The sequence below is a fragment of the Myotis nattereri genome (assembly GCF_964212035.1).
Source record: "Myotis nattereri genome assembly, chromosome: X".
Lineage (NCBI taxonomy): Eukaryota > Metazoa > Chordata > Mammalia > Chiroptera > Vespertilionidae > Myotis > Myotis nattereri.
Genome location: NC_138078.1, coordinates 149347504 through 149419592, shown reverse-complemented (window position 1 = coordinate 149419592; position 72089 = coordinate 149347504). Strand labels below are relative to the sequence as shown.

The window sequence follows — 72089 nt, the reverse complement described above, 5'->3', positions numbered from 1 at the left end:
GAGAAGATGAGAGAGTGAAATGTATGTCATCACCTCAAGAAAAATAGATGACTGTTACAGTTAATATTATTTATTATCCAGCATTACATTTGGAAACTAGCTTTCCTGAGGTCCTGTTACACCATCAACTGAGAAGCAAGAGGACATCCCCCAACCCCAGCCCTGGCTGGTTTGGCTCAGTGGATAGAGCGTCGGCCTGTGGATTCAAGGGTCCCAGGTTCGATTCTGGTCAAGGGCATGTACCTTGGTTGCGGGCACATCCCCAGTAGGGGGTGTGCAGGAGGCAGCTGATCAATGTTTCTCTCTCATCGATGTTTCTGACTCTCTATCCCTCTCCCTTCCTCTCTGTAAAAAATCAATAAAATATATTTTTTAAAAAAAAAAAAAGAGGACATCCCCCTTCAGAGTGAGGCTGCCTCTCCCCATCATCAAGTCTAACAGTTCTCTGACTGTGGTCCCTGGACCAGTATCAGCATCAACAGCATGTCACAACTGAAAATTCTTGGGTCACTCCCTATATGTTCTCTCAGGAATCTGTGTTTGAACAAGCCCTCCAGATGACCCTGAGGGCTCCTTTATCATTAGGTAATGGTAATCTCTCTGTATAGTCATTAATTTGGGGAAAATTTTGTCTATATTTAAGGTCTATCAGAAAATGAAAACTGCAAGATGGAAAAAATCAATACAGTTACTCCATGACCGAGATGTATATGCACGTGCTCCCGTTCTCACTCATTCTCACATACACACACACACACAAATAGGTAGTTATAATCATGTACTTTCAACAGACCTGACACTTACATTTCTTGAGAATAATAATTGGACAGTTTAGATAGAAGGAATATAGTACATTGCCATTATCAATGGCACTTACTCTAAAGTACAGATTAGACTGAGTACTCAAAATTTACTATGATTTAGAACTCTGTTAAATTCAGTTGGTTTCTTGAATGGTTTGAGGCATTATCAGTACATTCATGTTTTTCTCTAATGTTTAGTACTTTGGAGACAGTATACAGTTAAGTTCTTCATGAATGTTATTTATTCATCATTTCAGTTATATTATGTTTTCAGAGATAAAAATCAGTTGAGAATATGAACGTATGAAATTTTCAGAAGATGAAAAAATTCATCATGCCTTGTTAGGAATCTGCTTAAAATGATACAATAGTGTTTTTGCAATATTCTAAGGCTAAGGGGAGTTTACATTTTAAGTTGTAACCATTTTTTGGCATTTCCAATGTATTAGATTGTACATTGAAGAAATCAGAAATGAGAATAATAAATTTTTAAATGAGATTAAGTCTATCTAAGATACCTGTTTCCTATCACTCATAAAATAACTCTAACGTTATTAAAAATGAGAACATGGTGCATCCAAACAGCTTATTAGATTACTTTAGAATCTAGAGATCCTGACTTTCATGTTTGGCATGTAAAATTTGAGCTCAATTAATGAACTCCTGTTTATTTCCCTAAAAAGGCTTATAATTTACTTTGGAATGGTCCCGAAGGGAAAATAATCAGTTTGTTGAAATAGTAATTAAGAAAAGTTGAAAGAGAGTCAACTACCATCATCACTGAAACATAAAAAATCTTAGGCCAAAATGACTAAAAATTACATCTTTTTATAGACCCTCAACACCTAGTGAAAATCCCTCAGCGTGGAAAGCTTTCTTTTTCACTGGCACACTGGAACTAGTTCATACTGATTGTATGAGCCAATTTTTAAATTTTCAGGAATTTTTGAGATGGTTGTAAAAGACAGACATTACTAAAACAAATTATATAAACTTACAGTTAAATTATATTTTTAAAAAGAAAAGCTAACAAATACTCGAAACTCTACACTTCATGATTATTTCAGTAAATTTGTCAATGATCTGTTTTCTTGAAGTTGTTAACATCTACTGTGGCTGTGTGGTGGAAACACTATGTAATGATGGCTACCATGTATCTCTTTCCAACTCCGCATTCAGTCATGTCATATTGGTAGCTTGAAATCAGACATTGTGGAAATTAGCAAAGATACAAATCACTGATTGATGTTTCAGAGAGCCCATTGCTAAACATTTATCAGCACACCGCTGTTCATATAGCACATTAGGCTGAAATTCTAGATCTGAGGAAGATTTGAGAATTATATATAAAATATGTCATTAAGCAGTTGAGTAGGGTGTGTCTGAAAGTGCTTTGCAAAAGAAAATTGGGGAAGATGGTCATTTTCCAGATGAGTTAGGCCCCATAATCACTTGGTATCTCAATGATCAGGCACTCCATCTGTATCTGGGTATGGCAGGAGTTATTATTATTTGTAAAAAATTTTATATTCTTTATTGTTTAAAGTATTACATAAGTCTCCTTTTCCCCCCATTGACCTCTCCCCAGCTGCCCCCACCCCAGCATGTGCCCTCACCCCCTCATCTGTGTCCATTGGTTTTGCTCATCTGCATGCATACAAGTCCTCTGGTTGATCTCTTACCCACCACCCCCCGCCTTCCCTCCTAGGTTGGACAGTATGTTCGATGCTTCTATGAATCTGGTTCTATTTTGGTTCCTCAGTTTATGTTGTTCATTATATTCCACAAATGAGTGAGATCCTGTGATATTTATCTTTCTCTGGCTGGCTTATTTTGCTTAACATAATGCTCTCCAGTTCCATCCATGCTGTTGCAAATGGTAAGAATTCCTTCTTTTTTACAGCAGCGTAGTATTCCATTGTGTAGATGGACCACAGTTTACTAATCCATCTGCTGATGGCATTTAGGCTGTTTCTAAATCTTAGCTATGGTGAATTGTGCTGCTGTGAACATAGGGGTGCATATATCCTTTCTGATTGGTGTTTCTATTTTCTTGGGATATATTCCTAGAAGTGGGATCACTGGGTCAAATGGGAGTTCCATTTTCAGTTTTTTTGAGGAAACTCCATATTGTTTTCCACAGTGGCTGCACCCGTCTGCGTTCCCACCAGCAGTGAAGGAGGGTTCCTTTTTCTCCACATCCTCGCCAGCACTTGTCCTTTGTTGATTTGTTGATGATAGCCATTCTGACAGGTGTGAGATGGTACCACACTGTCGTTTTGATTTGCATCTTTCAAATGATTAGTGACTTTGAGCATGTTTTCATATGTCTCTCAGCCTTCTGTATGTCTTCTTTTGAAAAGTGTCTATTTAGTGTCTATATAGGGTCTGCTAGGTCATATGGTTCAAACAACCGGGCTGCTTGCCTCATAACCTGGACCTGCTGCGGAGCATTTTTCCTGCACCAAGCCCAACATAAAACTGACAGACTTTAGTGTCACCCAATATATGGGTCATAACACTATTGGAAAATGTGAGCATTTTTCAAGGTATGTTCAGAGCCTAAAGAGGACGACACTCAACCACTGAGCCAAGCCGGGCAGGCCTGATGTCACTTTGTAAAGTTTCCTGTTTGCAAAGATGTTTCCAGCTCATCTTTTATTTATTTAAATATTGAAAGCATAGTTGCTTGATAAGCCTAACAAATAATTCCATATGTGGAGTCTTTGTGGATCTCTTTCTGTTATCTCTTCTTTCTGCTTGTTCTCATATAGGGTGCTTTTCTCTTGTGTGAATGGCACTTTTTAGTGCTAAATATCTATGAAATTTTATTTGTAGAAATAATTTGAATTCTGTCATGAAAGGTGTAAAACTACACAAAGGAAAATGCAAATTTGCTTAAACCAAATATCTAAGGACACTATCTTTCAAGATCACTTCCAACAAAACTCAACTCTTGAGGGTTTTGTTTTTATTTGGGGGGAGGCATTCCACAAGATGTCTATTTCAGCTAAAAATACATGCAAAGACCAATTTATTTCTGCTTTACCCTGACCCTAGGAGCATAGCTCTTTGGTAAAGTCTTCTTTTAGACTCCCCACCTAGACAAGCTATGTTAGTCTGGCTGTTAAAGCTGAAGTTCTAATTTTTCCTAGTTGACAAAGACCTTCAGTAGTCTCTGAGCTCCCTTTACTTCTTTGGGTTCCTACTTTTCCTTCAAGTTTGCCCTGGAAATTCCTCACTATGTTGTTAGCTTTTCAATTGTCATTGCTAAAAACAAAAATCAATTATTAGTGTTTACTAGAAAAGTCCCATTCCAAATTGAACTTAGGTACTGATGTGAAATGGCTGTAATAGATATCTTTATTTATTTTCAATTTATTTTTTTTAGGGAGGGATTGCCCATTACAATTTCTGCACACAATTATTTTATTTTAGGGGGTAAATGAAATATTCATTAGGCGCCTTTGTCTTTTGGCATCAGGAATGAACAGATTTTCTTCTCCATCTGTTACTGGGGGGAGGTACAAAATGTTTTCTTTTTCTCTATCATTTTCTCTTTTCGGACATATTTACAGACTATTTGTTAGCAATTCTCAAATTGAGCTTTCTTATTTTGTGCTTGCAAGTCTTTGTTATTATTTCTTCCTGACTTTCCCTTATTTGTTTGAGGATGAGAATCAGGATTTATGAGTATTTTGGGTTTTTTAGGTTTTTTGATGGGGGTAGAGATGGTGCATGAGGAGAATCTTTTTTTCCTGTCTTAACTGAACTCTTGTCCTATTATCCTAATTGCCTTTTTAAATTATTCTACCATTTACTTTATCTTTTTTTGGCAATCTCTGAAGTGCTGATACAGAAATTTCTCTAAGTTTTATGGTGATGGGATTGGATTCAGAATTTTTTAAAATAAATAAATAAGAGGATTATAAGAAGTTTCGAAGAAACTACAAGTCAGACTTTTTGTAACAACTGGATTATCTCATCTATTAATAAATACAACTTCATCAAGCAATAACTTGCTGTTCTCTCATTATAATCAATGCTTAAAGTGTTCCTAGTTTTGTCATTCATGAGTCACCACTATTAAAGCTGCACCTACCTAGGGATTTTGTAAAGAACGGAGACTCCACCCTTCTACACCCACACTGAATGAATCAAGAGTTGATGCTTGAAAAGAGAAAATAAAAGATAAGTAACAAGCCAAAATAAAATAATGGAGGCTAAAAAGATGAAAAGATATGAAGCAGAAAAGAATTAGATAAATAAAAGTTAGTAATCATTTGAGATTAAAAACTTGAAGACCATACTATCACCCGATTACAAGATGTGTATTTCTATAAATAACCAAGAACCTTCGCTGTGGACACTCTTGACTGCCCCTAAATTCGGTGATCCTTTATCTGATGAAGACTTAGAGGATGTAAGAACCCTGAGCCTTCAGTGTGCCAATAGTCATAATGCATTTCTAAGAGGGGAGTTAGTATGTATTAGTCTCTCTTTTATTGAGAATGTCCTGGAACATGTGTTCTGTGGAACACACTTTGAAAATGTGGCTTTAAAGTACAGAGTGAGAACTTTAAAAAGAGGGTAAGAGAGGGGGGGAAATCTATTTGTTCATCCTGTTGGAAGTTTCATTACCAGTGAAGTCCTGAAAGTCTTAATATCATTTCCTAATATCATGTAAAGTATTTATTATCCTTAGAAAACTGACATACTAAGAGGTTAAGTAACTTGTCCGAGATCATATATTTGCAAGTGGCAGTACTAGGATTTGAGTATAGAAGTTCTTGTCTCATACTCTTGACACTATATCTTTTTTCATACAAGAAAAATTTATTCCTGATGTTCCCACTAATTTTCAAGTAAGAACAATTCTTTAAGAAAATGCGCATAAACCCATAAATCTATACAGGTCACTGACACTCTGGATGGGACATTTGTGCCGCCAAGGATGAATTGAATTTTACAAAATGTATTTGGGTGTTTATCCTGTACATGCACTTTGATTAATTGGTGTAGCACACAAGTATAATTTAGAAGAGCCTATCCTTTCACTTTGCCCATCAGGAATGAGAAAAATGCCTGTGGTGCTCATTAACTACACTGGTCTGCACGGTTCTCCCTATCACCGGGGCGGAGGGGAGTCCAGTTTCAGCAGCAGCATCTCCTGCCTGCTTCTCATACACTCACCGTCTTTCAGATCTCTTCCTGACTGTCATCCAAATTTCTGTGTTGGAAGTGATTACCAAGGAACAAACTTTCTGGTGGAATTGTTATGTGGCTCATGTTGGACATAAGATTTACAGAGAATTTGATATGCAGCAAGTCTCATTCCTTTTGAATGATACATGAAACATGCCCAGAGATGTTTCAGATTGTTCCAGGAACATACATACCAGGATTCGTTAGGGCATGATGTGCATCTGTGCATCCAAGTTAAAATGCTGTGTGCCTTCTCAAGTCTGATGTCTTCCCCAGGGAGGTGGCACTAATCATGTGAATGCTGACATGTACATGATTCCTTCCAAGTCTTCAACAATTCACTATTAAGGATGCCAGAAGGCATATTTGATTTGATTTTGATTTTTGTCAGTCCTCATCCAAGAACATTTTTCCATTGATTTTTAGAGAGTGGAAGGGATGGGGAGAGACAGAGAGAAACATCAGTGTGTGAGAGACGCATGGATAGGTTGCCTCTCACACATGCCTGACCAGGGCCGGGGGTCAAGCCTGCAACTGAGGTACTCTTGACCAGAATCTAACCTAGGACCTTTCAGTCCGCAGGCCAATACTCTATCCACTGAACCAAACCAGCTAGGACAGAAGGCATATTTTAAATCAAGTACAAAAAATACCCCACAGGTACAATAATAGAGGATAAGTTCACCAAAATATAGAGTCCAATATGACAGAAGATCAAAAAGTCTTTAAATGTTCATGAGTTTTTAATGATATGGAGAAAACATTCACGATATAACTTATGCAGCAAATGCTTATTTACCATATGCTATGTATCGAGCTTTTCTTTAAAGACTATCGTGGGGTTTACACTCAAGTGGACGGATAACTGTCAACAAGTGTCAGATTATTGACAGATGTCGCATTCATTGATGTCTCCACGGGGGATCAAGCCTCGCCCCTACTCCAGCTTTACTGATGCCAAACGCAATTGACTTCTTCCATGTTCCTCAGCATGCTGTTTAAATAATATCATTTTTTCAGTGTGTCATGTTGAAGAAAATGTTTGGAAGTCCTGCAAAAGGAAAATAAACAGGTCATATGACAGGTATCAAAATGAAGGAAAATAAATGTGTCAGGAGAAGGAGAATAATAGCAGTGTAATTGTATGTGCCTGGTAAAGAAAGGTCTCTCTGTGGAGGTAATTTTTAAGCAAAGATCAGAATAAATGTGAGAAAGTGAGCCGTGTGGATATTTACAGGTAGAGCCTTCCAGACAGAGGGAACAGCAAGTGCAAAAGCCTTGAGGAATGAGCATATTTGACATGCTAGAGAAACAGTAAGGAGGCCAGTGTAGCTGAAAGTGGAATGAAAAAGGGGAGGGGTGGAAAAATGGGATAGAGATGTAGGCAGGATGCACAAGTGAATAACTTTTAGATAGAAGGACCGTAAACTAGAACCAGTTTATTTCAAACTTGGCAAGGTAAAGTTGAGAGAATCTGTCTTTAGATGGCATATGAGCTTCACAGTTCATTACAATATTCACCTAATCAGAGTCTTTGCTTGTGTTACCTGCCAGGTCCAATAACAGACATTCAAGTTTGTATCATATGTATATACACAAACAGTGGCTATTACCAGGTGATTAATTTCTTCTTGAAAGGTTTATTTTTTTAAATTAAATTTATTGGGATGACATTGGTTAATATGATCATACAGGTTTTAGGTGTGGGTTTCTGTGTTACAAGGTCTGTATATTGCACTGTCAAATATACCCACCACCCAAAGTCAAATCTTCTCCCATCACCATATATTAGGACCCCCTTCTCCCCACATCCCCTTCCCTCTGGCAACCACCATACACTGCTGTTTGTGTCCATGAGTTCCAGTTTTATATCCAACTTATATCCATGAGTGAAATCATATTGTTCTTAGCTTTTTCTGATGGACTTACTTCACTTCGCATAATGTTCTCAACATTGTTGCAAATGGCAGTATTTCATCCTTTCTTAAGGCTGAGTAGTATTCCACTGTGCATATGTACCACATCTTCTTTATATGTCCTCTATTGTAGGGCACTTTGGTTATTTCCATGTCTAGACTACCACAAATAATGCTGCAATGAATATAGGGGTGCATATATCTTTGCATACATTTTTTGGGTATATACCCAGGAAAGAGATTGCTGGATCATATGGTAGCCCTATTCTTAAATTTTGAGGAATCGCCAGACTGCTTTCCACATTGGTTGTACTAGTCTACATTCCCACCAGCAGCGAATGAGGGTTCCCCTTTCTCCATAACACTTGTTATTACTTGTCTTGTTGATAATGGCCACTCTAACAGGTGTGAGGTGCTATCTCATTGTAGTTTTGATTTGCATTTCCCTAATTGCTAGTGAGGTTAAACATTTTTTCATATAACGATTGGCTGTTTATGTACTTATTTATTAATGTACTATTTTTGAAACTATCCTATAAGTCTAAAATTAAGTCAAAATGAAAAGTTAAAAATGATGTTGTATGTATGTACAGATTGGTAGTTACAAAATAGTCATGGGGATGTAAAATACAACACAGGAGCTATAGTCAATATATTATAATAACTATGTAGTTTCCAGGGGGGACACTATGGCTGTCTAACCACTATGCTGTACACCTGAAACCAACACAAAATAATACTGAAAGTAAACTGTAATTGAAAAAATAAAAAAATTTAAAAGAAAAGAAAAAAACAACCCACAATAACACATTTAGAACATGACAAGAAGGTTAAAATGTTATTGTCAAGCAACATTATCTGGGAATTCTCTCTTGGTATTTGTTGCTCTACTGTTATCAGTACATAACATGATGTAAAATTATATAGCTTTGTGTTGTGTTCTGTAGAATGTTCTAGAAATGTTAGTCGCCGATTTTCTGATACAATTGTCTAATATAAATGTAAATGTCTCTGTTGTCTCTTTTCTCACATATAATCTAGCTGTTCTCAATCTTTCTTCTTATGTATATCTTTGTACTTTATCGTTTCTGTGAAAGAAACTTTGTGTTTTCCAACATTGCATTATTCAGGAACATAGTGTAGAGGAAGGAACTCTAAATTTGGATTTGAATTCTGATTTAGTCACATTACAGAAGAGAAACCTCAAGGGAGTTACATTATAACCCCCAGCCTCACTTTGCTTGACTATAAAAGGAAGACAAGAATCTGGGCTCTTCCTATTGACTGAATTTGTATCTCCCCAAAATTCATAGGTTGAAATCCTGATGTTCAATATAATAGTATTAAGTGGTGGGTTATTTTGGAGGGATTAGGTCATGAGGGCAGAGACCTAATGGGGTTAGTTCCTCATAAAAGAGACTCCACAGAACCTACATGAGATTAGTCTAGTCAAACATGACAAGCCCCTTCTACCATGTGAGGATACAATGAGAAGCCTGCAACCTGGAAGAGGACCCTCACCCTATTCTCAGACTTCCAGACTCCAGAACTGTAGGCAATAAATTTTTATTGTTTATAAGCCCCCCAAAAAGTATCGTGTGTGTGTAAGCAGTAGAGGGAGGAGAGAGAGAGAGAGAGAGAGAGAGAGAGAGAGAGAGAGAGAGAGAATATGTTACAAGGGTCACCAGAGATGTATGGCAGTAATCAAATATGACATGAGCCCCACTAAAATCCAGCATGCTAAATAGCATAAAGGTGAATGCCTAACTTCTGGAGATATGAGAAAAACAAAGGTAGAGGCACCAAGACTCCTTAAGTTACAGAAATACCACTGTATTTCTGATATCTGATACACTGAATGATAAACCTAAATGAGATTAGTCTAGTCAAACATGACAAGCCTGCACAGGTTTAGTAAAAGCAGACATGGGCAGGCATTACCTCAAGACCAGAACCAGGTGACAACTCAAAAAGATAGGTGAAAGCTCACCTTTACTAAGAAAGAAATTACCATTTTCCTAGAGCCCAAAGGTCTCTAGAATTTCAGAAGCTCCTTTTCTCTAATGTACGAAGTGTCTACCTATGAGGACAGGTACTGAGTAGCAACAAAGGCTACTAATGGCTAAATTCTTGTACTCTATCTATTCACTGTTTTGGTTACATTCTTACCACCTTCTGTTTGTTGATCTTGGAGTAGTGCCCTCATTCTTAAAAGCCACTTCAAAAGATGGATTGTTCAAATATCTTTGTTCTACCTTTTATTTTTTTCATTCAGAAGAATTTTCCTTTTATTATCTCATTGCTACACAGGCTATCACCCCTAATCCAGACAGAAAATGTATGCCTTGCCCATAATGTAAGTCCCTGTGAATACTTTTAGCCTCTGAACATTTTTACCAAGAGCAGCCATTTTAATAGTGGAGGTTGGTAACATCACTTTTGCTGATAAGTTACCTCCATGTTAGGTAGATGAGGGTTAAGAGCTTTAAATTGGGCAACATGACAAAACTATTACAGAAACGATTATTCTTTTCATTTCAGGTAGGACAGGAAAAACATAATAGTGAGTAGTGGGTATAATCTTTTGGACAAAAAGAAGAGAAGTGGCTCTGTGAGTAAAGATAGTGAAATCAGGGAGAGGGAAGAGGGTTTCTTTTGTGGCAGAACAGTTCTAACGTAGAATGGCCATGAAATGCTTTGATTAAAAGTCAATTGATGTCATATCTGCTAAAGTACATTCTGTTCTAGCTGAGGTTCCCTAGAATCTGAGAAAAGCTTATGTCCCAATATATTACTCAAGATGATACAATCTCAGGGAAATAAGAATGAGGGAGAAAGGAAAGTGGGGCAATGAAGGTGGGAGAGCATACATACTTGGTGTGTTACAAGTTGGCCACAAATTTTCTGGAAAATCCAGCTGGTTCTCCATTATGTGGGAAGTTTTCAGAGAAATTACACAGAGATGCTCCTTCTATGACCTTTCTCATTAATCAAAGTCCCCGCAGATTTTTATTTTCCCACACACTCAGGGAAGCTGCTAGGGAGGTCAGGGTCTTCATGGGACCAGCTGGGTCATCAGTGGTCACTGGAGCTACTGAAGTTCCTAGCATAATAATAATGGCTGAAGCTGTGCCAACAGCCTGGCTCTTGACCCCATGGAAGGCTGAGATAATCAGTGGTAATAAGGCAAGAGGCCAAGATGCTTGAAAGGCTTACAGATAGCAGAAGCAATGATGTGAGCCTTCACTGGGTTGCTCTAGCCAGGAAATGAGGCAAGTAGCCAAGACATTTGAATGATTCTGTGGGTTTGATTTCACAGACAGCACATTCTGAGCTGAAGATCAGCGTGCAGGAGTCCTCTGAGGTAGGACTCTTGGGGTCAACCCCTATGAGAGGAAAAGATAAAGGACTGGGAAGACAAAGAAATCCAGCTGTGAGCTAATCCCCAAACTCAGCCAATCCTTTAAGAAACCCTTAAAATGGGAGCTTCTTTAGCTGTCCCAAATTGAGGTAAGGAGGGCTGGACCTAAAGGTAGCAATCTATCATTGGGTGTGGCCTTAGGCAAAGCAGCTCTCTTCAACTGCTCTTAAAGCTGCTGCTCTCCTTTGAGGATAGACATTTAAAGATGAATAATAGAGATTTCTGTACACCTTCAACAATCATACCAAATCCAGTATGCAGTCTTTGTAGCTTGGAACCCATTTGACTCATTAGACTGTGGAGTCCTATTGCTAGTCTCTCAATAAGGCAGAACTGTCATATAGATATAGATATAGATATAGATATAGATATAGATATAGATATAGATATAGATATAGATGATATACAGAGATATAATTTCAGAGAGGAAGGGACAGGGAGAGAGAGAGAAATGCCAGTGATGAAAGAGAATCATTGATTGGCTGCCTCCTGCACATCCCCTATTGGGGATGGAGCCTGGAACCCAGGCATGTGCCCTGACCTGGAATCAAACTGTGACCTCCAGGTTCATAGGTCGACACTCAACCTTTGAGCCACGCATCCAGGCAAGGCAGAACTATCTTATTCAAGGTGTATTCCTAACTGCCTTGCACAGAGCCAAGAACAGAAGAGGTACCTGATAAATGTGAATGAATGAATGAATGTATGTGTAGAAATAATGATGGACTAATCCATGCAGCCCCCCAGGGGTGTGCTTAAGAGTACTACAACTGAAATGACCAACTGAAGGTGAAGAAATGGGAGGGAAGCCCTAGCCAGTTTGGCTCAGTGGATAGAGCGTCAGCCTGCATACGGAGGAAGGGTCCCAGGTTTGATTCCTGGCAAGGGCACATATTTCGGTTGCAGGATCCTCCCCTGCCAGGGCCCTGGTCAGGGGACATGCAGGAGGCAGCCAATTGATGTGCCTCTCTCACATCGATGTCTCTCTCTGTCTTTTCCTCTCTCCTCCACTGTCTCTAAAAATCAATGGGAAAATATCCTCGGGTGAGAGGATAGAGAAGAAAGAAAGAAAGAAAGAAAGAAAGAAAGAAAGAAAGAAAGAAAGAAAGAAAGAAAGAAAGAAAGAAAGAAAGAAAGAAAGAAAGAAAGAAAGAAAGAAGGAAGGAAGGAAGGAAGGAAGGAAGGAAGGAAGGAGGAAGGAAAGAAAGAAAGAAAGAAAGAAAGAAAGAGAGAGAGAGAGAGAGAGAGAGAGAGAGAGAGAGAGAGAGAGAGAGAGAAAGAAAGAAAGAAAGAAAGAAAGAAAGAAAGAAAGAAAGAAAGAAAGAAAGAAAGAAAGAAAGAAAGAAAAGAAAAGAAAGAAGAAAGGGAGAAAGAAGAAAGAAAGGAAGAAAGAAAGAGAAAGAAATCGTAGGAAAGAGAATTAAGGGAATAAAAGGCAATTGGTACGGTCCAAAAAAGTGAGGCAGAAGAGTGAGTAAAGAAGGAAGATTTCTACAAGCTCAATCACTTCTTAAACTTCTCTCCCCTTAGTCACATTTCCCCAGGTTCTCACCCCATTCAATCTGCTAAAATATAGGAGCATATTATAGGTCCTACATTATTGCTGAATGATTTGTGGCATTGTGAGAATTTGTCACTTCAGAATAGTTCTGGCTAACTCTAAATTCTTTTTATAGTAAGCTTCTTCTGAAGCAGTTGGAATTGGAATTGGAAACATGTAGGCCTTAAGCACTAAACTGGAGATGATGAACAGGAAGTGGTCAAATGAATAACTACTTTATTAGACCATATTCTCATTTTACAGTTCTTTAGAACAGACATTTGCAGCCACAAGACTCATTACCGAGTGGTATAGTTATGCTGATGCCAATAATAATTGTACCATGCTAAAAATCCTACCTGAATCTATCACTGGGAACTATTAAAAAAAAACCAGACACTTCAGGATTTACTATTTTTTTTCCAGATAAACTATGACTCAGGGAAGTTTTGAAAATGACTCAGGACATCAACTAAAATAAAATATTGTAAACAGTGGTGTAAATGAATCAGTGTTCTCTTGATTATATATAAAATCTACTATTTTTATTTTAAGAGAAAAGATATTTAAGACAAAAAGCCTTTTTAGGGCTCCTTTCAGACTCCCAAATGTCTTGACTAGGGTTTTAAATAACAAAGGATCAAAGAAGGAACCTCTCCTCACTACAACATCCTTATTACACAGGATGAATGAACTAATCCTGAATGCTCAACAATATTATTAGTACAGGCAGCTATATTGAAGTTCTGAATTTACCTCTGGTAAGTGTACTTGATTACAGGTGTAAAAAGGTTTCCATAGTGTGTGTCTTATAAAAATCTACTGTGAATGTTAACCACATTTTATCTCATGTGGAACATTAGGCATGTGTGTAGATAGGGTAGAATTCAGCATAAAACATTAATCGGATATTACCAAGCATGAGGCAGAAACCAAATAAGTGGGCACATTGTTACTGACAGCCCTTAGAATTGCCCCATGAGGTTACTCTGAAAAGTTCAAGTTCTAGTTAAGATTATTTATGGTTAAGTGTTATGAGGCTATTCAAAGAATGTGTAAACAATAACCAACTCCAATTTTTCATGGATACCATAATTATTTAGAGTTCCTGTCTTCAGTTAACCTCTAAAAGTACAAGTTTGTTTCAGAAATGGATTTTGGAAAATGCTTAAAAATTGCAATCTTTAAAAAAAAAGCTACTAGTCAAATTATGTACCAATGAATGAATAGTAGTGCAAATTTAGTAAACTATAATTTAAGAAACTCTACTGTTCACAATGACTCCCAGAAAAGCTTAGTAATTCAGCAATGTTCCAAGTTTACCCTATGACCACTCCCTGGCAGAGCTGTCAGCTACCTGCATTCCTACACCTGGGGGTGGAAGGAAATCATGTAAAAAGTCAATAATGAAAGGCCTATAAAACATATTCAGAACCTGATTTTCCCCATTCCTGACACTAGTGCTCATAGCAATGGGAGGGGAGAGAGGAAAGAGAATACATACATTTAAAAGGAAACTATAAAAGTTTATCCACATTTAGATAACCCCAGAAGGTATAAGTTTTACACAGATCAAGGAACCACCCATTCAGAAGGTAGTCACACCTATATTTATGTCCAAAATTGGAGGCATTGTGGAGGAGAGGGAATCAATGATTAATACATGCTTGCAACCAGGGTGGGGGGGGGGAGTACTGTTTGTGAAATAGGGAAATGAAACAGTGTTCAAAAAAATCCACAAATATGCCCTTGGGGAAAATATGAATACAAATAAATATGAACCCAAAAAAGGTATTCTTCAACAAATTGATGGAAGAGAAATAAATCTCACAAAGTTCATCTCTGTTCAAAATATATTTTCCTTTTTTCTCCCCAGCAAACCAGAAGCATATGCCTCTGAGCAACATCATTGCCCTGTGAAGTCTCAGTAGAAGTGCAGCTAAAAATGGGTCCAAATGTACCTTTGGCAAGAAAGATTTTTAAATAACAGCTGAAATTTGCTTGTGTGCTTGTAATACAAAATTTAGCCAGGTTTATCATTACACATAGCAATGTGTATAAAACTGTGTGTACTCTTTAAAAATATCTGACGGATTTATAAAATTAACCATAGCAAAGGAACTCATATTAACTCAATGAGTGAATGACTGAACATGTGAATTTCATCCTACATTATTGGAAAACAGTTCCCTCATGTATCCTTGTAGCTTAATCTTCCATTTTATCTTCCCCCAAAAAGTGCTGATATTAGAACAGAATCTGTGAAATTCTCCCCTAAGAAAGCATTCCCTTTTATTTATTTATTTATTTATTTATTTATTTATTTGCATTTTCCTATAATTCTTTTTTTTTTAATCTATAATTTCTTTATTGGTTTAAAAGGGAGGCAAACTTCAGCTTTGGGGGGCAGGGCCGGTGAGTGGGTGGTTCCAGGCCAACCAAGGTGGGTGCCATCGCCCCCACAGACCAGCCCTGATCGCTGGCCAGGCCTAGGGACCCTACCCATGCATGAATTTTGTGCACTGGGCCTCTAGTATTTAATAATGGTGAAAACTCTGAAAGTTGATTTTATCATTTCAAGATAAATATAATTTCTTAAAAGGGAGTATAAAAAACTTTAGCTTTTCCCCTCATTTGTAGAATAACAGCTTTTATAAAGTATAAATTTACATACCATAAAATTCACCTGTTTTTAATGTATAAGTTAATGATACTTAGTATAAAGAATTATGCAACTATCACTACAATTCAACTTTACAATATTTCCATCACTCCAAAAAGACTTCTCATAACCATTTGTAGTCCCTCCCATTCCTATCCCCAGCCCTAGATAACTAATAATCTACTTTTAGTCTTTATAGATTTATATATTCCAGACACTTCATATAAGGGGAATCTACCCTGTGTGCTCTTTTATAATTGGCTTTTTTTTCACTTAGCATGGTGTTCTTGAGTTTCTTCCATGTTGTAGCATGGATGGACCTAGAGGGTATTATGTTAAATGAAATAAGTCAATCAGAGAAAGACAAATACCATATGATCACACTTTTATGTAGTATCTAATGAAAAAAAATAAACTGATGAACAAAATAAAAACAGAGCATGGATACATGGAACAGACAGATAGCTGTCAGAGGGAAAGGGGAAGTGGATGAAAGAAGGTGAAGAGACTAAGCAAAAAACATATATACACATAGACACAGACAACAGTGTAGTGATAGCCAGAGGGGAAGGGGGATGGGAGTAGGTAGAGGTGGGTAAAGGGGGAGAGAAAGGGATCAGAAAGAGACTTTGCTTGGGGTGATGGGCACACGATGCAGTGTGCAGATGATGTTTTATTGAGTTGTACACCTGAAATGTATATAGTTTTGCAAACCAATGACACTCCAATAAATTCAACTAAAAAATAATAAAATGTATGAAGCAGGAAAAAAAGATCTGGTGGTTGGCTGCAGAGGCCTACTCCTCCTGTAATTGCCCAAGATAAGCCTTGTGAGTGCCCTTGCTTATTAAACCTGCCAACTAGCTACCAATCTGGAGTGGTCTGTCTCTTCAGTTTCTCCCTGCCCTCTGATTAGTGGGACTGGTTTCAAATTGCACCCAGGAAGCTCCCAAAGAGGTTGTAAACCAACAATATATACAAAGATTTGTACTACAATATCCAAAGCAAGTTTATAATAGCCAAAAAAAGAATCCCTTTGCATCAACCAGTGAATGGATAAATTGTGCATTGAACAGAATGCTATTCAGCAATATAAAGGAATGAACCATTGATATAAAGAACAATATAAAAAACCTCATAATATTATCCTGGGTGCAAGAAGCCAGAAGAAAAAACCAATGCTTGCTCTATGGTTTTGTATTCATAAGATTCTAGAATATGCAAACTAATATACTTTTGTGAGCAATAGATATGTTCATTATATTGATTGTGGTGATGGTTTCACAGATATATGTATAAAAATTTATCAAAATGCCCACAAATTATGTGCAGTTTACTGTATGTCAATTATCAATCTACCTGATTTTTATACAGAGCAATGCAATGGCACTGAGTATTTGGATGGAGGGTAGGGAAAAAGAGCCACTTGATATGGTCATTCGACAGACAAGATAAATATAATTTCTTAAAAGGGAGGTAAAATTTGAAGCATTTACAACTATTAAAAGAAGAAAAATGTAAATTCTATATATAACATTGATTTTTAATGTAATATGTCAAATGTCATAAATATTTTTTCTTATAAAAAATCCTCTGAAGTGTATATCCCTTATAAATCTAATATGATGGACCTACATGGAAAAGCATGCCTGTTATACAATCTAGAGTTACAAATGTGTCACATTTTGTTCTCAAACCATTTGGATCTCTGTCTTTACTACATAATTAGTTAAGAAGGGAAGATTTGGAGGTATCTCCTTAAAAGACCAATTAAATCTTTGAAATTGGGCCAGATCAAGCTCTTAGGCATGGCTCTGCCTCCCACTAGTGCTAAGTGCTTTCCTCACAATATCCATTCAAAACAGTTATTATTTTATTGATTTTTTTTAATTTATTTTTTTAATATATATTTTTTTATTGATTTTTTACAGAGAGGAAGGGAGAGAGATAGAGAGTCAGAAACATCGATGAGAGAGAAACATCGACCAGCTGCCTCCTGCACATCTCCCACTGGGAATGTGACCGCAACCCAGGCACATGCCCTTGACCGGAATCGAACCTGGGACCTTTCAGTCCGCAGGCCGACGCTCCAAAACAGTTATTATTGTCTCCATTTTGCAGATAGGAAAACTGAGGCTCAGTAGTTTCCTCTGGTTCATTCAGTTGCACCAGAGAGCATCATCAAGCTCTGTGTAAAATAGGTAAGATGATAAAGTCTAGGATATTTACACAAAGAGCATGAGAGTTAATGTTCACTGAAGATCAGGTCGTGTCATAGGCTCTTTACTCATGTGATTATCCTATATAATAAAAGCCTAATATGGAAATTGACCAAACAAGGACTGACCTGCGGAACAACAGGTCACTATGACACACACTGATCACCAGGGTGCAGAGACTCAACGCAGGAGATGCCCCCAGCCCGCAAGTCCCAGTCCAGCGAAGGTGGGTGTGAGCGGGGTGCCTCCTGATCACCCTGCGAGTTTTCCCACAGAGGGAGGCGAACTTCAGCGGTGGGGGGCGGGGCCGGTGAGAGGGTTGCTCCAGGCCGACCAAGGTGGGTGCCATCACCCCACAGATTGGCCCTGATCGCTGGCCAGGCCTAGGGACCCTACCCATGAATGAATTTTGTGCACTGGGCCTCTAATATTTAATAATGGTGAAAACTCTGAGGGTTAATTTTATCATTTCAAAATTTCATAGGGGGAAACCAAGCCAGAAATGGATCAGTTCTGATGAGTCACTGAGGAGCTAGGGGTGGATTACAAAGATGATAATACCATAAACAAGCCCAGACAGACAGATGCATTTCCGAAGCAGAAGAGATAGAAACCAAGGAGACTGCAGAGGTGCAAAGCTTGTATCCTGGAGTCCAAAGACAATTTGCCAAAAAAGATAGTTTAGTTGTAGCTGCTGTTTATTTTTGTTTAAGGCCCTTGAGGTCATTCTCCTCTATTTCCTAAGGAAATAGTGGTGATTTATGACAAATTCTAATAGACTCATGCAGATAAATCTGTGATTGGGCCTTGACCAACCTTCATGTCCTTCTCTGAGTCCCTTACCACGAAGTTCTACTAAAACCCAGAACAGAAAAACCCCTGTTTAATATTCACTTGATCCGTTACCCAGTGGTAAATTATTTGTACACAGGAATTCCAATGTATTGGCTTTATATAATTTTTAGCTTAAAGACCAATAAAAGATATAAAATCTTTGAAAAAAGATCCCAAGTGAATTTTACGTTACTTCTTCAGTTGGAAGATCAAAACCTCGATTTCCATAATGATAAAGTTTGCACTTAGCAATAAGAATTGATAACATATTAAAGGGAGTTCTCTTTGCCTGAAGATTTGAAGCAAAAAAATAAAGTTCTTTGGATCTGGTTTTGTTATTTTTTTATGTATTTTATTTTTTTAATTCTTTATTGTCTTAAGTATTACATGAGTCTCCTTTTTCCCCCATTGACTTCTCCCCGACTGACCCTCCCCCAAGCACAAGCCCTCATGCCCCCTACTGTCTGTGTCCATTGGTTTTTCTCATCTGCATGCATACAAGTCCTCTGGTTGATCTCTTACCCACCACCCCCCGCCTTCCCTCCTAGGTTGGACAGTATGTTCGATGCTTCTATGAATCTGGTTCTATTTTGGTTCCTCAGTTTATGTTGTTCATTATATTCCACAAATGAGTGAGATCATGTGATATTTATCTTTCTCTGACTGGCTTATGTCACTTAGCATAATGCTCTCCAGTTCCATCCATGCTGTGGCAAATGGTAAGAATTCCTTCTTTTTTACAGCAGCATAGTATTCCATTGTGTAGATGTACCACTGTTTTCTAATCCACTCATCTGCTGGTGGGCACTTAGGCTGTTTCCAGATCTTAGCTATGGTGAATTGTGCTGCTATGAACATAGGGGTGCATATATCCTTTCTGACTGGTGTTTCTGGTTTCTTGGGATATACTCCTAGAAGTGGGATCACGGGGTCAAATGGGAATTCCATTTTTACCTTTTTGAGGAAACTCCATACTGTCTTCCATAGTGGCTGCACCAGTCTGCATACCCACCAGCAGTGCACGAGGGTTCCTTTTTCTCCACATCCTCTCCAGCACTTGTTATTTGTTGATTTGTTGATGATTGCCAGTCTGACAGGTGTGAGATGGTACCTCACTGTTGTTTTGATTTGCATCTCTCAGATGATTAGTGACTTTGAGCATGTTTTCATATGTCTCTTGGCTTTCTGAATGTCCTCTTTTGAAAAGTGTCCATTTAGGTCCTTTGCCCATTTTTTGATTGGATTGTTTATCTTCCTTTTGTTAAGTTGTATGAGTTCCTTATAAATGTTGGAGATTAAACCCTTATCGGTGATAACATTGGCAAATATGTTCTCCCATGCAGTGGGCTTTCTTGTTTTGTTGATGGTTTCTTTTGCTGTGCAGAAGCTTTTAATTTGATGTAGTCCCATTTGTTCATTTTCTCTTTAGTTTCAAGTGCCCTAGGCGCTGTATCGGTGAAGAAATTGCTTTGGCATATGTCTGAGATTTTGTTGCCTTTGGATTCCTCTAGTATTTTTATGGTTTCCTGTCTTACATTTAAGTCCTTTATCCATTTTGAGTTTATTTTTGTGTATGGTGTAAGTTGGTGGTCTAGTCTCATTTTCTTGCATGTATCTGTCCAATTGTCCCAACACCATTTATTGAAGAGACTGTCTTGACTCCATTGTATGTTCTCGCCTCCTTTGTCAAATATTAATTGAGCACATTGGTTCAGGTCGATTTCTGGGCTCTCTATTCTATTCCATTGATCTGTATGTCTGTTCTTGTGCCAGTACCAGGCAGTTTTGAGAACAGTGGCTTTGTAATACAGCTTGATATCAGGTATTGAGATCCCACCTGCTTTGTTCTTTCTCAGGATCGCTGCAGCTATTCGGGGTCTTTTTTTTTGTTGTTGTTGTTAAAAAATATATTTTATTGATTTTTCACAGAGAGGAAGGGAGAGAGATAGAGAGAGTTAGAAACATCGATGAGAGAGAAACATCAATCAGCTGCCTCCTGCACATCCCCCACCGGGGATGTGCCCCCAACCCAGGTACATGCCCTTGACCGGAATCGAACCCGGGACCTCTCAGTCCGCAGGTTGACGCTCTATCCACTGAGCCAAACCGGTTTCGGTGACGGGGTCTTTTTTTATTCCAGATGAATTTTTGGAGAGTTCGTTCTAGGTCTGTGAAATATGCCATTGGTAGGTTATGAAATTTTTATTAAAACGTTTCTTACATACCGTTATATTGGCTGGGCTGCAACAATATTTGTTGTGGGTGCATGCGGCCTGCGGGCCACAAGTTTGACATACTTGCTGTACAGTGTTTGGGCAGGGGGTCCTGTGCCAGGTGAGGCTGTAGATGCCTGTATAGGATGAGGTCTGGACTTAAAGCAGGGGGTCAGGACAGGCGCCTCACCACAGGTTCAGGAAAGGATTTTCCATGTAAGTTCAAGACTGTGGTTCATGTTGAGAGTTGGATCACAGGTTCCTGTGGACTCTGCGGGGTGGGGCGTGAGGTAGGGATTGTTGTGCAAAGTGACATCCGGGGCCATTGTCAACAATGTAAGCAAGGCTCCTGAACTTAATCAGGATTCCCAAAGAGTTTAAAGATGGGGCTTTCTTTAAAAAAAAAACAAACAAACACACACACATATTTTTATTGATTTCAAAGAGGAAAGGAGAGGGAGAGAGAGATAGAAACATCAGTGATGAGAGAGATTCATGGATCGGCTGCCTCCTACATGCACCTCACTGGGGTTCGAGCCTGCAACCTGGGCATGTGCCATGATCAAGAATCCAACCATGTCCTCATGGTTCATGGGTTGATGCTCAACCACTGAGCCACACCAGCCGGACTAGAGTATTTTTTCAGGTGTTCATGAAGGAAAGCACCTGAGCCTTCCAGCTGTTGTTGACCACAGTGAGCACTCAGGAAACGGTGCTGGTTGCAGGGTGGAGGCTACACCACGGAGCCTGGCTCAGCCCTGTGCCACCAGCTGTGTGGCCTTGGGAGAGACGCTTAACCTGTCTGGGTTAGGATGTCACCTGACTCCACGCATGCTCCGATGTGAGGGTTTGTTCCATGGAAGAACAGATTCCACTTTAGGGGGAGCAGTTCACCCAGGTGAAGGGGTGTGTTGGGCAGGGAGTTGGCACTGTGGGGAGATCCCCCCCGGGGTCTAAATATTCCCCCTAGAGGTTATTCTGTTCTCCTAATCTCCCCCTCCTTCTCTACCATTTCCCACAGGGCTGCAGGCCGAGCTGGGCTGAGAGAGATAAGAGATGAGTGACAGGTGGGCCCATGGACAACCCCACGGTCCCAGACTGGCCTTCTGCCCTTCTTGCTGGCTGTCTTTCCAGCCCCAATCTTGGCCTCCCGTTCCTGTCCTGAACATGTCTTCTGTCCCCTGGAGGTGGGTCCCTAACTTACAGACTGAAATTGTATATATTGATACCTCCACAAACAAGTGTACAGAGCTGCTCACGCTGTCAGCCACTCGGAGGCACTGTGACAGGGCACAGGATGTGCGATACGCTCACATACACGTGCTTGCACACAAGTGCTGCCCTTGCCAGACCCACAAAGACCTCCTGACACGCAGTACCTCAGGTCACACTGCTAGGTCTCCACATTCCGTCCTACACAGCCCTTGGTGAGCATCCCGGAAATGTTTATTGAGCAAATGCTGTGCCTGGTACACATGCTGTCGCACCGTCTCAGAACCACCCTGCATGGTGCACAATCACATGAGCATAGCCTCACATGTTGCCTCAGCACACCCCGTTGCACACATACCCCCACGTCCTCTCATACAGTCACTGGTGCCCCGTTTCTCACAGTTGCCTCATGTCGTGCACACCATCTCTCAGAACCTCACCCCCATGGTCACCACCTCACAGAGCAGTCGGCCACTACACAGTCTCTGCCCATGATGTGTGCATGTACACGCCATATCATACACCCTGGTTGCTGTCACACGTGGTCTCACATACTAGTACACTCTTATACTTGCACATCATAACCCACTATCATGAAGGGTGACACGTGCTGTCTCACACGGCCTCACGCCATCACCAGAGAACCACAGGCACCGTTGCACACCCCTCCTACCACGGCTCTTTATTCAGTCCCACTCAGACTCACACCTCCAACTTCAGGACTCTGATGATTTATTTTACACATCATTGATGGCCCAGACCAAGAGCTGTGGGGGGCCCAGAGGTTGGGTTGTAGAGAGACTGCTGGCTCCACGCGGAGAGGGACCCTTCCTCTGCTCTGAGTCATGCTCTGTGTCCTCATGGGCTGAGTGGTGCCTCCACAGCGCTGGTGGTGGTGGGAGGCATGGGGCCTGTGGGGAAGGAGCCTGTGGGTGAACCCAACAGGGGCCCGGGGAAAGGCATGAGGTGACTGACAGGTTCTGACAGCACCCCGGGGCCCAGGCCTTGGTAGAGATGGGCAGTACCAGGTGGGACCAATGTCAAGCCTGAGGCCACTTCCCCACAATTCCCACCATCGCTGCCCCCAGCCACCACCATGAAGCCACCAGCCGGAGCATCACCTGGTCCAGTGCCTCCCAGGCTTGACACTGGCTTCTTTTCTTTCTGTGATGGCCTGGGTTTTCTAGACTTTATACCACCCTTCTGCACGGTCCGTGGTCGGTTCACCTGATGAAAGAGAGGCCATGAGTGTTCCCCGACCTCAGACATCTGCCTCTGTGTCTCCACCAGGGACACCCTTTCCACCCCACTCCTTAAGAGTCAGGAACTGGGTCAAGGACTAGGGGAGCAGGCCCCAGCTGTGGCCCAGATAATGCCCTAAGGAGTCATGAGCTTGTGAGGCCCTAAGCAATGGAAAGGCTGAGGGAGCCTCTAGCCATAGGACTAGCTGATGGCTGGAGGGGAGGGGGAAGGAAATGAGAAATGGAGGAGAGAGAAGGGAGCAGGAGGGAAAAGACAGGCAGGGAGGAGATGAAGGTGTAGAGAAGAGAAGGGTGATAGGGAAGGAGGAGGGAGTAGAATAACAGGGAGAAGAGAGAAAGGGAGATAGGAAGAATACAGGAAAGGAAAAGGAGAAGGAAGGCCAGGTTAGTGGGATGGGGGTGCAGGGCGCAGGCTCCAAGAGGCAGGGCACACCTGGTGTCGCTTGTAATAAAGGCCGCAGGCATTGCACACGGGGTCTCTATTGGCATTCAGCCGCCACACTGCCGTGATGGTTGTCTGGCAGTTGGTGCACTGGGCACCTGCCTGCTTGCTGACCTTCTGGGGGCAGCAAGAAAATGAGGGTCAGTGCACTGGTGGGTGGAGGACCCAGGAGGTGAGGGTCAGGGTGCAGGCAGGGCTTCCTGGACAAGGCATAGACTGAGGGTGCTCTGAGGGGCGAGGACATGGCCTCCTGTCCCGGGGCTTTCCAAATGGCGTAGGGTGCTTCATCAGTGGTTCTCAGCGTTGGCGGACATTGGACTCACTTGGGGAGTCGAAAACAATCCTGATGCCCAGGCAGCGCCCCAGACCAAGTAAATCAACCCATCTCGGGAGGGCCCCACGGTGATCCCAGTGTGTAGCCAACGATGAAAACTGCTGTGCAGGGAGTGGACGGCGTGCCTGCTTGCAGCCCGAGGGTGGGCTGAGGGTAGACACTCCAGTACAGAGCTGGGTCCCTGAGTGGATGGGGCAGGGAGGGGGGATGTGGGTTCTCATAGAGTGTGAGGGCAGAGATCCCTGCCCGGAGTGAGAACAGAGTACCTGGGTGAGGGGAGGCCGGCCTGGGCTCTTACCCGGCGCCTTTGGGGCTTGTTCTGCCTAGTCATCGTCTGACCACCGGCATTGCACAGGTGACACTGTGGAGCGGCTTTCGCTCTGCCGGACTTTCGCTCTGCCGGACTTTCGCTGTGCCTGGTACACATGCTGTCACACCTTCTCAGAACCACCCTGCATGGCGCACAATCCCAGGGCTCTGGTGTGGTGGACAGGGGGCAAGAGGGACCAGGCTCAGCCCAACTTTGCCTTGGACCCCATCCCCCTCCTCAACCTCCCTGTCCCTTTGGGGGAGCCTCACCACAGGTGGACAGGGGTAGGGTTCCTTGGAGGTTGGGGGAGGAATAGACCGCTGGATTGGGGGTGCTTCTGGTTGGAGGAAAGAAGCTCCTAGGAAAGTCGGGGGGCCCGTAGGCACTGCTGGGGACAGGGATGGAGGAAGGCACCGCAGGCCCCAGCGCCAACAGGTCCGGACGCAATCGCTGTGTCCTGATGTTCTCTAGGAAGGTGCCTCTTGCATAGGCATCTTCTAAGGCCTGGGGATCGATGTACTCCCAGGTGGGGCTCACAGTTGTGGGAGGGTACAGCCCCGTGCTGCCATAGGCCCAGCTGGTGTATGCTGAGCCTCCTGGGGTCCCCTCCAGACAGCAGAGGCATGCATTAACCTGGAAGACTGTTTGGGGTGTGGGTGGGTATGGGAAGGAAGAAAGAAGGGAACAGAAGGTCTGAAGCCATCCTGCTTTCAAGATGCAGTGATTCCCAACAGCCCCACATGGTGGCCAGCCTTCCCACCTTCCTTCCCATAGGTTGCCAGAGCAGCTGCTGGCCATTGGGTGACTCCTGGGTCTGAGCCCCACTGGTCACTCTGGCAGCTGCAGTCACCAGCAGCCTTTTCCCAATGGGCTTTTAGCATAACTTTGTGGAGCCCCATGGGCCACTCAACTAGGGTCACCCCCACCTCCTTACCGTATTCATTCCCAATGAGGCAGTCTGGGGATGTACGTTCCCAGGTCTGCACATACACAGGGAACGTGACCCACATAGCCTCATGAAGGCTTCTGGCCATTTCTAAGATGGCTTCTTTGTGAGATTCTACCCTAGCTATGGGTCTCCATGGCAACCCCAGCAACATGGAACCCTGCCAGGATAGCCAGTGCAGCCGCTGCCTGCATATGCTCCAACTGGGGCTGGGGATCCAACCTAAACCCAGGTGCATGCCCTTGTCTGGGAATCAAACCCGAGACCCTTCGGTGCACAAGCCCATGCTCTAACCACTGAGAACACCAGCCAGTGCTCATAAGAGGGCCCATGAGAGGTTCCTGTGGGCCAGGCCTGGAAGTTGCATATGCCACTCTGCTCACTCGATTGATCAGAACTGTCACATGTCCACCTGTCATTGCAAGGGAGGCTGGGAAAGTGAGTGAGTCAGGAAGAAAGGGGAGCAGGGTTGAAAGGCCTATAGCAGTGCCTGCTACAGGATTCTGTAGACTCCCCAGAGCTACGCTGTTTCATGTGGTGGCCACTAGCCACAGTCAAGACAGTGGCTCCTGTACAAGGTGAGGGCAAGGCTTCCAGACCAAGGCTGTCAGAGGGAGTCACATCAGGGCTTCCTATACAGGGTCAGGAGGGTGTTTCCAGAGGGCAAGTTTCGGGGTTCCTATGAACGATCAGATCAGAGATTCCTGAAACGGGTCAAGTTACGGATTTCTGTTGGAAGTCAGGGAAAGGTTTCTGCAGAATTCGGTTATAGGCTCCAGCACTGTTATAGGCTAGGCTTCCTGTAGGCCATGGAGTAAGGATAGGATTAGGTCAGTAAGCCCTGTACAGCAAGTATGTCAAACTCAAAGGCTATCACGGGCCAAATAAACAAGGTTTAAGTTTATGTGGGCCGCAAAAAAAACACACAAAACCTTCAATTTTCATAGGAACATAGGATTATTTCGATAGAGACATGCTGATTACAAAGGGTTGAAATAAATGAGTCATTGTTAACATAAAATAATAGAACATTTTAAGAAAAAGTAATATTTTTTCTTGAACATTAACTTACCAGACACTGAATAACTGCACAAATTTATAAGCGTAATGCAAATCTATTTTTCTTCTTCTCTGAAAGCAAAATATTTCCTGTTATGCACACCAAACAAGTCAGTACAAGACTAATGATGTGGCAACCGGCCGCTAAAATATGTGCTGCTAGTATCAGTGGAGAGAAATGGTGCACCTGCACATAAGGTACGTAAGGAAAATGAATGCAACACAATTATAGTAATCAGTCATTAGTGAATGTTGTAGTTCGGTATTAATAATACTGTATAATAAAAGCCCAGAGACCGAATGGTGGAACGACCAATCGACCAGTGGCTATGACATGCACTGACCCCCAGGGGGCAGACGCTCAACGCAGGAGCTGCCCCCTGGGGAGTCCGTGCACTACCACAGTGGGAGTGCTGCTTGGCTGACTGGAGGCTGGGAGGTAGGTTCATGGCCACCGTGGGACTGAGGCCTACTCGGCCGCCTCAGTGCTATTGTCCCTGAGCCTGGCCCTGACCAGGTCCCCTGGAGAAGCTAGTGCTCCAGCGCCACGGAAGATGCCAGACCAGGGAGCAGCCACTCAGAGGGTGGGTCCACAGCCACTCTGCAGACTGGGATGAGCAGGCTGATCCCCACAGGCCACACCCCCCAACAGTGCTCAAATCCTGTGCACCCGGCCTCTAGTTATGTATAACAGGATATTCTAAAAATTAAGTTATGAAAATTTTTTTCTTAATTGTTTTATTGCTTAAAGTATTACAAAGGGTATTACATATGTGTCCATTTTTTCCCCCCGCCCTTGACAATCCCCTGGCCTCCCCTACCCCCCAGTGTCTTATGTCCATTGGTTATGCTTATATGCATGCATACAAGTCCTTCGGTTGATCTCTTACCCCCCTGCCTCCTGCCCCCCAACCCTCCCCGGCCTTCTCGCTGTAGTTTGCCAGTCTGTTCGAGGCTGCTCTGCCTTTGTATCTATTTTTGTTCATAAGTTTATAATGGTCTCTATTATCCATAAATGAGTGAGATCATGTGGTATTTTTCCTTCATTGACTGGCTTATTTCACTTAGCATAATGCTCTCCAGTTCCATCCATGCTGTTGCAAATGGTAAGAGTTCCTTCCTTTTTAGAGCAGCATAGTATTCCATCATGTAGATGTACCACAGTTTTCTAATCCATTCGTCTACTGATGGGCACTTAGGCTGTTTCCGAATCTTAGCTATGGTGAATTGTGCTGCTATGAACATAGGGGTGCATATATCCTTTCTGATTGGTGTTACTATTTTCTTGGGATATATTCCTAGAAGTGGGATCACTGGGTCAAATGGGAGTTCCATTTTTAATTTTTTGAGGAAACTCCATACTGTTCTCCACAGTGGCTGCACCAGTCTGCATTCCCACCAGCAGTGCACGAGGGTTCCTTTTTCTCTGCATCCTCTCTAGCACTTGTCCTTTGTTGATTTGTTGATGATAGCCATTCTGACAGGTCTGAGATGATATCTCATTATTGTTTTGATTTGCATTTCTCGAATGATTAGTGACTTTGAGCATGTTTTCTTATGTCTCTGGGCCTTCTTTATGTTCTCCTTCAAAAAGTGTCTATTTAGGTCCTTTGCCCATTTTTTCTATTGGATTGTTTATCTTCATTTTGTTAAGTTGTATGAATGAGTTCCCTGTAAATGTTGGAGATTAAACCCTTATTGGAGATAACATTGGTCCTTCTTGTTGTTTTGTTAATGGTTTCTTTTGCTGTGCAGAAGCTTTTTATTTTGATGTAGTCCCATTTGTTTATTTTCTCCTTAGTTTCCATTGCCCTAGGAGCTGTATTGATAAATATATTACTATGACAAATGTTTGCTATTTTGCTGCCAATGGCTTCTTCCAAGATTTTCATGGCTTCCTGCCTTACGTTGAAGTCCTTTATCCATTTTGAGTTTATTTTTGTGTATGGTGTAAGTTGGTGGTCTAGTTTCATTTTTTGCATGTATCTGTCCAATTTTCCCAACACCATTTATTGAAGAGACTGTCTTGACTCCATTGTATGCTCTTGCCTCCTTTGCCAAATATTAATTGAGCATAATGACTTGGGTCAATTTCTGGGTTCTCTGTTCTGTTCCATTGGTCTCTTTGTCTGTCATATGCCAGTACTAGGCAGTTTTGAGAGCAGTGGCTTTGTAATATAGCTTGATATCTGGTATTGTGATCCCTCCAACTTTGTTCTTTTTTCTCAGAATTGCTGCAGCTATTTGGGGTCTATTTTTATTCCAGATGAATTTTTGGAGAGTTCATTCTAGATCTTTGAAGTATGCCATTGTTAATTTAATGGGGATTGCATTGAATCTATGGATTGCTTTAGGTAGTATGGACATTTTAATGATGTTGATTCTACAAACCCGTGAACATGGTATATTCTTCCATTTGTTTATGTCTTCCTCTATCTCTTTGTTTTAGCATCCTGTAATTTTCTGAGTACAGGTGCTTTACCTCCTTGGTTAAATTTATTCCTGGGTTCCTTAATTTTTGTGTTGTAATGGTAAATGGGATTGTTTTTTTAGTTTCTCTTTCTGTGAGTTCATTATTGGTGTATAAAAAAGCCATAGGTATCTGGCGGTTAATTTTTTATCCTGCTATGTTGCCGAGTTCATTTATTAAGTCTACTAGTTTTTTGATGAAGTCTTTAGGGTTTTCTAAGTACAATATTATGACATCTGTGAATAAGGACAGTTTTACTTCTTCTTTTCCAATTTGGATGCCTTTTATTTCTTCTTCTTGTCTGATCGCTTTGGATAACACTTCCAGAACTATGTCAAAAAGAAGTGGTGAAAATGGGCATCCTGTCTCTTTCCTGTTCTTAGGGGAAATGGTTTTAGTTTTTGCCCATTGAGTATGATATTTGCTGTAGCTTTGTCATATAAGACTTTTATTATGTTGAGGTATTATCCTTCTATTCCCACTTTGTTGAGAGTTTTTATCAGGAAAGGGCACTGAATTTTGTCAAATGCCTTTTCTGCATCAATTGATATGATTATGTGATTTTCGTCTCTCTCAATTTGTTTATGTGGTGTATCATGTTTATTGATTTGCAGATATTGTACCAGCCTTGCATCCCTGGGATAAAACCCACTTGGTCATGGTGTATGATCTTTCTAATGTAATGCTGGATCCGATTTGCTAGAATTTTGTTGAGGATTTTAGCATCTATGTTCATCAGGGATATTGGCCTGTAATTCTCTTTCTTTGTAGTGTATCTGGTTTTGGGATTAGGGTAATGCTGGCTTCATAGAAAGAGTGAAGAAGTGTGCCTTCCTCTTGAATTTTTTGGAATAGTCTGAGAAGGATAGTTTTTAGTTCTTGGAATGTTTGGTAAAACTCCCCTAATAAGCCATCTGGCCCCTAGCTTTTGTTTGCAGGAAGTTTTTTGATGACTGCTCCAATTTCCTCCTTAGTTATTGGCCTGTTGAGTTTTTTTTTATTCTTCTTAATTGAATTTTGGAAGCTTGTATCTTTCTAAGAACATGTCCATTTCCTCTAGGTTGTTAAGTTTGTTGGAATAGAGTTGTCCATAGTATTTTTTCATAATTGTTTGTATTTCTGTAGGGTCTGTTGTTATTTCACGTCTTTCATTTCTGATTTTGTTTATTTGGGTCCTCTCTCTTTGTTTCTTGGTGAGCCTGGCTAGAGGTTCATCAATCTTTTTTATCCTTTCCAAGAACCAGCTCTTGGTTTCATTGATCTTTTTTTGTTTGTTTGTTTTGTTGTGTTTTGTTGTGGGGTTTTTTTGGTCTCTATGTCATTTATTTCTGCTCTGATCTTTATTATCTCATTCCTTCTTCACTCTGGACTTTTCTTATTGCTCTCTTTCTAGTTCTTTGTAGTAGAGTTAGATAATTTATTACCATTTTTTCTTTTCTTTTCTTTTTCTTTCTTTCTTTTTTTTTTTTTTTTTTTTTGAGGTAGGCCTGTAATGCTAGGAACTTCCCTTTTTTTAAGCCTTCCTGAAATTATCCTAATTTGAATGTGCCATGTGTTTCAGGCTGGGACTCTGGCTGATATACACTGTTATTGAGTAATAGAGGTGGGATTGAAACCCAGACCTAGTCTGGCGTCAAAGTCCATGTTCTTACTACTACACTTTTCTTATACTCTGACATCCTAACCAGAGCAGATCCAAAGGAAACACCCCACCTCATTTCAATTCAACAAACATCAGCAGAGCATCTACCAGGAGTTAGGAATCATGACAAATTGCTGAACCTTTCTGAGTCTCCTTTATCTATTTCTATGAAGTATGAATAGAATTATCTACCTAAATTGTAAGGTTGGTCTTAGGATAATGTAATATTCTCTATAAAATGCGACAGGAAAAGTATGTTACTCTTTTTTTTCCCTCAGTCTTCTACAATTCCTGGTCCATGGCAGGACTCAAATAAATGTTATTTGAATGGTTGAATACCTGGATGGACAAATGAATGGATGGATGGAACATACCTGGGTTTTGTACATTTAGACATGCTAGAGATGTGTAATATGTTAACTCCTCTTCAAGTGAAATTTGAGCATTCAAAGGGCAAATGATTTCCCAACTCCTGTTGGGGGCATTTTTCCTTCCACTTTAAGATTTAGAAGGTTGGGAAAAAGGATGAAGTCTAAATCTGCTGTCCTTGCCCAAGGATCACCCTCCTGAAAATAAATGGACCAAGTCTGTACTTATGCAAAACACTTTATATCTATTTTAAAAGCATCAATTGAACTTTTTACAGATACTTGAGACAAGACTCAAAATGTGTTCAAACATTCAATAACTTTCAAGGCAGAATTTTAATGAATTACTATAAATGCAAATTGATCAGGAGCATATAGATTTAATTTATCCTTAAGGACATGCATTTAAACATTTAAGGGGAAAATGTGTCTTTTGAAACATATTATGGATTATGTCCAGTGTACAACATTTAAAACATATTTTCAAATTTTATATGAATCTAGATCTCTGATATGCTCACGCAGTCTTCATCTAGAGATACAGATGAAAAGTAATTTTTATTTATTTATTTTTGGAAAGTTATTTTTAGTTTAAAAATGGAATTCTCAAAAGAAGCTGAAAATTGGAAGGCCAGCACTTGAGTCCCAGACTAACCATTTATTTTGTGAGCTTGGTAAAGCTGTTTACCTCTTGAGACTGTTTCTCTCTTGTGAAAACCAGATAATACCTTGTGTACTCTGCCTGCTTTTTGTTAGGATCAGATGCGATGATTTATGCCAAAACTTGGTGGTTGGTAAATTAAACAATTATTTGGTGCCATGTACACAGTAGACACTTTATAAATGTATAATATTTTCTCTTCACCTAAACATTTATTTTAATTAAATACATGACTTACTTCCTTTTTCTTTGTGCTTCCCTTTTATCATCACACACACAGTTTACAGTTCACTTAATTCTCACCAATTTGGCTAAACTACACATGGGTGCTTGTTGCTGGTTTTTTGCATTAGTTTTCCACAGACTCTGAGATTCTTTGGAAGAAGCACTAATCGAGCTTTATTCAATTAACACGAAGAGTTTGTGTTTTTATCCTGCTAGTGTAGCTTATCTATATATATAAAAGCCTAAGCGACCGAACAACCAAACAACCAGTTGCTATGATGTGCACTGACCACCAGGGGGTAGATTCTCAACACAGGAGTTGACCCCTAGTGGTCAGTGCGCTCCCACAGCCAACCTCCTGTGGCCCCTCCCCCAGGCTGGCCCCGATTGCCCTGATGGCTGGCCAAGCCAAGGGACCCACCCATCCACGAATTGGTGTACCAGGCCTCTAGTTAAAATATATTCTATGAATAATTTAGCTGATCAGCTCTGGCCCGGGCAGGAGAAACTGTGCCTGTCCCAAACTGCACCAACCTGTTCAAGGGCATTTACCTGGTGCAGTGTTTATTTATCTTTGCTGTTTCAGTAGCTTTGACTTAAAGTAACCTCCAGTGTGGAAGGCAGCCATTCAGGAATTCCAGAAGCTGTTCTCTCTAGCTCACTTTGTTCCCTGACCCCAAAGACAAAATTTGTGGTCATTTATTTTATTTTATTTTTGCTTGTATCCCTACCACATCTGAACTCTTTTTTTATTTTTTACTGTGTCCCGGGTTTCTTTATTAAAATCAGTGATAGGGGATTAAAATCAAGAGCATCACTGAACTTCACCTTCCTGCCAACCATCTCCCCAAAATCCTTACCCCACACCATTTGTACTCTTAATTCTGTAGTGAAAGGAACTTGATCCCAAAGCCCTGGGACAATCTCGGGTTCTTTCCCTTGCTCCCAGGCCTGGGAAGGCAGGCAGCTCAGTTTGAGTGCATGGGAGAGCCCAGAGTGGTGACGGGCACAGCGGGAAAGGCCTCACCCTCAGGGAACTGGACCGTGGAGTACAGTGTAGTGAAGTGAGGGCCCGCATAGCCTGGGCCAAAGTGGGGCCCTGGGGCCACAGGAAAGGATACTGGTCCCCCTGAGAAAGGAGGCCCAGGAGCCTCAAAATCCTCTCGTTGAGAATAGTCACTGCTCCATCGTTTGCCCTTCTAGCGACGGCTGCAGAACCGCACTCGGACCACGTCCTTCGCCAGCCCGAGCTGCTGGGCGATGTGGCTGATCTGCTGCAGGGCGGGCTTCGGGCACTGCAGGAATATGCTCTCCAGGTTGCCCTTCACTCGGGTCTCCATACTCGTCCGCTTTCTCTTTTGGGCCTGCAGCAGGGTCTCTGGTTTGCGTATCTCCTGCAGGTTCTCCTTGTTATCAGCTCCCTCCACCCACTTCTGCAGCAGGGGCCAGAGCTTCACATGTTCTTCAAACTGAGCTGCAGAACCTCAAAGCACAGATGGTCGTTTGGCTGAACACCTTGCCAAAGAGAACGCCCAGAGTAAGCCCCACATAGGCCTGGGTGTACCCCAGGGTGATCCTCCTCTGCTTCAGGAGCTTGGCGAATTGCTCATGTCCTTCTGCAGAGCTCTCATGCTCTCCTCCTTGGGGTTGAGCTCCAGCTTCTCCTTGTCCAGCTTCAGGGCCCCAGGCAGGACAGCACAGGGCTCGGGGGAGGCCCCCTCGGAGTTCCTCTCCACCCTGGCTACTGCCTCGTCCTCATGCTAGGGGGCCTCCAGGCTGCCTTGGGGTGCCAGCCCCACTCCAGCCTGAGGTCCACAGTAGGCCATCCCCCTGCAGAACTCATATGGCGGGGGGTATGGGGGGAAGCCCTGGGTGCAAGCCCCAGATAGATGGCAGAGCCGCCGGAGGGCCCTGGAAGCCCAGCCAGGTCGGAGGGTCAACCCAGCCTGGCTCCCGCCCTCCTTGCCCATCGCCTCCACCACCTGGTGAGGGTGAGAAGGCAAAGTTGGAAGCCAGGGGTCCTGCCATGGGAAGGATGGCACCCCAAGCCGGGGGCCTGGTGGAAGGAACTGAACTCTTTTAAAGAGACATTTGTAACTTTTTATTTTAAATTTAGATATAGAGAAATAATTTTAGATATAGAGAAATATTGCAAAAATAATAAAAAAGAAGCCTCTTGCTCTTCACCCAGCTTCCACTAATGTTAACATCTTATATGCCAACTAGAGGCCCAGCGCATGAAATTTGTGAACTGGTTGGGGGTGGTCTCTCAGCCCAGATTGCAAGAAGGCACAGGCCAGGCCAAGGGACCCCGTCGGTGCAGGATCAGGCCAGGGAGAGACCGTGGAAGGACTCCAGGGTGTGTCCTGCCAGTCTGCTCAGTCCCTGATGGGCCGGACCCAACAGCAAACTAACCTACCAGTGAGAGCATCTACCCCCTGGTGGTCAGTACACATCATAGTGAGTGGTTGAGTGGCCTTAGCATAGCATTAGCATATTACACTTTGATTGGTTGAATGGCTGACCAGACAACCAGACACTTAGCATATTAGGCTTTTATATATAGGATAGTACAATTGCCAAAAATAAGATAGTGGTGTTGGCACAATATTAACTAAATTATACACTTTATTTTTATTTCACCAGTTTTTCCACTAACGAACATTATCTGTTCCAGAATACAAATGAATGCACCAAATTTTACTTAGTCATAATTTCTCCAAAGTCTTCTCCATTCTGTGACATTTCTTCACTCTTTCCTTGTTCTTTATAACCTTGACCCTTTGGTCAATTACTTTGTAGAATGTCTTCCAATTTGAGTTTCTATGATGTATTGTCATGATTGTATTAAGGATATGCATTTTTGACAAGAGGACCACAGAAGTGATGTTGTGCTCTTCTCAATACATCATATCAGAGGATACATGACAGCAATATGTCTTTTGACTGGTGATGTTAACCTTGATCAGTTGAATAAGGTGGTGCCTGCTGAATTTCTTTACTATAAAATTAATAAATGTCTTGGGAGAGATACTTTTAAGGTATGGAAATACTCAGTTTCTCCTCAAATGGTTGTTGACTACTTTTGGCATTCATTAGTAGATAGCTTGTCTTTAAAAATTACTACCGTGATGTTCTACTGGTGGTTGTGTATTTTCCTCATATAATTTTTGGGAAGACACAAACAGTCCAGGGGTGGGGAACGTCTGGCCTGTGAAATCACTTGGTCTGGCCATGCCAAGGCATTAGGGGTGAGTAAATTAAATATCTGACCTATTATAGCAGGCTAATTTTTAAGTGGATAATTTTGTATGGCCTGTGAATGATAGTATATACCCAAATGGCACTTGGCAGAAAAAAGGTTCCCCACCCCTGATTTAGTCTATAGCACTGGCTAACTCAGGGGTGGGCAAACTTTTTGACTGGAGGGCCACAATGGGTTCTTAAACTGGACCGGAGGGCCGGAACAAAAGCATGGATGGAGTGTTTGTGTGAACTAATATAAATTCAAAGTAAACATCATTACATAAAAGGGTACGGTCTTTTTTTTTTAGTTTCATTCATTTCAAACGGGCCGGTTCCGGCCCACGGGCCATAGTTTGCCCACGGCCCAAATATTTAAAGAAATAATATGACCTTTTCACAAAATCTTTTCAAAGATAGAAGAGGAGGGGACTTCCCAACTCATTCTATTATAATATTATTACCCTGATACTAAAGTCAGATAAAGATATCACAAGAATAAAACCACAGGATCCATTGATTAATTTAATACAACATAATAGAAAAAAAAGATTAAAACCATATGATCATTTGAATAGATGTAGAAAAATCATTTGACAAAATCCAACAACCTTTGATGATAAAAACAAAAAGCCACAACACTCAACAAACAAGGAATGAAAGGAAACTTCTTCAAAATGATAAAAAGCATCTATTACAAACCCACAGCTAATATCATACTTAATTGCAAAAGACAATGTTTTTCCCCTAAGATCAGAAAGAAGACAATAATGTCTGTTCACACCCCTTCCATTCAACACTGTAATGGAGGCAAGGAAATGAAACAAAAGGCATCCAGTTTGGAAAGGAAAACATAAAACCATCAATTTTCTCAGATAACGAACTTATATATAGAAAATTCTAAGGAATCCATTACAATTATTAGAACTAATAAGTTTTGCAAGTTTCTAAGAAAGAAGATTAATAAACAAAAGACCAATTGTATTTCTATATGCTAGAAATAAATAATCTAAAATTAGGAAAAATTCCATTTAAAATAGTATCAAAAAGAATAAAGTACTTAAGAATAAATTTAGCAAAAGAGAAAATTAAAAACATTGAAAAAACTAAAAAAACTTTGAAAACTAAAAAACATTGCTGAAAGAAAATAAGATATAAATAAATGGAAAGACATCCCATGTTTATGGACCAGAAGACTATTGTTACAATGTCAATACCAAAATTATCCATAGATTTAATATAATTTCCAAGGAAATTTCAGCTGGCTTCATTCCCTAAATTTGCAAACTGATCCAAAAATCCATATGGAAATTCAAGAAACACAGAATAGCTAAAACAATCATGAAAAACAACATAGTTTGAAGAGTCATACTTCGTGACTCCAAAATGCTAAAAAACAATAGTAATTAAGACAGTGTGTTTCTGCCGAAACCGGTTTGGCTCAGTGGATAGAGCGTCGGCCTGCGGACTGAAGGGTCCCAGGTTCGATTCCGGTCAAGGGCATGTACCTGGGTTGCGGGCACATCCCCAGTGGGAGATGTGCAGGAGGCAGCTGATCGATGTTTGTCTCTCATCGATGTTTCTGACTCTCTATCTCTCTCCCTTCCTCTCTGTAAAAAATCAATAAAATATATTAAAAAAAAAAGACAGTGTGGCATAAGGATAGACATATAGGTCAATAAAATAAAATTGATACTCTGGAGCTAAATCCTCATATTTATGGTTGACTAGAATATGAAGAAATTGGAATCCTCATACACTGCTGATAAGAGTGTAAAATGGTGCGACTGAGAGCCTGGAAATAAATCTTCACATTTATAGTCAATTGACTTTCAACAAGTGTGACAAGACAAGTCAATGAGGAAAAATAGTCTTTGGAAAACAGTCTTATAGTTTATCAAAATGCTGAACATAGAGTTATCATATGACCCAGCAATTCCACATAAAAATTTGAATATTCATAGCATAAATGTTTAATTTTGATATCTTAGAGGATTTTTGATAAATCGTTCTATGATGGGTTTCTAGTTTAATTTTATTATCATCATAGGACATACTTTGTATGATTTCTTTAATATTAAATATGCTCTTTGATTTTTGACACAAGATATGGCCTATCTTTGGGAATGTTCCATGAGTACTTGAAACGAATATGGATTCTTATTGGTTTGCATTCTCTATAAATGACATTAAGTCAGGTTGTTTGATATTGTTCAGTTACTCTGTGGTCTTAGTGACTTTCTTGGTACTTGTTCTACCAATATACTGGTAGTATTGAATTCCAGCCATATATTTTGAAACTCTGTTTTTAGATGCATGCAAATATAAAATTGCTATGTCTTATTAAAGAATCTGCCTCTTAATTATTATGTAATGTTCCCCTTTACCTCTGATAATGTTACTTTTTCTGAAATTTACTTTGTCTGATAGTGATATAGCTACCAGCGTCTTTATAGTGTTTACATCATACATCTTTTTTTCATTATTTTATTTTATTTATATCTTTCTATTTTAAGTGGATTTATTGTAGCAGCATATAGTTGGGTGTTGCTTTTTTAAATCCAATATGACTGTCTTTTATTTAGAGTTTTTAAACCATTCTCATTTAATGTGATTATTAATACAGTTGGATTAAAATCTACCATCTTGCTAGTTTTTCTACTTGTTCAACTTGTCTCAGAAAGTGGTAATTCTCCTTCATTTTTGAAGGTATTTTGTGGTCTTTAGAAATTCTGGATTAAAAGACTTGCTTTTCTTTCTGCAGTTTAAAGTTCTCATGCACTGTCTTCTGGTTTGCATGGTTTCTGACAAGAAGTCTACAGTAGTTTTTATCCTTCTTCCTCTGCATGTGATTCGCCTTTTTTTCCTCTGGATGCCTCAAGATTTTCTTTTTGTATTTTGTTTTCATCAATTTTATGACTTTACATCTAGGTGGGTGTTTGGGGGTAGATTTTCTTATTCGGTATTTATCTTTATTATTGTCCTAAATTTCTTGGATCTGTAGTTTAGTGTTTGTCATTAACTCTTGAAATTTTTCAGCTATTATTTCTTCTTCCCCATTCTCTTTATCTTTTCCTTCTGGGATTCCAATGTGTGTATGTTAGACTACCTGCTGTTGTTCCATAGGTCTTGAATGCTCTTATCTCTTTTCTTTTCTATTTTTTTCCACACACATTTCTCTTTGTGTTTACTTTTGATCATTTCTATTGACCTAGCTTCAAATTCACTGCTTCTTTCCTTGGCTGTGTCAGCTAATGAGTCAGTCAGAGATGTTCTTCACGTGTTACTGTGCTTTTCATTTGATGTGTCCTTATAGGTTTTATCTCCCTGTGGAAATGTCCCACCTGGTTATGCATGTTGTCCACCTATACCACTAGGGCCTTTAGCATATTACTTATGTCTACATGTTATTCAACATCTGTGTTATCTCTGTATCTAGTTATGTTGATTTCTTTGTCTCTTGAAAGTGTTTCTTATTCTTTTCTGTATGCTTCATTTTGTGTAGTAAAGATCAAAGTAAATAGTTTTTATGCCTGGAAATGGTTATGCCTTTCCTTTCACTAAGCCTTTAGCATGGAGGTCTGAGTTAATCTTGTCACAAATTAAGCTGGGTTTGAGGTTTGTTGTTACTTTAGTGTACCTTCAGTGCAATGCAGAGTTGAAATTCCTCTAACAATACGTGGTGTTTAGGCTGGAGCCTAGCTTTTAGAGGGATTTTTTTTCAGTATCATATCAGCTTTATGTTTTCCTTTCTTAAAAATATATTTTTATTGATTTCAGAGAGGAAGGGAGAGAGAGGTAGAAACATTAATGATGAGAGAGAATTATTGATCAGCTACCTCCTGCATGCCCCACACTGGGAATGGAGCCCACAACCCAGGAATGTGCCCTGACCAGGAATAGAACCATGACCTCCATGCCAGCTGGGCTATGTTTTCCTTTTAACTGTGACTCTCTCCACAGTCTTGCAACTCTTCTGGCAGTAGTCCACTATTACTTGTTACTTAACATTTGTTAGGTGGTTGTAGGAAAGCATGGGAATGGGCTATCTATTCTTCTGATTAAACCTCAGTTTTAGGCAGATGCTCTGTCCCAGGATCTCTGGTATGTGGCCTTTTTAGTGCTCCAGTATCTACCCCATATATATTTCAGGGCCCTGTACCCATTGCTGCTCTTCCCTCAGGGGTATAGGTTTCTTTTATTCTGGTCTCTACTCCCAGTTTCAACAGGTTTTCAACAATGCTCTATGACAACAGTGACTATTATGCCCTTCCTTGTGTAGATTAAGGTTTTTGTTCCATAGAGGATATAGGGGGAAAGGTCTAGGCAGAGTTTCCTGCCATTTGTACAATGGCTGGTATTCTCTCCAAGGACTTCAACATGAGGGATGCTTTCTCAGCACTCTCAGCAAGTGGGATCCATGGAGAAAAGCTTGCCTTATATCTGCATCAAGGAACTTCTGCCCCAGGTAAATATCCTGTCTCCAGAATGTCTGCCTCTCCTTTAATTTCAGGCTACTTGGTTATCCTGCTACTCAGTTCTCTCAAGAAAATGTATGTACACCCAATTTTTCTGGTCTTTTGTATTGTATAGGGGGGAAGGACTCTCTTCATCTTTATCATTCCCTGTATTGAAATCAGAAATCCCTCAGGGAGATGTTCAAAAGCAATTTTCAACTACCTTCATAGCAAAGAGGTTACTCTACCAAGGGCCATAGGGTTGCAGCTCCAATGGCATGGCTACAGATGATTGTTCAGATCAGTCTACTATGAAACAAAAGACAAAGGTAAGATGATATTGAACATTATATTCTGGGAAAAGCTTTATAGCATTTTCTCATCTACCTTTAAGCTGGCAGAAACTTCCCTGTGTCTCTAGTCTAGTCCCTTCCATAACCAATCACTCAATAACAAGAAGGTGAAAATTTGATGTAATTGTAAATTCACATTGTGTTTGTGCATTTTATTTAGTCCATTGCATCCTGAGGTCTGTATCATCTTTAATCCCAAGGCAAATAGAGAATTAATCCTTAAATAATTGATAGTTGTAAGCAAACAAGAGCTGCTTGGGTGCCTTTTGCCACTATGCCTTCAAACAACTGCAGCTATAGATCCAGCCTATACTCACTGAATCCAGCAGTCAAAGCCAGACCCTCATTTCAGTTACAGGCTAACTGTTCTTCCCTCAAAACCTAGTGACCTCCTGGTGGTTCCCAAATCTGGCTTTATACAGACATTACTTAGTGCGCCCACACCAGAGATTCTGAGACAGTATATCTCATGCAATAAATCTGTGTTTTTGACAAGTTTTCCAGCTGATTCTGATGCAGCTGGTTTGTCTTTAGAACCAGGAAAGCTGGGGATGCAGTCTGGATCCTTAGTTCTTGATTCCTTAGATGGTGTGTAAACCACAGTCAGGGTTACACTGATGAGACATTAGTACCCACAGGGTCTGTGACTCTTTTTTTAGCCACACATTTTAAATTCCTTAGCATTGGCATCTGACCATTTATTACTAGGAGTTTGTGGGCTTCAACCCCACTCCAGCCAACACTCTATCATGAGGCGTGCCATTGCCTAACATTTTGCCAAGACCTGGGTGTGAAGGCAGCCTACGCGATAGCCCCTGAAGACCCTTGACTCCTGATATTCAGTTTTGTAGTCCACTCTCATATTTGTGCCATGGTTCATTTTTGTGACAAGTAGCATGTGGCAGAAATGATGGTATGTCACTTTCAATATCCTATCTAATAAAGAGGGAATATGCTAATTGACCCTCACACCATAGCCAAGATGACGGCACCCATAGCCAATAAGAAGGGAATATGCTAATTGACTTCCCTGCCCTCAAAGATGGCGGCACCCACAGCCAGTGAGGAGGGAATATACTAATTGATTGCCACACCCTCAAAGATGGTGTTGCTCAAAGCCAATAAGGAGGGAATATGCTAATTGACTGCCATGCCCTCAAAGATGGTGGCGCCCACCGCCACAAGATGGCTGGCAGGGGAGGGCAGTTGTGGGTGACCAGGCCAGCAGGGGAGGGCAGTTATGGGTGACCAGGCTGGCAGGGGAGGGCAGTTGGGGGTGACTGGGCTGGCAGGGGAGGCCAGTTGGGGGTGACTGGGCCGGCGGGGAGGAGTTAAGCATCAATCAGGCTGGCAGGGGAGTGGTTAGGGGGTGATCAGGCAGGCAGGCAAGCGGTTGGGAGCCAGCAGTCCCAGATTGTGAGAGGGATCCCAGATTGGAGAGGGTGCAGGCTGGGGTGAGGGACATATCCCCCACCCCCGTGCACAAATTTTGTGCACTGGGCCTCTAGTTAGGTTATAAAAGACTGCAGCTTCTGTCTTGGGAACTTTCTCTCAGATTACTCTCTGAGGAAAGCCATGTTGTAAACAGTTCTGCAGAGAGGCCCACATGGCCTATGTTTCATTCTTTCTGTCAACAGTCATATAAGTGAGTTTGAAAGTGAATTCAAGATGACTGTAGTCTTAGTTGACAACTTGACTGCAGCATCCTGAGAGACCCTGACCCAGAGCCATCCAGCAAAGCCTCTCCCAAAATTCAAATCCTCAAAAACTCTGAGATAATCAACGTTTATTGTTTTAACCTTCTAAACTGTGGGGTAATTTGTTCTGCAGCAATAGATAACTGATACACTGGGTCACACCCACAGATGAATTGAGGAGGCAAAAACCAAGGACAGGCCTCTCCTGACTTTAGGAAAGGTTGGTTTTCTAGAAGGCTGCAGACAGATTCCATCTGCTTTCACAAACATGTTCATTTCTTCAGATAGCTTCCCTAGTCCATGCTGACATGAAAATCAAGGACAGGGCAGCTTAACTATGTAGTTTCTAAGTACAATGGAATCTGAGGGAAGCCAGGCTCATCACAGCTATCATGTGATTAAAACATCCCTTTCTGATTTCACCTTTTCAAAAGCACCTGATTACCATGGTGATTGACACTATAATAACAGGCAGCCAGTGGGTAAGAAAACAATGGAACTATGTGCTGTACAGAAAACAGGAGACTTGCCCACACATTAGGCCTCTGACAAGGAAGCTTCCAGGATTCATGGAGTTATGCTGTGAAGGGCAGGAATGTTGGCACTCACAGAAAGCAAGAGGCAAGCAGTTTCTGGTCAGCATAAAGCAGCCAGGTGAAAGGCAACTACTCAAGCAATTGTATAAAGGGAGGCCATTGTGCTGCCTTGATTTGGGCAAACATGGCAGAATAGAATATGCCAGATCATCATAAAACTTCTGGAGTGTAAAACAATGAAGACAAGCTCTATCAAGTTTGGGTCAGTGGATAGAGCATTGGCCTGTGGACTGAAGGGTCCCAGGTTCGATTCCAGTCAAGAGCATGTACCTCAGTTTCAGGCTCGATCCCTGGTCCCAAGTCATGTGTGCAGGAGGCAACCAATTGATGTCTCTCTCACATCAATATCTCTCTCTCTGTCTCTCCCCCGCCCTTCCACTCTCTCTAAAAAAAATCAATGGGAAAATATCCTCGGGTGAGGATTTAAAACAATGAGGACAATTCAAGTCAATTCATGTCAATACGCACTAAGCATGTACATCTAATCCAGGTACTAATTTGGGGGGATACATGAGACTATTAAAAGGTGTGATTCCTATGCTTAAAAAGCTGACATGCACGCTGTGGAGGTGTGAGGTCTCTGCACTTTAACAAGCCAGGCCATAAAGCAACATAGTCATCTTGGTTATTCTGTTTGTACACCTCTCCCATCTACTTCCCTCTCCAGCTTTCCTTGCCCTGATCTGTGCTGTACAACAGACCATTTCCTGGGCAACTTTGTCTTCTGGCTTTTAGTTGGAATCAGCCAATTGAAGCACTCACAGTAAACTGGAAGATAAAAGGATAGAAAAGAGATCAGGTAAGGTTTTCCTTGCCCCTGCCCTGCTTTAGGCCACTTTTTGACAGTGGCCGCATCCCCCTGTCTAGAGTTTCTGCTAGGTGGGCCCTACTCCAGGGCTCCAGGTCACACTGGCTTTGGTAACACTTTTCCCTTCCCTTGTCTCAGCAGGCCTTGAGGTAGTCATGGTCTCCTGCTATTGCTTATCTCTAGAGACTTTGACATCCCTACTTGGTGGCCTTAACCCAGCCTCTTCTTCCATGTGTAGACTTTTCATTATAGTCTTTTAAACAACCTGAGCTAGATTGTTTCCCAACAAAATCCTGTCCTGACTAATGTAAAAGCTTATTCATTCATTCATTCATTCATTCTATAAGTACTTATTAAGGCTTTTTTATACACCAGGAGCTATGCTAGGCACTGGTGATTCAGGGGCAAACCCAATTTATTCTGAAGCCTGCTATAACAAACATTTTAGTATGGAAGGGAGAAAATAAACATATATATATATGTTAGAGGCCCGGTGCATGAAATTCGTGCACGGGGGGGTGGTTCCCCTCAGCCCAACCTGCACCCTCTCCAATCTGGGACATTCCTCTCACAATCTTGGACTGCTGGCTCCTAAATCGCTCACCTGCCTGCCTGCCTGGTCACCCCTAACTGCCCCACCCCTGCCAGCCTGATCACCCCTCACTGCCTCTGCATGCAGGCCTGATTGCCCCTAACTGCCCCCGCCCCCACCGGCCTGGTTACCCCTTACTGCCTTCCCTGCTGGCCTGGTCACCCCTAACTGCCCCCCTCTGCTGGACTGGTCACCCCTGTCTGCCCCTGCCAGCCTGGTCACCCCCAAGTACCCTCCTCTGCCAGCCTGGTCGCCTCAAACTGCCACCCCCGCCGCCCGCCAGCCTGATTGCCCCATGCAGCCTGCTGTTCAGTCATTTGGTCATCCCTCACTACCCCCCCTGCTGGCCTGGTCGCCCCATGTAGCCTGCTTGTTCAGTTGTTTGGTCGCCCCTCACTAACCCCCCTGCTGGCCTGGTCATAGGCAGCCATCTTGTGAGTATATGAGGGTTAATTTGCATATTACCTCTTTATTATATAAGATATACGTGTGTGTGTGTGTGTGTGTGTGTGTGTGTGTGTGTGTATAATCTCAGTCAGTGTAAGGCAGTAAAAATAAAGTTAAAGCAGGGCAAAAAAATTGTTAAACTGATAGAGATGTGAGAGGAGCTGTTTTAGATAGGAAAATCAAGGAACCCCTAAAAATGTGACATTTCAACAGAGAGATAAATAAATTTAGGGAACAAACCATACAGATATTTAGAGTAAATCTGAAAGGGCACATGGAAAATTATCAGCTCTAGATCAAACCAAGAACATATGCTATACCATCCTTCCACTCTTCACCTCCATGAGTCTTCTCTCCAATCTAAATTTCTCTCTCATCTCCAAATTAAACATTTTTTTAAAACACCTAAGTATATCAAATGTAAATAAGGAGAGGGTTAGATTCAGTGACTGGGCCAAGAACAGCCGGATAAAATGCTTTTATACCCTTTAATTGATGGTATGTGTTTTGGGAAAATATTTCGATGTCAAGAAAAAAAGTAGTTAAAGGGACTCAATAGAGGTTGCTGGTTTTATTCAGATGATGCAAATCAAGGAGCACCTCAAAATTAAGTAACTCCCTAAGCTGGAGCAGGTTTGGAAAAGAGAGAGTTTGTGACTTTGATTTTATCCTAAGTTGCAGTTTTTTCTATAACTGCTACAAAATCTGTGCTTGGAATTATTGGGATAGGTTGGTTTTCATGCCTCTGTCTTGGGATCACTGAAGCCATCTCATGTCAGCAGCTGACAGAACAGACATTCTCCCCAAGATGTATCTTTGTAAACCTTGAGAGTTGTCTGTAAGCTGTCTGATGTCAGTCAAAGTTCAGGGGAGTGGGACATAGAAAATGAAAATAAAATGGAAAAGAGAAGAGAGAGAGAAAGGGAATGGAAGTAAAGGTCTCAATAGGCAAAAGTAGGGTCTGCTTTAATTCTTTTATAGTTCCTCTTGGCCAAAATAAATAACTTTCATCTCCAGGCAATCTTTTGGGAGAGAAAACAAAATTTCAGGGATATACAAGGTTCAGGAATTGAGTCAGAAGTCTCTCAGAGTGGGCTGGAGGAACAGTTTGTTCTTTGGTCTTCTGTCATTCATCATAGTTTGGACCATCTGCTGGTCTTGGTTAGATGTGATTGGATGCATTTGAGAAGGAGTATGCCTAACAGAAGAAAAAGAAAATGATCGCTAGCCCTTGGGGGAAATTTTATCCCAACGTTTGTATTCCTGTTGTTAATACCCAGGGAAAGAAGTCCCTTCTCCAAACACCTGATGATGATCTATAAGTCCCAGAGTATAGGACTACATCTTTAACTCAGCAAATATTTTCCTTGGTTTCACAGATGTGTTCACTCAACAAAAAAAGTATCAGGAAGTTTGGGGGGAATGTGTGTGCAACAATCATTGATAACTGCAAAATTAATAAGCACAAAGCAGTGGGAGAACATAGTTCCATCCAATTGGCTGGCAAAAAACAATAATCAGTGGACATGCGCACACACAAATATGAATCCATTGGGCTTTTTCAGGTGTAAACCACTCCTACTTTTATCTTTGTAGTTTTCCTGGATGAAGCTGGCATAATGATATTCACCCCCTTAAACTGGGTTTGGCAGGTTTCATTACAATAGATCAGGCTCATGAATTGAAGATTAGAAACAAATGTTTCCTTTTGAAAAAAAAAAAAAAAACAGCCCCCCCCCCCTCTTTAGGATGTGAGGCTTTCTCCTATTTCTAGGGCTTATCATATCTAGAGGTGTTATTTCTATGAGGGTTAGCTAAATCTTCATTTTGGTGGCCATTTGGCCTTGTCAAACAGATTCTGTCACCTCCTGATTCTATTAAAAGGTGTGCTAACTGATATAGATAAGAGTTTCTCAATACATGTATCTATCCTTTCAAGGATTTGGTAGATTTTTTTACTATGTCTTGGAGATCAGCCCAAGCCCAGGATTTGAAGATAATTGCAATTGAGATGCTGGATTTGGTTCAGGCCTTCTTGGGAGGAAGCAGGGAAAGTCTAGGTCTAAAGGTGAGAGGGAGCTGAGAAAAGGCAGGAGGTGAAAGGAGGCAGGAAAACAAGGAGGTAGGCCAGAGAGAAATGGGATTATAAGAGGCAGAATCAGCTAGACAGAGATGAGTCCATTATTATGGAGGGAGAAGGCTGAAGTTATTTAAGAGAGACCTCCACAGATGGGAGTGTGCCTGAATCGTTCTCTTTTTGTTGCTTCCTCTTTTTTAAAAAAAATATATTTTATTAATTTTTTACAGAGAGGAGGGGAAAGGGATAGAGAGTTAGAAACATCGATGAGAGAGAAACATCGATCAGCTGCCTCTTGCACGCCCCGCACTGGGGATGTGCCCGCAACCAAGGTACATGCCCTTGACCGGAATCGAACCTGGGACCCTTCAGTCCGCAGGCCAACGCTCTATCCGCTGAGCCAAACCGGTTAGGGCTGTTGCTTCCTCTTACATGTTAAAGAAAACTACCCATTTTAAGTTAGCTATTTTATTTTGTTCTAAGGCACCATGTAAATTTACAAGTTTTGACTTGTCCCAGGAGCCCCAAGGGGCTGCTGAAGTTCAATATAATCCCTCCTGAAGTCCCATCACTCAGAGAGAAACTTAACAGTTACCTCATAATGGTAGAATATATGCCCAGTGGGAATGCATGGGGGTTGGGTACATTGTGTTTACCATAGTAAAAGTGGTTCTAAATAGAAGAAGAGGGAAGGACCTTGACCTACCTTAAGACCATCAAATGATCTACTTGCCCAGAGAATCCCAAAAGACAAAAGGAAAATAGAAGCAGGGATTTCTCAAACAATAGGTTAACCCTTTCAAAGAACCAAGCCTGAACCCTTCTGGCAACAAGAAAAAATGGGAGCACAAGATCGGAGGGGGACTGACCTCTGGATCCAACAGCTGTCACCAAGAAGGGAGGAAGCTAAGGTTCCTCATCATATTCTGTCCTCTGAAACCTCAGCAGGATACAGGGCTTATCTAGACTCCAAGTGATGGCATCAAACTGTCGCGAAAAAAGTGGTTATGGCCCAAATAGAGGTTGGAGGCTTTATTCAGCTGATGTGCATCAGGGGGCCCCTCAAAATGAGGTAACTCTCTGAACTAAAATAGGATTGGGATTGTTAAAGAATAAGAAGAGGGGGGTATGTGACTTTTTTCTTGTCCCAAGTTACAGGTTTTTTTTTTCTTTTAATCTGTAACTGCTGCAAAAGTTGCTGTTGGAAAGGTTAGGCTAGAGTGATTTCCATGCCTCTTTCTCAGGTCGCTAGTGCAATATCATTTTGGCAGATGACAGAACAGTTCTTTCAAGAGTGATTTGCAAGAGTGGTTGTCTGTTAGCTGTCTAATGGCAGTTAAGGTTCAGGTGAGCAGGAGATAGAAGAGAAGAAAAGGGCAAGAGAAAAGACAGGAGAGGGTAAGGAAAGCAGTCAAAAGTCTAAGCAAGAAAAACTGGGGTCTGTTTTAATTTTTTTATAATAGTAAATAATAACCTGACTTCATTTAGGGGCATGACCCACTCAGGACATTACTCCTTTAACCACTTGGTGAGAATTGGGTTTGAGTCTGTGCATTGCATCTCCTAGGCCCTTGGCAATGGCCCTCTCAAATGTAGCGAGTCCTTTGGCTACTGCAATAGCAGCTGAAAGCAAACCCCTAATGGGCAGGTTTTCTATTACTGAAACTGCAGCTAGCCAGGGAATGGGAGGCAGAAAAACTGGATAAATTTTCTGGAACAATGCATTCCTGAACTCTACCCAGCCACACCCTTGCCACACCCAGAGGCACTGGCCACTCCTGAACATGGAATTCACACGCAAGCCAGCGGCTAAGTTCAGAGCTCAGGAACACCTTTGTCTATGAGGAAATGTGCTAGTCTAATCTTTTCCCTCTTCCCAGAGGCTACTAACATGAGAGGCTCACACAGTCTTGCATTTCCCTGCCCAGCAGCGGGTCACAGACTGACTCATTGACAAGCAAACATTAAGTAACTACTCTGCGCCAGCCTCCGCGAGTACAAAAATGCATAACACCAAGTTATGAATAAAGAGCTGATAAATGTAGCTTTATTCATACATTTATTTGCTCAATAATGTGTTCTCTCAGAAAAGGCAAAATCCACCATTTACAGGACCTGAATATCAAATCATTAGGAAGTTCAAAGTCTTGAAGTTTTGTGTAAGGATGAGAGAGGTCAAAGGTGAGGAGAAAAGATAGAACCTGAGATAGCCTACTTCCTGGATGACTTCAGTCAAAGTATCAGGTCTTCGCCTAGAAGCCAATGATGGAGCCACGACTCAATCACAGCAGCTGGAATATGAGTTCAAGAGCAGGAAAAGGGAATCTGGGTAAGGCATCAGCACCGTCCACTACCACTCCCTCCATCATTTTCTTCTAAATTAGGCAGGAGTCAGAAAACTTTTTTTCTGCAAAGAGCCAAATAGTAAATAGTTTAAGCTTTTGCCATTTGGTCTCCATCACAACCACCCAACTCTATCATTGTAAGTACAAAAGTCACCATAGACAAAATACAAATAAATGGACAATAAAATTTTATTTTCGAAAACAAGAAACTGTGTTTTCTGCCTATCCTTTTGGAGACAAGGAGTAATCTTGGTCTGTCACTAGCACCAGGTATGAGAGGCAGATGTGGACTGTGGTGGAAAAGACTGGGCTTCTAATTGCAGCTCTGGCTGTCCCAGCTTTTTCAGTTGCCAGTGCCAGAAACCGAACTCAAATGAACTCAAGGAAAATGGAGTATGGGACAAGGAGTGCTCAGGTAACCTAACCATGGGTAAGCTTTAGGACCTGCCCTCTGCTTATTCAACATTTTGGCTTTGTCTCTCATACTATCAGTGGAATTTATTTCTGCTCCAGGGAACATGACCTCTGGCAGTTCAGGACTCAAACATTGATGGCCCGACCCTGGAGAGGAAAAGGGATCTCTCTATTCAGGGATAGGTAAGAAGATCATGGTGTCACATAGGACAAGGGTTTCAAGGTCTCAGTGATTCTTACTAAATGCTATTCTTGCTATATATTCAAATACAGAAGCAGCTGTAACCAGATGAGCTTAACCTGAGCTCAACACAGATAAATTTGTGACTGCAAAGAAGAAATCAACATGTAATTAACCAAATAGTGGATATAAGCAATAGCTAAGCCTCCCTTGGGGAAACAAAGCTTCGGATATGATTCATCTTTCTCCTCTACTTGCTACAAATAAATAAAACTACATAACAACAATCATGTAGTGTTCTTGAATAGAATACCCCAAGCAGCAAACCCCTTAAGTTCAGTAACTGCCGGGAGCCGGTCCATCCTTGCTGTTTCAAAGGACCTGGCATATATGCCATACTGTTCTTAATATGTTTTCCCACCTTCTTGGCACTATGTGTTTTAACCAAGGTTTCTGAGAAAGGTTGTTTCCCCAGGTAGGGATTTTCCCCTGAAGTTAGGGAGGGAATAAAACCTCTTAACTAAGTGCCAGGTGGGTAATTAATCACTTTAACTACAAACAATCATGCTTAAGCTACATAATCCTTACTCCCTGGAATGGAGATAAGAAACGCCCTAACCTTTGAAATAGAGATTGATAGGATTGGAATCAACTGGTATAAATACAGTTGTAACAAGACAACAGCACACAGAACTGGAGAGACAGAAATTGGCACAGAACCTACACAGAACGTTCTCTAGAGACAGAAGAACTTCGCTGGAGAGAACATGGCAAAAGATCCTGGACAGAAACTGGCCTCAGAACCTAGAGACAGAACCTAGTGAGAGAACATGGCAAAAGATCCTGGACTGAACCTGACTACAGAAATTGGCAAGAGAACCTGACTAGAACCTGGTGACTGAACCTGGCTCGAGAACCTGGACAGAACCTGGCTGGAGAACCCAGTGAGGGAACTTGGCTACAGAACCTGGCTGGAGAACCTGGAGAACCTGGCTGGAGAACCTAGCAAGACAACATGGACACAGAACCTGGCTGGAGATCCTAACCAGAACTTCACTGGAGATCCTGACCAGACCCTGACAAGAGAACACGGCTATGGTGATCAACTGAACACTGTCTCCGTGTCCTTCCTTCTTCGCCGACTCCGTCTACGCCTTTGGGGACCCCTGGACCCGCTGGGGTTGGACCCCGGCAAGTAACATTGGGGAAAATTGGATCATGTGTCTATGTAGAGCTCTAACTTTCATTTCATGGATCATTCACCCCTCCTACTTCTCATGGCGAGGGTGATAGACAGGGTCTGACACAAGAAACATGAAAAGGGGAGCCTACACCTGGGCCATTTTGACCCAGTCTCCCCAAAATATGATAATTAAGGAACCTTGAGCTACTAACCTCTACAGTCTCAGTTTTTTCTCCCTCTTCTCTGCCCATGTGAGATTTCAACACTCAACAAATATTTTTTCAGCATCTAATATGTGCCAGGTACTATGCTCAGTTGGTGGTGTGCATTTAGTATGAACAAAACAAAAATGTCTCTGCCTTCACTTACCTTCCTACAAGGGAGTTTTGCAAACCTCAGAAACAGCCAGCCTTGCTCTTTGGTCCCAGTGGTTTGAGAAACACTGAACAGGGAATGTTGCTCTAAAGAATAGTCCCCCTTCACTGTCTCCACTTATTCCCTCATTATCTCTATCCTAATGAATTGTCCTCCATAATTCAACTAAAGCTGCCCTAGAAAAAGTCACCAGAGAACCTTCTTATTGCCAAAATGAATGCACCATTTTTGCCCTCACTTGTATTGAACTTGGGGGCATTTAATGTAGCTGTCTACTGCCTATGTTCTTAAACTCTGTTCTTTCTCACCTTTGGTGACATGCACTCTTCTGGTTGTCCTCCTACATAACGGGATGAGGGGTCATTTAATTATGCTTTTTCATTTTTACTTTATAAACTTTTTAATAAGTAGGAGGTTTTATATTTAAAATTGAATTTTAAAATAAAATAGGTTAATAAGAAAGTTTAAAAGTCTAAGATTAAAGAGAAAATGTGTTTTAATCTAACTAATTTTATCTAACTATCAGGTTAAACTGTCTACATTTCATTGACTTAATCCCTTAGAAGAGGGGATATTGCTAGAGTCAATTTAATAAGCATTGACAGTACATTTTTGTGCCAGGCATTTTATATATGTAGATAGATAGGTAGGTAGATAGATAGATAGATAGATAGATAGATAGATAGATAGATAATAGAGAGGTGATAGATGATAGATAAATAGATAGATATAGATAAAGAGAGAGATAGATACATAGTGAGAAAGATGATAGATAGATAGATAGATAGATAGATAGATAGATAGATAGATGATAGATAGATAGATAGATAGATAGATGATAGATAGATAATAGAGAGGTGATAGATGATAGATAAATAGATATAGATAAAGAGAGAGATAGATACATAGTGAGAAAGATAGATAGATAGATAGATAGATAGATAGATAGATAGATGATAGATAGATAGATGATAGATAGATAGATAGATAGATAGATAGATAGATAGATGATAGATAGATGATATAGAGTAGTAGCAGGGAAGCTTTTGTAGATGAAATCATTGTTTTAAGGTATGAGCAGGTGTTCAACAGGCAAACAAGATAGCATGTCAGACAGGGTCATGGCAGTTAGATCAGAAACAGCAAAGTTTGTGCTGGGAGTCCTGAGGAGGTCCTCATGCCTAATGTGTGAAGTTTGTGGATGGAAACAGAGGTTATGATGAGGCCAGAAAGAGAGGCAAAAGCCAAATCAAGGAAGGAAATATGAAATTTGAATTTCATATCAGATAATGGGAAGGCAATAGAGCTGGGAGTACTTAATCTATTAATATGGTTGATCATCTTTTTATATATGTTAACCATTTCAATTTCTACTGGGTTGCTTCTCTTTTTCTTGTCAACCGGTAGGGCTTTATATAGTCTAGATTATAATACTTGGCCTGTTTCTGTTGTTGCACATATTTTCTCTCATTCTGTCATTATTTTTTATCCTTGCTTATGTGTCTTTGCCGCACAGAAGGTCTATATTTTCATGTAGATAACATGGTCTTTTACTTTAGTGAATTTGGATAATTACTTTTGTATCTTAAAAAAAATCCCTCTCCATTTCAAAGGTGAAAAATATTATTTCATCTAATTCATTTATAGTTTTGTTTATATGGTTAGCTCTTTATTTGAGCTGAGGATTATTTTTTGTTCATGGTAAAAGTAGAGTTCTAACTTTTATTTCCCAAAGAAAGAACCATCTTTCATAACATGATTTATTGTAGTCTATTATTTTTCACAGTATAAAATGCCATCTTAATCACATTCTAAATATTCCAGATTTCCCTATGCATATTAATGCACATTTCTCTATGCACATAAAATATGTATAAAATTGAAAAACACCAAAACCTAAATTTAAAAAATGGTCAAAAGACATTCACAGATAATTAATAGACAATATACTTAACTAATCTTCCACCTCAATAGAAACTTAAGCTGCTGATTAAAATAATAAAGAAAATAGATTATTTTTAAAATCAGCAAAATGTCACAGTAATAATTAAGCCAATTAGTAAAGGTACATTTTAATGAACATTCTCATTCCTTGCTGATGAGAATGTAAATTAGTACAACCTTTCTATCCTTAAAGCATTAATTCTCATTAATAAAACAAATTATCCTTTAGTTGTGTATCCTAAGGAAACAGAGATTCGGTCAAAGATTTATATAAAGGATGCTCATCAGAGTGATATTTAAAACCATGACAAATTTAAAGCAATCTAAATGTTGAACAATATGGATTAGTTAAATTAATTATGGCACATGCATATGAAAGAATATTATGCTTTTATAATTGGATATTTTAAAAGTTTATCAGTAAAGAAAGTGGTTTTACATAAGGCTCAATATACATTAATTAACAATGTTTTGAGAAGCTAATTTTATTTCTTTTTTAATTCTTTATTGTTGAAAGTTTTACATAGGTCTCCTTTTTTCCCTATTGACCTCTCCCCCCTGCTCCCGTCCCCCAGCACATATGCCCCCACCCTCCTATTGTCTTTTTTGAAGGGAGAACTAGACTAATGTATAAGTGGAATTCAACACATCTACAAGAGTGTATAGAGCTCCTAATATACATGTATAAAATTCCTGATATACCTGGTGGGTTATAGTTGCCAGTTTCTAGATATGTAGATGTAAATAAAATGTAATCCCTGCCCTCAAATATTCATAACACAAAGATAAAGGAGAATAAACAAGTGGAAAATTATAATACAGTGTTCTATATATAAAGAATATTCAGACCCATTCCATAAGGGAAAACAAGAAATAGGTAGGAACTTGTCTGGCCAGTGTGGCTCAGGGTTGAGCATTGACCTATGAACCAAGAGGTCATAGCAGGAGGCAGCCAATCTCTCATCACTGATGTTTCTATCTCTCTCTCCCACTCCATTCCTCTCTGAAATCAATAAAAATACATTTTTTAACAAAAGAAATAGGTATGAACTCAATCCAGAGGCATCAGGGCAGAATGACATAGTACTAGTGAATCTGGATGTCTGCGGGGGTTTCAGAGAGACTCTCCCATTCTATATAGTTCTTAATGAAATATGTTGAAAGATGGTAAATGGATTTGATAGGTCCATTGCAGAACTATATCTGATAATAGCATATTTCAGATTTCATTGACTTAATCTGTTAAGTTAATCTGTTAAGTTTCTACTAGCATATTTCAGGATGCTGTACTAGATCTTCCTGGGTTTCCCCCTCCACCCAAAAAAATGTTTTAATTGATTTGGATGAAGACACAGAAGATGGAAAGAATAGTTAACACAAAAAGATGAGGGAATCAAGTCAAGAAATACCTGGCAAGGCTGAACGATGGACCTCATTGACAGGATGAGCGTTAAGCAGAATACAAAGCTACACATTTAATTCAAAGAATGGGTTAATCTAAAGTAGTTTGTTATTTTAAAAGTCCAAAGAAGTTTCAACATCATGCTGGAAATCCTAGATAGTGCAATAAGACAAAAGGAAATAAAAGGTTAACAGACTGCCCTAATGGGTTTGGCTCAGTGGATAGAGCCATTGGCCTGCAGACTGAAAGGTCCCAGGTTCGATTCCGGTCAAGGGCATGTACCTGGGTTGTGGGCACATCCCCAGGAGGGAGTGTGCAAGAGGCAGCTGATCGATGTTTCTCTCTCATCGGTGTTTCTAGCTCTCTATCCCTCTTCCTTCCTCTCTAAAAATATCAATAAAATATATTTTTAAAAAAAAAGGTTAACAGACTGAAGTGAAGAAATAACACTGTCTTTTTTCATAGATGATCATGTCATCATGTCAGAAAATCTGAAAGAATCAACAACAACCAAAAGCTACTGAACTAATAAGCAGTTACAGTATAGTGGCAGGATACAAAGTTAATACCGGTACACAAAAGTCAATTGTTTTGTGCATATGAACAATTAATAAGTGGAATTTAAAATCAGAACATAATATCACTTCTTTTATTATTCCAAAAAATTAAATACTTAGGTATACATGTAACAAATTATATAAAACATCTTAAACTTACGCTTTTTAAAAATATATATTTTTTTATTGATTTCAGAGAGGAAGGGAGAGGGAGAGTCAGAAACATCAATGATGAGAGAGAATCACTGATTGGCTGTCTCCCGATTGGGGATCGAGCCTGCAATCCCAGCATGTGCCCTTGACCAGAATCGAACCTGGGACCCTTGAGTCCACAGGCTGAGGCTCCATCCACTGAGCCAAACTGGCCAGGGCTAAACTTGTGCTTTTTAAAGGGAAATCTGATGGAATAATGGAACATGAGTGTGAGCAGAGAAAAAATGAGTAATATAGGTGTTCACTATTCCTTGTTGCCCCATTCACACATACCATTCATGACATTTCATGAGCACTGAATTCCAGTGGATCCATGATACTTCAAGAGTTCAGTGACACTCAAAGTGTATAAAGGTGTGTTACTTCTATGCTGAGTAAGTAGGGGCTCTAATAGCCCCCAGAAGCCATTTGAACTAGAACTTGCTAAGATGGCAGTGGTGTTCTAAGAAATACAAGCAACCAAGACATCTTGTTATACCCTTTCTTATTCTTGTTACTTGCTGCATTAGACAACCATTTAATCTGAAAATGATAGCACAGAAGGGAAAGATAGGTCAACCCATAGTTCCTTCCCTTTTAATTTTTTTTTTTTACTCAAGTAAGCCAAAGTAGAATGTTGATTGAATGTGAGCATATCAAGAAGTGAAATAAAAATATTTGGCTTCATTTTGTGTAGTGTTTCTACTGTTCTGATAAGAATGATATACATATTTATGTATGATATACATATGTATGTATGTATGAGATACAAAATACTAATTGTGTAGTTTTGGTGATTCTGCATACTGATGAAATACTCTTAGATTTCCATTTAGAAGTAGCATTGGGCAATATAAAGATGAATGGTAAAATTCATGCTAATAATTCAAATTTTTAACATTTCTTTATTTAAGACATTAGTAAGTAGCAAATAGAAAACATCATGACAAGTTGGAAGAGGGAGGGGGAGAGGAGAGGGAGAGGGAGAGGGAGAGGAGAGGAAGAGGGAGAGGAGAGGGAGAGGGAGAGGAGAGTGAGAGGGAGAAGGAGAGGGAGAGGGAGAGAGAGATCATGGAAGAAAGGACAAAAAAATTTTTTTAAATATTTTATTGATTTTTTTACAAAGAAGGGAGAGGGATAGAGAGCCAGAAACATCGATGAGAGACATGGATCAGCTGCCTCCCGCACGCCCCCCACTGGGGATGTGCCCGCAACCCAGGTACATGCCCTTGACCGGAATCAAACCTGGGACCCTTCAGTCCGCAGGCCGAGGCTCTATCCACTGAGCCAAACCGGTTTGGCAGGACAAAATTTTATATCTTTGTATCTTTAATGGCACTTTGTTCCTGCCTTTTGAACAAGGGGCCCACATTTTTGTCTTGCACTGAACCCTGCAATTTATGTAACTGGAGATTGCCTTGATATCTGATTTTTAGTTTTCAAAAAGTCTGCCGCTTTATAAGCCTACACTGTACATTGTAGTCATTGTGTGGGTGTGAATTGTGTGAGTGTGTGTGTGTTAGCAAGGGTGGGATGTGGTGGGGACGGTGCTGGAGAGGAGGCTGACAGTGGCAAGTCCAAATTAAGAACACACCGAAAGGAGCTGATAGTTGGATCTCTGAGGGGTTCCATTTCTGTATTAAATTCACAGAAACAACGCTGAGATATTATCATCTTAAATTTTCCAAGTCAAATGATGGAAAGATGTGGGTGGGGGAGGAGTTATGCTTCACCATGGCAGCAAAAAGCTTTTCAGAAGCCTGAGTGAGGCAGTTCTCCCTCAGAACAAAATGTACAGAATGTGAAGTAAAACCAGAATTGGTTGTGAATGTCATTGGTTGTGAAAAAAAAGCAATCTGAAGCTTTTCTCTGTTTTACCGGTGGCATTTTTGTTAAAAAAAAAGAAAGAAAGAAAGAAAGAGTTGCTGCCTCCCAGTGTCCAGGCAGTAAATGTTTTCAAAAAACACACCACCTCTCTCTTCATAAAATGAGTTTTAGATTATTTTCTCACTATCTCTCAACATGTATTTGAAGAGCTCATTTATTTAGTATGTATTATCCTGCAATAGGCACACAAGATTTTAAAGATACAATATTGAAGCTCAGTGGAATTAAGCAGTTTGCTCAACATCATACAAAAGGTGAAGAAAAGCCCAAATCTGATGTTGCTTGACATAATGAATGGGACACTGGATCTTGTTCCCTTACTCTAGAAAGACAGCACATGATTTTCTACTTTGGTGTTGGTTCTGTAGTCTTGTGGACAAGAAGGGATGATGATTAATTTTAGACTAAGAGCTACTTCAGATACTGTAAAAGTTAGCTGATTTGCAATCTTAATTCCTTCTGCAACTTTAATTCTCTTTTGCCTTGTAACATAACATATTCACTGATTCTATTGAGTTCTTACTATAAGCCATGCATTATCCTAAGCACTTGAAATGAATTTGTTGCTGTAATTTTTCATAAGTGTATGAGTTAGGTGAAGTAACTTGATCTATGTCACACAGGTCGCCCAACCAGTACTCAAATTTATGTCTCCCTGACCCTGAGTCCTTGCTCTTTATCTCCATCGTCTTATGTCTTCATGAAGTTAGAAAAAAAAAAATCACCACCTTTAAAGAGATCTGGAAGACTTAATACTTAACTGACAAACTAGTTCGTAAAATAGCAATTATGATTGCAGATGTTAAGACAAAGAAAATGTATTAGTCTTTAATGCTGTGTAAAAAAAAAAAAAAAAAAAAAAGCTACTCCAGACTTAGTGACTAAGAACAACAATAAACATTTATTATCTTGCACAGTTGCTGTATGCCAAGAATCTGGGGATGGTTTGGCTGTGTGGTTCTAGCTCAGGGTTTATCATAAAGTTGCACTGAAGATGTCATCCAGGACTGCAGTTATTTCAAGGCTGAGGCTGGAACACCCACTTCCTAGGGGACTTACTCACATGCCTGGTAAGTTGGTGCTGGCTTTGGTGGGAGGACTTAGTTCCTCTGCACACAGTGATCTCCACAAGCAGCATTTGTGTTCTCACCACATGGTTGCTCACTTCCTCCAGAACAAACTGTCCAAGAGACTTAAGAGGCAGCTGCGTTGTCTTTTATGATCTAACTTCAGAGGTCACACACCATCATTTTGCAATGTCTCATTCAGTGTAGGCGGAGTCTACACAAGGAAATGAATACCAAGAAGTGAGGATCATCACAGTCCACTTTGGAGGCTGGCTAACACAACAGATGTTCAGCTCACTCTGGGAAGGCTTGGAGAGCTGGAGTTGCCAAGTGTTAAATCTCACATTTACCATAGACATACACATGACACTCTCACCAAATCAAAAATACTTGTTCCATGCACAGATAGAAGCCTGTCCCTTTGGGCTGCAATCCTGCTCTGCTGGCCACACATGGCGATCTGAGTGGACGCATGTGGTGAGTGGGAAGCCCGCATATGACTTTTGGTGCCTCCACAAGCCCCTTATCCTGTGTATCTGCAATTTTTCTATGGTACCCTCCCTCCTGTTGATTTTCTTTCATGCACATAGCTTCTGTACACCTCCACACATCCTCGACTCCTCATCAGAATGGACCTGTTCTGCATCCCATCTTCTTGAATCTTCCTTTTCATTTAGAACTTGGAAATCTCTAAATCTGGAATATGAATTCAAGGTAATGGGTTAGGATCTATTTAATATATCTGCATTCTAACTGCCTTCCAAAGCTTTAGCCCCAAAATGGCTGCATGTGAGAACTTTAGTCTTTTCAAATCATACCAAGTTGATTCAACACATACTTTCATACATGCATTCATTCAGTCAGTCAGCCAACCAGCATTTACTAAGTGCCTACTCTGTACCTAACACTGTAATAGGCACTAGAGAAACTCATCTTGGACACTGTGAATGAATGTCAGTACAGTAAAAGACTTTATAAGTCACACACTGCAGGGTGTGAAAGTTTCCCAAGGTTCCAAGGGAAAGGAAGAAGCATACAAACACATATACTCATATGAAACCCTCTTATATACATACATGACTGGAAGGTTAGGTTTGTTAGAGTCTCAGCAGTACCTAGGAATAGCTTGTCACCAAAAGAAAAATTGAAATGAGTTCCTTTGAGCACAGCTTTTTTAAAGTACATTTAAAATATCACCCCCATGAATGCTTCAAAAGGTACATTTCTGAACCCTAGGAATATGAAAATATAGTTCACATCTAAGAGTTGGTATTCTGCCTTAAATAAGGTAGCTAATAAATGTTAACTCCTGAATAATTAGACATTACAAGTGTAAAGAGCTATCAGGACAGGGCAATGTTGTTCTAGAAACCAATCAGTTAAAATGTATTACATTCCTCAGCAACTCTTGGGGTTTCTTCCCATTAAGAGAGAGAACTAGAGGAATGGGTAGTTTATTCCATCAAAAATTCCTCAGAGCCTACTCTGCACACTAATTAACTATGCTGATACTGGGAATACAGGGGGAGAGATGGGGCACAGGAGGTTGGCTGCCGGCCCCAAGGAGGGAGCCAGCCCTCGGCCCCCCTGGGAAAGAGGCCACATCTCCACCACCCACCCCCGGTTCCCTGTCCCAGCCCAGGGCCAAAGGCCCTGGTGAGGTTGGGAGAGGAGGTGACGGTCACTGAGCTGGGCACAGAAGGAACAGATGCCGGACACCAATGCCCTGGCTGCCACAGGAGATTGGCTGTGGAAGTGCACTGACTACCAGGGGGCAACTCCTTCATTGAATGTCTGGCCCCTAGTGGTCAGTGCACATCATAGCGACTGGTTACCAGTCGTTCCAGTCATTCTGGTCATTCGGTCCTAATGGTTGCTTAGGCTTTTATATATATAGATTAGTTTCAGGTATACAGTATAGTGTTTAGACAATCATATACTTTACGAAGTGTTTCCCTCGATGTTTTCAGTACCCACCTGGCACCATACCTAGTTATTACAATATTATTGACCCTATTCCCTGTGCTGTACTTTGTATCCATGACTATTTTGTAACTACCAATCTGTACTTCTCAATCCCTTCACCCTTTTCACCCAGTCCCCAACTCCCCTCCCCTCTGGCAACCATCAGTTTGTTCTGTGTATATATTGTCTAATCCTGTTTTGTTTGTTTGTTTATATTATTCTTTAGATTCCACGTATAAGTAAAATCATGTGGTATTTGTTTTTCTCTGACCTTCTTCGCAGTTGAAACCTAAGTGTTTTACTGAATTTCTGGTAAACCTGGTTTCTCCTATATGCCTATGTGGTTGGTTTTGGAATATATGGGAAGAATTTTTTATTTACTTCTGGAAATTGCTTCTTTTTGTTTCAGCTAATTTTTCTAGGCTGTTAAATATATCTTTTAATTCTGAATTCTCAGGTGACATATTAACTTGCTTTGGCTGATTTTCATTCCCCATACTCCTTGTCCTAGAATTTAATACTCTGTCTTCAACCTCTGGTTTTAACCCTTCCTTGCTGGTTTCTTAGAATCTGTTCACATATTCCTATTAGAGGCCATTACTCCTTGTCCTTGACTCTTTTCAAGTCATGACAACCAATTTCTGGGCCAGAACTCCAATCTCTATAGTTCCTTCTAGCTCTAAACTTTCTTTATACTATGTTAGAAACTGGAAGATATTCAAAATTATCAAGGTTGATAAGATACATGTATGTGCAGGGGGCAGCTTGCAACTTATGAGTTCCAGGAAGACAAACAATGTTTTATAAATGGCATGAAAGCAACATACTGGGGAAGACCCTGGGAAATTACAGCATCTTTATGAAGGTTCATAGAAAGGCTTTGGCAGCCCTTTTGGATTCTATTCTCTGAGCTGCAGGTATGAACCTGAAGAACCCAGAAGTGGTTCTCATAGGCCTGTGGACCAGTTCCAGAGTGCTGGGAGCATCACCACCTGACACTATCCAAATTTACTCAGTAAGAAGGGCCCAGAGTTCACTAAGTTTGTTGGAGCATAACAGATAGTATCTTGTCAATACCTTGCAGTTGCTCTTTATTGAAATAAAATGCATATTGATAAGATAGGTGAAAGGATGAGGTAGGGAGATGTGACATGCTTAAAAGAAATGAAATCATTTCAATGTCACATTTTCTGAGCTTTTCCTCCATTTCTTTTATTTAAAACTAGTGACCCGTTGCACGAAGATTTGCGCAACAGGCCTTCCTTCCCCTGGTTGCTAGCACTGGTTTTCCTCCGGCACCCAGGACCCAGGCCTTTGGTCCAGCCACAGCAGCGAGGCTTGGCTTCTCCGCTCCAGCTGCTCCCAGCCCTTCCTTTTTTTTTCCAGCTCCTCGAGCGGAGGCCAGGGCTGGCTGGAAGTCTGGGTCACCCCCGGCCACCCAGGCCCCCAGCCACTCCTTGAGCAGAGTACAGGGCTGGCCGGAAGCTTGGCTTCCTCCATTTCTGGGAGCAACCCAAGCCTCCTGCTCGCTCCAGCTCCATGGCTGTCGTCATCTTCAGTTGTCTTCAGTCTTCGCTCCGCACCTGCATATGCAAATTAACCACCATCTTTGTTGGGTTAATTTGCATAGTCGTTCTGATCGGCTGGTGGGTATAGCGGAGTGATGAAGTGATGGTTAATTTGCATGTTTCTCTTTTATTAGTCTAGATATATAAGTGAAGTAGTTTGTAATGGTAAAGAGATGACATAAGAAAAATAGAGGAAAAACTACTTTTTAAATGTTATTTTTATTATTTTATGAATTTTTATATTCCCTGTGCTTTTGAGATACCAGCCATATTTAAAAGTATTTATGAGAGATGATGGGCTAGAACAGGAATGGGCAAACATTTTGACTCGAGGACCACAATGGGTTCTTAAACTGGGCCGGAGGGCCGGAACAAAAGCATGGATGGAGTGTTTGTGTGAACTAATATAAATTCAAAGTAAACATCATTACATAAAAGGGTATGGTCTTTTTTTCAATAGTTTTATTCATTTCAAATGGGCCGAATCTGGCCCGCGGGCCGTAGTTTGCCCACGGCTGGGCTAGAAGAACTAAAAATAATAAAAAAAAAAGTCAGCAAGTACCATCAATGCAAAGTCTCCACAAAATGACACCTTATACCTACACTAGAGGCACAAAGAGTATGATGCACAAAAGAAGAGTAGGCCTTCCTTCCCCCAGCTGCTGGCACCAGCTTCCCTCTGGCACCTGGGACCCGGGCTTCCCTCGTCTGGAAGGACATCTTCTCTAATTAGCATATTACGCTTTTATTATTATAGATAGCACTTTTACATGCATTAAAGCCTCATGACAACCCTGTAAGATTGCCTGTTATTATATCTGCTTCAAAATAAAATTTGGTAAGGTGAAGAGACTTTCCCAAGTTCATAAAAGCAATGAGAAATGGCAGAACTGGGACTTCAACTGTTATATTCTAAGCAGTATTTAAAAAAATATATATATATATATCTTTATTGATTTCAGAGAGGAAGGGAGAGGGAGAGATAGACACATCAACAATGAGAATCATTGATTGGCTGCTTTCTGATGTCCCCCACTGGGGATCAAGCTGGAAACTCCAGCAGGTGCCCTGGCCTGGGAATACCCTCAACCACTGAGCCATGCCGGCTGGGCCTAAGGAGTATTCTTTATATCATGGTAAAACTATCCTGAAAGGAGAAAGAACAAATCATTACTAACACAGCAGTCCTAAAAAAAACTGCAATTATCTTTAGATTTCACACAAAGGGGTGGGGACTCCTTTGTTCTATATACAGATAAAAATAATATAATTATTCTGCAAGTCCCCTATCTCACTTAGTCTATCTCAGTTAGTCCAGGAAGATGTCTCTTACTACTCCAATTTAACAGTTTAACAAATGTTTAATGTATACCGGCATTTCAAAAGGTGCTGTGCTAATAGAGTAGACATTACAGAGTTATTTTGGCTCTCAAAATTATTATTATCTAATAAAGAAGACAGGTATTTTGGTTGTCTATTGCTGCGTGACAAATCACCCCAAAATGTAATGACTTAAGAAAACAACCATTTACTATTGCTTGTGACTCTGTGGATTGGCTAGGCTCATCTGGGCAGTGCTGCTTCTCCACTGACATTCGGGGATCCCCAAGACTACCCTTGGCTTCAGTGAGAAAGAGTCACAAAACTCAGAAAAGCTATTATAGTCATAGTCATCATTTATTACAGTAAAAGAATACAGATTAAAATCAGTACAGGGAAGAGGCACATGGGACAGGTTCCAGGAGAGACCAGGCATGAGCTTCCAGTTGTCCTCTTGAAGTGGAGTTGCACAGACAGAACTTACTTCTCCCTGTAATGATGTGTAACAACAAGCACAGAATATTGGCAACCAGAGAATCTAACCTGAGCCTTGGTATCCTGAGATTTTACTGGGGCTTGGTCATGTAGGCATGGCTGTTCTCCCACATGACTGACCTTTGTCTCCAGCCCCTTCAGAAATCAAGCTGATACCACACAGCCCAATGTTCCCACCATAAATCACATTAGCAAAAACTATCTGGTATAGCCCATCGCCCCCAGGTAAACAAACATACTCTTATCAGACAGGACATTCTAAGGCCTTAGAGGCTACCTCTTAGAAGCTGGGCAAGTATCAAACCTATTTTGGAGAGCAAGATTAGTCCTTTACTGCCTATCCACATAATGTCTGTTGGAGCTGCAAGCATATAGAGACTTGATCAGACTGAAACATCCAAAGTATCTCACTCACATAGTTGCAGTTGGTGCTGTCTACTAGCTGAGAATTTAGGCAGAGCTGTCAACTAGAACATCTCATACATTGCCTTTCCATGAAACTAGGCCTTTTCATAACATGGTAAACGGGTTATAAGAGGGAGCCTTCCAAGTATGCAAAAAAAGAAGTTGCAGATGTCTTAATACCCAGTCTTGAAAGTTGCATAGTGTCACTTATATTGTATTCTGCTGGTCAAAGTGAGTCATAGACTAGGCCAGATTCAAGAAGAGGAATACTCAACTCGACCTATTCATGTGGAAGTGGAAAAGAATTTACAGCCATATTTAACGCATAGGAGAGTAGCTATGTTTCCTTCAAAAGGATTGGAGTTTTCTTCTCTAAACTCCAATGACACTTCCCTGTAGAGCCACTGTAAACCCTTCTTGTTGTAAGAACATAGCTGGATAGAGGTGTAGTTTATACTCTGGATCCTGTTCTGAGTCTCAGAACTGCAGGAGAGTTGAAACCAAAGACAAACCACATAGCTACGGTATGCCATATTTGTAAAGGGCATCCAGTCTATGCGACAAGTTAGAAGAGAGATAGTGCATGCTTTGTAGGCTGCATCTGCAGATTGTAGTGAGTGGAAGATTTTATATATCCACAGAATATCTGTCACCTTTCCAATGTCCCTGACCCCAGAAAAGCCACCCTCTTTGTGTAGCCTTTCTGGGACATACACCAGTTGTTAGAAACGTCAAACATTTAAGAGTCTTAGTTCGGCAAATCTGTACCACTGATCTGGCTCTATGAGTCCTACATTTAGCTTTTAATACAAGAGGGACTTGGTAAAACAACAAAATGGTTCTCCAAAATGACCAAGCAACTACAAGTTCAAGACACTGTATTTCTAGTTTTAGTTTAAGAAAAGGTATTTTTCCCCATGGGTTTAAGTATTCATGCCTCATTTACAAATAAGAAAATTTTCAAAATAAATGAAGAGTTTCTAAACATCCTAACAATGGAGTATTAAAAACTGATAGATCTGAAAAAAGCAACAGACAAATCCACAATTATAGTTGGAGACTTCAATGCTTCTCTCAGTATTGACAGAACAAGCAGACAGAAAATGTGTAAGACTATAGATGACATTTATAGACCATTCCATCCAACAAGAGCAGGGTACACTTTCTTACAATTGCACATGAAACTTTCACCAAAATAGACCACATTCTGGGACATCTAACAAACCTTAAAAAAATTAAAAAGAATAGAAATCATAGTCCGGTCAGTGTTGCTCAGTGGTTGAATGTCGACCTGTGAATCAGGAGGTTACAGATTTGATCCCGGTGGGAGCACATGCCTGGGATGCTGGCTCAATCTCCAATCTCTCCCTCTCCTTTCCTCTCTGAAATCAATAAAAATGTATGTTTTTTAAAAAGAGAACTGCCACATTAAAAAAGAACAGAAATCCTAAAAGTATATTCTCAGATCATAACAAAATTAAACTAAAAATAAAAAGATATCTGGAAAGTCAGCAAATGTATATAAATTAAACAGTACAATACAATGTAACCCATAGGTCAAAAGAAGTCATCTCAAGAAAAAAATTAAACATTTTAAACTAAAATAAAAATAGAATACATAAAAATTTGTGGTACTACAACATGGATAAACCTTAAAAAACATTATGCTAAGTCATACACAAAACAACAAATTACACTCATTTGAGGTACCTAGAAAAGGCAAATTCATAGATAAAAAGTTGAATAGAGGTTATCATGGGCTGGGGGAAGATGATGAAAAAATTCTGAAAAATGATAGTGGTAATTGTTGCACAACATTCTGAATGTACTTAATGCCACTGAATAGCACACTCAAAAATCAATAGATACAGAAAAAGCTTTCAAGAAAATTCAATATCCATTCATGATAAAAACTCTCAATAAACTAGAAATAGAGGGGAACATACTTAACCAAATAAAGGTTATCTCCAAAAAGTCCCCTATAGTTAACAGTATAATTAATGGTGGGAGATTGAATGCTTTCTCCCTAAGATCAGGAATAAAGCAAGAATATCTTCTCTCACAATTCCTACTGAAAACTGAACTGTAATTAGTGCAATATGACAAGGAAAAGAAATAGAAAGCATACAGATTAGAAAGGAAGAAACAAAATAGTCTTTATTTCCAAATGACATGATCGTATATGTAGAAAAAAATTTAAAAATCTACAAAAACACCCAGCCAGCGTTGCTCAGTGGTTGAGCATTGACCCATGAACCAGGAGGTCACGATTCAATTCCTGGTTGGAGCACATGTCCAGGTTGTGGGCAAGATCCTTGGTGGGGCATGCGGGAGGCAGCCAATCAATGATTCTCTCTCATCATTGATATTTCTATATCTCTCTCCCTCTCCCTTCCTCTCTGAAATAAATTTAAAAATTTTTAAATCTACAAAAACAACTTTCATAAAAATGCTTAATAAGCAATTATGAATATTCTTTTTTAAATATATATATTTTATTGATTTCAGAGAGGAAGGGACAGGGAAAAAGAGATAGAAACATCAATGATGAGAGAGAATCATTGATTGGTGGCTTCCTGCAAGCCCCCTACTGGGGATCAAACCTGCAACCCGGGCATGTGTCCTTGACCGGAATCAAACCCGAGACCCTTCAATCTGCAGGCTGACACTCTATCCACTGAGCCAAACCAGTTAGGGATATGAACATTCTTGAAACAAATGAAAAAATAGAAAGTATCAGCAAAGAAATAGAGAATATTAAGAAGAAACTAATGGAAATTTTAGAATAAAATATACATTTACCAAAATAAAAATCCATTACCCAATCTGAATGACATAGAGAAAACGGATTGAAAAAGAGAGAGAACAGAGCTTCAGAGACCTGTCTGAAAGTAACAAAAGATCTAACATCCATTCATCTGAATGCCAGAAGAAGAAAAGAAAGAATGTGGGGTTGAAAAAAAATTCAAAGACATAATGGCTGAAAACTTCCCAGACTTGGTGAAAAACATCAACCTACAGATTCAAGAAGCTGAGAACAAACCGAGTTAGTATAAACTCATATCCATACCCACACATAATAAAGTCAAATTTCTGAAAACAAAACCATTGCTAAAGGATGTGTGTTAAATTGGAAATTCAGAGATATCTACTTCAAGCTTTTTGGGGGGCAAATAAAAGGCAATAAACACAAACAAGAATGTATGATAGACCCATATCCATACTTATTTGGTACAAACTAGAATAATTATCTATGTTTATCTTCAATATCAAAACAGCATTTGGCTTGGTTATGTATTTATATCCTGTTTTACTGAAAGGAATATGAGGCAAATTTTAAAAATTCAAGTATTTAATCCACTTATTTCATTTCATTAAATCTAGAGAGATGTCAACCATTACCTGGCTTATACAGTAGGCAGAATAATAAACCCTGAGAATGTTCACATCCTAATCCCTAATCGGTGGGGATGTTATGCTACCTGGCAAAAAGGAATTAAGGTTGCAGGTGGAATTAAGATTGCTAATCAGCCAACTTTAAAATAGGGACATTATCCTGGCTTATCTGGGTGGGCCCAATGTAATTACAAGGGTACTTAATAGAAGTGAAAGAGGGAGGCAGAAGAGGAGGTTAGACTGATGCAAATAGAGAAGCACTCAACCTGGCCCTTGCTAGCTTTGAATATGGAGAAGGGCCAGGAATGCAGATGGTCCCTACAAACTGGGAAAGGCAAGGGAATGGATTCTCCCCAAGAGCCTCCAGAAGGAATGCAGCCCTACAGACACCTTGATTTTAGTCCAGTGAGACCCATATGAGATCTCTGACTTCCAGAACTATAAGAGAATAAATCTGTATTGTTATAAGCCCCTATGTTTGTTGTAACTTGTACAGTAGCCATAGAAAACTAATACTACTGGGGAAATGTTTTTTCCAAGCTCACATTTAAAGTTAATAGAAATTTAAATCAACCTTACAGATAGGTGTTTGACCTTTATGATCAAACATTATTAGCATTTTAATTTCTTTTCTTGTGAGCTGATAACATGGACACATTCTTTTGCAAGCATAAATTTGGACTTTTTTCAGGGTAAACTTTCAGGAAGATTAAAGTCTTTACAATTAATCAATAGCCTATGTGGGTGGTATTCTCAAAGATCATCTCACTTTAAATATGAAAATTGAGGTTGGAGAAAACATTAAGCAAATAAAAAGTATTGTGATAGATTGACATCTTTTTGCTATTGGGAATACCTGCAGATATTCTTAATTAGAAACTTAATGAAAATTAAATGACTTTTGTAAGACATGCTAGATTTACCTCTGGAAAACTTTTCCAGAGACATTTGCTACTTTAAAAAAAAAATCAAAGAGCAGAAGCCTTAACTGTTTATTGAAAGAGGCTTTGGTCTTATTGAGGACTCCGTGCCCTCCCACCCCACACAGAATTCTTCATAGTAAAATTTAAAAGGCACAAATGTCTGAAGAATTTAAGTTAATTTAAAATAAACTATAAATTCTCAAGAATCTACTGTGGTGGAGATAAAATGGCAATTCATGTAATTCAAAATAGCTGATCTGCCTGTGACCCTTAGTATTTATTTGCGAAATATGCTTATACAATACTCATATAAAGCATTCTTGAAAACAATCAAACCTGAATATGATCAAGTCTGGATCAAAAACATTTTGCAGGAAATAGAGGGGACAGGAGAACATATTAAATGGCAAATTAATTGCAAGAGAGAGATTTGTACATTTAAAGAGATCTAAAAGCTGAATAACCAATGAAAATGTGTGGACCTTATTTGGATCCTGATTAAAACTAAATATTTTGTGCTTTTCAAGAGAAAATTGTAAATTTGAACACTTAAGGGATACCTGATGACATTAAAGACTTTTGTTACCTTTTTAAAGTATGATAATGGCATTGTGGCTATATCTTTTTTAAAGTCCTTACCTTTTAAAAGTACATGCTGAAGTACTGATGGATAAAAATCATATAACATTTGAGATTTGCTTCAAAAATATGGGAAGGAGAGAAGTAGATGGGGACATAAATGAAACAAGATTGGACATGAGTGGTGGGGGGCAGGGGGCGCATAGGTCATTACATTAGTCTGTCTTTTTATAAGTTTGAAATTCTCCATGATAAAGAGTTTTAAAAATAAATGCTAAAAATACATATTCCATATGTTTTACACATCCAATTTTTATTTCCTATCACCATTCACTAGGCTAATATTTAAATGTAATCACTTCCTAGGAAAGTAGACAGTTGCTATGAATTTTGAGTTGTAGGTGACACAGAAGTGTGCTGGGGAAAGGCTAATTTTTGTCACGTTTTGTTCATTATCTTTTTTTTTTTTGGGGGGGGGGTTGCTTGTTTGATCGGAATAAAAACTTCACTGTAGGTAAAACTCATACCTGGCCTTTTTCACTCCCCTCCTAGGGACACCTAATGTAGTCAGGTGTGCTTTATATTTCTGACTTAATCTTCTCAGAAGCAGATGGACTGCTGAAGAGACTACAAAGGAGTGTCTCCTGGCGGTTGGGTGGGGAGGGAGTAGCAGAAAGGCTTCTAATGTGCTTCAGATAAAACAACCTGAAATAAAATCCAGGACAAGAAGCTGGACTGAAAATTATTATTCTCCATTGAACACCAAAACCCAGGTAGGTTACATTTTACTAGTCAACCCCTTTCTCTATCAACTTTGGGTTAGGACTCCAAGCACTCCTGAAGAAAAGGAATGGGCTAAGCCCATCCATGGTCGGCAAACTGCGGCTCCCGAGCCACATGCGGCTCTTTGGCCCCTTGAGTGTGGCTCTTCCTAAGCCTTAGGAGTACCCTAATTAAGTTAATAACAATGTACCTACCTATATAGTTTAAGTCTAAAAAATTTGGCTCTCAAAAGAAATTTCAATCGTTTTACTGTTGGTATTTGGCTCTGTTGACTAATGAGTTTGCCGACCACTGGAAGCATACTGAAGGGGCAGGGAAGTTAAGCCTTTGAGGGGAAATATGCCTGCATCTGATAATAACAAGGAGAGGGAGATCAGAAAAAAAAATTACTCTTGCCTAAAGCCGAACATTCAGAGGCAGGCTCCGGGTGCCCAGAACACATTAGCAAAGGGGACCCACTGGAGCTGTAACTCAGGGTCCCCAAAGAGAGAGAGAAAACACTGGATGAAAAGCATTTCCTGACAGCTTCTGCTCACAATAGCAAGGGGGGTGGCTTTTTCTCTTTTTTTCTCTTGAGATAAGGAAGGAGAAAAGACCCCCCAGAGGAAAGAAGCGGAGGCTGCCCCCCTGCCCTAACTCCCTCTGTGGTCCGCACTTTCAAGCAGAGGTTCTCACACTGAGTGCAACCAGAATTATCTGCAGATCTTGTCAAAACCTGCTGGGCTCCAACCCCAGGGTGTCTGACTCAGTAGGTCTGGATGTGACCCAGGAATTTGCATTTCTAACAAGTTCCTAAGTAATGCTGCTGCTGGTTTCAGCTCCTGAGAATAGCTGCTCTGCAGGGGAGCTGATGAAAGACACAAGGAGGCCCCAAGTGGGGCACTGTGAGCCTGGAGCTTGGGGCCCTGGAGGGCCCATAGTGGGTTTCCAAGTCCTGGGATGGTTAGTAAACCAGAAGCAAAGTGAAGTGAAGTAGAATTTCAAGGAATTTCACTTTCCAAATGCTAACACCAAGTATATGCTTTATTTATTTTTTTTAACTTTGTTTTTGTTATTGACACTTTTACAGATGTCCCCATTTTAAATTGGTTTCCAGATGTTAAAACCAAGTAAATGCTTTAAACTGGCGAGTTGCCTTTTTTTAAGTTGATGATAATAAACAATTCTTGAGCATCTGTTATGTGTCAGTTCGTTTCAGACTCTTTAATCGCATCTTAATTCTCAGCAATAACTTTGGTAAGGTAACATAATTACCCCAGTTCTACAGATGAGGAAACTGGTTAATTAATCAATTGAAAGGTTAACTGAACTGCAACAAGTGACTACAAACAACACTGCTACTACTTGTCAGGTGATAAGAAACCTTACATGAGATGAGTGTGAGCGCATTGGGTTACACATTCTTTCCAGGAGTATGCTGGGAGACTGGCTTCAATAATGTGTGGTTTTCTAAAGCACAACCAGGATCAGAATTGGGATGACTAATGTGGCACTGGATGATTTGTGGTTTGCATAAAAAAGAGCCAGAAGCAGAAAAATGTCAGCCTTCTGTGACACTGTAAAGAGGCCTTGGGCACAGGGGTGGCTAGAAACTGTGGGGGCTCAAAAAGATAATACTGTCCCTCCCACCTTTTCAGTTCTTCCAGCAGGGCTAATAATCAACTTAGCAGAGATTAACAGGAGAAAAATCAAAAGTTTCATACGTGTGCATGTGAAATTCACATAAGCATGAAAATTCCAAAGACAGTGAGGCAACCCAGAAACAATGGCACACGGGTGTGGAGACAGGCTCCTGCTTGGAATCATCTTGTCGAATGCTAAGGTGGTTATACTAAGGTTCCCTTTCTGAAGCAGGTTTCTCCCTCTGAATCTCTTAGGCTGGAAAGGGGTGAAGGTCAAAGATTCCTTCTGGGGTTTTTCTTAATAACCAGCTTAAAAATCAATATCCCTTGGGTCAGTGGTCGGCAAACTCATTAGTCAACAGAGCAAAATCTCAACAGGACAACGATTGAAATTTCTTTTGAGAGCCAGATTTTTTAAACTTAAACTATATAGGTAGGTACATTGTTATTAACTTCATTAGGGTACTCCTAAGGCTTAGGAAGAGCCACACTCAAGGGGCAAAAGAGCCGCATGTGGCTCGCGAGCCGCAGTTTGCCGACGACTGCCTTGGGTTATACGTATAAGCATGTAATTTATTTGGTTATGCCTGGGGAGGGGGGCAAGAGCAGGGAGGAAGGGGTTAATGGGGGAAAAGGGTGGGGACATCTGTAATACTTGCAACAGCAAAGATACTTTTTTTTCAAATTAATATCCCAAAAGGCAAGACTTTTGATTCCCTTCAACACACTACCCAAGACTTGAATGCCTTCTCTGATTTCCCTTGCTATTTGCTACATATTTCATGAGGATGCAAAAGAGAAGAGGGTGAAGGGAACCCAAATTCTGCCCCCTGAAACTGCCCTTTTAAGATATTGATTTTAAGCTATTTATTAAGAAACAAGACTTAGCCCTAGCGGGTAGCTCAGTTGGTTAGAGCATCGTCCTGATACAACAAAATTGCAGGTTTGATCCCCGGTCAGGGAACATACATGAAGCAGCCAATGAATGCATAAATAAGTGGAACAATAAAGTGATGTTTCTCTCTCTCTCCCTCCCTCCCTTTCTCTCTAAAATCAATAAATAAATGAAAAAAAAAAGAGAAAGAAACAAGACTTAGAGATTCAGCAGAGAAACCTGCTTGGGAAGGAGATTTTAGGATGTTCCCCTTGGTCTAATTTCAATTAAGTATGGTAAACAAGAGGGCTTCAGGCAGGCTCCTATTAGCTAGTTTACCCCCTGTGTGCCATTGTTTTTGAGTTGCCTAGCAAGAATTTCCCTGTGTTCTACTCTTCAAGTACCTGTAAATCACCCATTCTCACTTCTGAAATCTAATACACTGCGCCCTTTTTCCCCTTTTCCAAAATGTCTTATACCTCCCAGGATCATGTCTAGAGGAGCTAATATTCTGACAGCTTTGGATATAGGAAGGAAAGCAAGCCTGAGAGAGGTACTCATTCTCCATAGCTGGTGATTGGACGACATGCTGCAATCA

General features: G+C 40.6%; 1 pseudogene across 1 annotated transcript; it reads right to left on the bottom strand.

Moving 5' to 3' along the window:
• Window positions 1-32712: 32712 nt before the first annotated feature.
• Window positions 32713-33772, bottom strand: LOC308536104 (POU domain, class 5, transcription factor 1-like; annotated as a pseudogene). The gene has a single exon. The product of its transcript is annotated as a POU domain, class 5, transcription factor 1-like (transcript).
• Between the last annotated feature and the right edge of the window lie 38317 nt (window positions 33773-72089).